This window comes from Oncorhynchus mykiss, chromosome 12, assembly GCF_013265735.2.
Source record: "Oncorhynchus mykiss isolate Arlee chromosome 12, USDA_OmykA_1.1, whole genome shotgun sequence".
Lineage (NCBI taxonomy): Eukaryota > Metazoa > Chordata > Actinopteri > Salmoniformes > Salmonidae > Oncorhynchus > Oncorhynchus mykiss.
The window spans coordinates 54,154,440-54,226,528 of NC_048576.1; the positions used below are offsets into that span (position 1 = coordinate 54,154,440).

The 72,089-nt window shown below is 44.0% G+C and overlaps 1 protein-coding gene across 5 annotated transcripts; it reads right to left on the reverse strand.

The window, feature by feature from the left end:
* Positions 1-4,344: 4,344 nt before the first annotated feature.
* LOC110537780 (cytoplasmic polyadenylation element-binding protein 4) lies at positions 4,345-29,277 on the reverse strand. 5 transcript variants are annotated; one of them, XM_036937794.1, is made up of 11 exons: positions 29,166-29,277; positions 28,822-28,878; positions 26,798-27,952; positions 20,340-20,430; positions 14,233-14,256; positions 11,452-11,622; positions 10,687-10,776; positions 10,298-10,416; positions 9,919-10,033; positions 9,414-9,595; positions 4,345-8,348 (listed from the first exon to the last, which is right to left on the reverse strand). In XM_036937794.1, exons 3-11 carry the CDS (start codon positions 27,905-27,907, stop codon positions 8,121-8,123), a joined length of 2,130 nt encoding a protein of 709 aa, XP_036793689.1. In that variant the 5' UTR covers positions 27,908-27,952; positions 28,822-28,878; positions 29,166-29,277; the 3' UTR covers positions 4,345-8,120. The 5 variants fall into 5 exon arrangements, with proteins under 5 accessions (XP_036793689.1, XP_036793687.1, XP_036793688.1 ...); XM_036937792.1 differs by having other exon boundaries at positions 28,808-28,878; positions 29,166-29,269; XM_036937793.1 differs by having other exon boundaries at positions 28,822-29,240.
* Between the last annotated feature and the right edge of the window lie 42,812 nt (positions 29,278-72,089).

Sequence of the window (72,089 nt, forward strand, 5' to 3'; positions counted from 1 at the left end):
CATTTTCGGTTGGGGCTCACAGTACGTTTTTGCCAGTTACTGCTCCTACTGGGGATAGTAGCTTCTATGATAGTGGTCATTCCCCTGGGACTATTATTGACGCGGCCATTCCAGCAGTGGGTACTAGCAATGAGCTTGGATGCATCTTGCCACCTAAACTGGTCGATTCCGGTGTCCCCGACATTCCTTTGGGTACTGGCCCAGTGGAGGGATCCCCGGTTGCTGTCACAAGGGGCTCCTATGGGCCAGGTGTTGTCTCGCAAGGTGGTCATGTCAGATGCGTCCCCCCAATGGTGGGGCACGCTGTGCGATGGTTACTCAATTTGGGCAGTATGGACAGTGTCACAGAGTGCCTGGAATATGAATTACCTGGAACTTTTGACTGTGTACTTAGCATTTAGGCGCCTAGTCCCGCGTTTGCCGGGCCATGATGTGCAGGTGGCACGGGCCTGTTTTCTACTGTGTTATTGACTTGTTAATTGTTTACTCCATGTGTAACTCTGTGTTGTCTGCTCATACTATGCTTTATCTTGGCCAGGTCGCAGTTGTAAATGAGAACTTGTTCTCAACTAGCCTACCTGGTTAAATAAAGGTGAAATAAAAATAAAAGGTCAGATCCGACAACATGACAACGGTGGCATACATCAACAGGCAGGGGGAACTCGGTTCCTACCCCTCCTCACCTTGGCTTCCTGTTGCTGTGGAGCAGAGCACATTTACTCTCACTTCGGGCAGTGCATGGTGTTCTCTAAGCATTGTCTCTCTCACTGACGGGTTCCTGGGTTCCTGGTATGGCAACTGCTCGGCCTCTGACCGCAAGGCACTACAGGGGTAGTGCGTACGGCCCAGTACACCACAGGGGCCAAGCTTCCTGCCATCCAGGACCTCTATACCAGGCAGTGTCAGAGGAAGGCCCTAAAAATTGTCAAAGACTCCAGCCACCCTAGTCATAGACTGTTCTCTCTGCTACCGCAAGCGGTACCGGAGCGCCAAGTATAGGTCCAAGAGGCTTCTAAAACAGTTTCTACTCCAAGCCATAAAACTCCTGAAATTCTAATCAAATGGCTACCCAGACTATTTGCTCTATTATCTATGCATAGTCACTTTAATAACTCTACCTACATGTACATATTACCTCAATTACCTCAACACCGGTGCCCCCGCACATTGACTCTGTACCAGTACTCCCTGTATATAGCCTCGCTATTGTTATTTTATTGCTGCTCTTTAATTATTTGTTACTTTTATTTGTTACTTTTTTTTAGGTATTTTCTTAAAACTGCATTGTTGGTTGGTTAAGGGCTGGTACGTAAGCATTTCACTGTAAGGTGAAATACCTGTTGTATTCGGTGCATGTGACAAATACAATTTGATTTGATTTTGATATGATATGATATGATTGTAGCATATTTCCCATGGCATATAGCAGCAAGGAGCAGGGGTTACCTAGACGAGTAAGCGCCCACTCCACCGGCATCTTGGGTGTTGTTTAAAGGGTTATTTGGAGATATTTGTGCTGCGGTGAGTCGGGCATCACCACACACTTTTGCTTACGGTAAGGACAGGTGAAAGTCACTTAGGCAGTCACTTAGGTGTGCTCAATACCCAGACTGTCACATCTGGTGGTGTCAGGTCTGGGTTGTCTGCCATGGGCCATTGGGGCCTGATTATATTTCCCCATAGTACGCTTTACCGAAGTTGACTGACTTAAAAGGAAACGTAATGTTCCGACTATAACTACTGTTCCCTGAAGGAGGGAAAGGAGATACAACACCTGTTTGGCCCCGCATCGCCCGTTCCTGGGCTTGGTGAAGAGCATTATTCAATTGAAGGAATGAATCCAAGCCTCACGCTTATCACCTGTGGAAGGCGGTTCTTCCATCGAGGCACATTGGCTTTGTCAGGCGTGATTTAGGATCCTTCAACCGAAGTCGCGAGAGTGCGACTCCCCATAGTATGATGTACCTCGTTTCCCTCCTTCATGAAACAGAAGTCACAACGTTACATTCTTTGTTTCAAGGGCACTACAGTGCACTACTTTTGAACAGGGCACATAGGACCATTAGGCACATAGGACCAAAACAGTGTTCAATAACAATAATCTAAGGAGATTTCAAATTCTTGTCCTAGAGTACTCATTCTTATAAATGTACTACCTAAGGGACGATATGTCCGGGGCAGAGGCTTTTCCTTGCTATGAGTCTTACCAGACACCACGGCCTAGCTGTGCTTAATGAGGGGTCCATGTCTCTGTGACCTGGTTGCTGGCTGCTACAGAGGCAGAGAGAGAAAGAGAGAGAGGCAGGCACCCGGTCGCAGAATGGATTGGCTCAGCAGAACCTTTGTCTCCACTGTCAGAGAGACAGGCGTGATGTCATCTGGATCTTTCATCCAAGTTTTTTGTCACTATTATTCTATACTGAACAAAAATATGAATGCAACATGCAACAATTTCAAAGATTTGACTGAGCAACAGTTAATATAAGGAAATCAGTCAATTGAAAAAACAATATTAGGCCCTAATCTATGGATTTCACGACTGGGCAGGGGTGCAACCTTGGGTGGGCCTGGGAGGGCATCGGCCCACCCACTTGGGAGCCAGGCCCAGCCAATCAAAATGAGTTTTTCCTCACAAAAGGGCTTTATTACAGACATAAATAGTTCTCAGTTTTGTCAGCTGTCCAGGTGGCTGGTCTAAGACTATCCCGCAAGTGAAGAAGCCAGATGTGGAGGACCTGGGCTGGCATGGTTACACGTGGTCTGTGGTTGTGAGGCCGGTTGGACGTACTGACAAATTATCTAAATTGACGTTGGAGGCGGCTTATGGTAGAGAAATTACATTCAATTCTCTGGCAACAGCTCTGGTGGACAGTCCTGCAGTCAGCAGGCCAATTGCACATTCCCTCAAAACTTGAGACATCTGTGGCATCGTGTTGTGTGACAAAACTGCACATTTCAGATTGGCCTTTTATTGTTCCTAGCACAAGGTGCACCTGGTTAATGATCATGCTGTTTAATCAGCTTCTTGATATGCCACACATGTCAGGTGGATGGATTATCTTGGCAAAGGAGAAATGCTCGCTTGCAGGGACATAAACAAATGTGTGCCCAAAATTTGAGAGAAATAAGCTTATTGTGCATATGGAACATTTCTGGGATCTTTTATTTCAGCTCATGAAACATGTGACCAACACTTTACATGTTGTGTTTATATTTTTGTTCAGTATATGTACACTTCCTGCAGTGGTATATCCATGCAATGCCATCCGAGAACAGGGTTGGGGACCATATTGACTGGAGCCCAACTACTGTTTTTGATGCTGCCTCATGAGGAAAGGTTTTCTCAAATGCACCGCACAGCCCCAGGGACCTACAATTTTTCTCTTGCATTACCGGTTTTGATGATAGCAAGGTAATTCATGATTTTGCCTACATTGAAGGAAAATTGTATGGCTTTACACTTACTCAGGGAATGTGAGTGCTGCTACCTACGGTACATAAGGTCCAAAAGTTAGTGAGCTAATGGTTTTCTTTCAGGTTTGACACAGAAGACTGCAGTACATTAGAGTGAATTCTGAGTGGTGCTTTATATTGGTAATGTACCAGTCAGCAGGCAGGTGGAGCTGATGAGTCTGATGAATATGATCACTTACAGTATGTTTGTAGACTGACATTAATGACATTCTTTATCCCAGGACATTTCTGCAGGATTATCAATACCCTGGCATGTGTGATGGTACATCTATTTTGAATGACTGGTTTCATCAGCTCCGGTTTGTATAAAGCAGGGGCGTCAAACTCATTCCATGGAGGGCCTCATGTCTGCTGGTTTTAATTTTTTCCTCTCAATTATGACCTAGACAACCAGGTAAGGGGAGTTCCTTACTAAATGACCTGAATTCATCAATCGAGTACAAGGGAGGAACAAAAACCTGCAGACACCCGGCCCTCCATGGAACGAGTAGCATTATAGTGACATTCTTTGAAAGGATCCAGTAAAGACTGGCATACAAACACACTGACTTCTTAGCCTGGAAAAGGAAATAATGGTTGCAAAATAACTGCTCATAAAATATGAATGGTTAATCTGATACTGACATTTGCAAAAGCTGCTGGTGGTCGCCATTTTAACACCCCCTCTCGCTCACACACAGCATAGCGTTCATAACTCGTTGCGACCTTATTTTCTTGTATGCAGTAAAGATATCTGAATTCATTCGGAGGTTTTATCAGCCAGGGCCCAGCAATGGCCGCTGCCTAGCTTTATGAAAGCAGCAACCAATGAACATCTACAGAAAACGCAATACACTTAACAGTCCACACAAAGAAAAACACAAATGGGCCTTATTGTCACAGTTAAGTTTTATTCATTCAACATTTCACATTACAAATATTTAAAAGTTATGCATACTGTTATAAATAGTTGGCTGCAAACAATTAAATAACATTAGATCTCTTTTTCATTTCACTAGCACTTTTACAGACCAACTCCTAGAAATATGGACATTTTGTATTACATAACTTAATTTGAAAGGAAAATACAAAAATAGTAACTTATAAAGTGAAATGACAATAAAAATTATGGTGATATCTTAAGTAAAAAAAAAAATATTAATAAATACAACCTTCCCATACACAGTTAAAAACTATTGACATTTTGCCATTAAGTAACATCATTAACAGACCAATATTTAAATATTTATTTCCTTCAGAAAATGTGAACCATATATTGTGGAGCACAATATAGCAATTAGTAAAAACTAGACACTAACATATTAAAAGCTTCACCTCAAAAATATAACAAAAATCTGATCAAAATTATAAAAAATTATACATTCCAATTAAAAATATACCAATAAACAGCTAAATACATTATTGACCTAATAATTACAATGCAACCAATCACAGTAGCTTGAAATAAACAAATTAAGCAAATGAGCACAAAACCTTTAAATGTTTTAAAAAATAACTTCAATTATTTATATTAGTACAAATAGTTTGATTTCTTTTTCTTTTCTTTTTTACAAACACCAGCATGAAAAGGATTACAATAACAGTAGAAAATGACTGTGAAAAACATATTAACATCTTCTTTAAATGTCTGCAATTAAAAACGGCATTAAAGAATTACATTGCAAAGTCTTATTCTGGAAAAAAGTTCAAAAAAAGTATTGCACATAACAACTCGAAGTTAACTTGCAACATTTACCACATTCAAGTCTTAATGTTCCCCTTCCTCCAACTAGGTTGATTTGCCTCAACAGACAGTGGAGATGAGTTATCAAGTCTTTTTAACAGTGTCCTAAAAGATGCTCAAGTCTTGCACTGCTAAAATATATTTTAGAGTTTTTTTCATTTTCTTATTTTCTTGTATATTTTTCTGTGCATCCTGCAGAGGTCTGAGTATGGGGAAGGCAAAGAGATGAACACATGGGAGGGGAGTGAGGTGTGGGGGTGTCCTTAATAAATTAAAAGTTGTGAAACATCTGGTGCACTACAACAATTCATTTCAATAGCTAATTCATGTACTTCTTTTTTTTTATCATGCATGCTAAGGATTATAATAGGAGCTAGTTGGCAAGTTCAAGAATATACATTTTCCAATGTTAAAATATCTAAACACCAAACATCCATTCTTGTGATACGAGATTCAGCCTAATTATGAACCATCATTTGCATTCTCCTTATAATTGTTACATTCCAGCTATGGAGAGAGGAAACCAAAAACAATAGAAGTTACCATTTTCCAACTAGGGTAGCCATTTTTTTAAACATTCATTTTAAATGACAACGTTTTCTCACCATGCTGTTAAGATCAGATTTTTGTGAAACATTTAGTGTATGAGATCTAATACCTTAAGCAATACACTTTCATCATCCCTCTGCAGTTTTGAAGTCGCATCAACACAAGTGTGCACTTAGTTGTAAAGATTCCTCAGCACTGAAATGTATAATAAAAAGCATAATTGAAAATAATATTGAAATCACTCAACTTTTTTCTTTAAATTAAAATTTCCATATATGCAGATCTCTCAGTAACAAAAGTACAAAAGCTACCTTTCACAATGTGAAAAATTGAGGTATTGCAAAAAGGACTTTTCCCATTTGTGAAAAAATGTGCCTAAAATGACTGTTGAAAAAAATGTTTAGAAAAGTAGTGCATAATAAATGTTTATATGTGCATGACAAAATAATTTAGCTAGAAAACACAGTACCAAAAATCAGCAGGCCATGTATAAAATAATCTTTTTCTCATTAACAGCAAATTCTTCAAAAAGGGTTTTTAACTTCTAAAATGTTCACCCACCACACCCAAGCTAAATTCATGGTGCAGAACTGGTGCATTATCACACCATCAAGCCAACACAAGGATACGTATTTCACTAGTGTATTAAGTTATATTTTAGCACTTACTCCCTGACATATTTAACGCTAGTAGATTCAGATACTGTATGACTATATTAACCAGACCAACTGTGAGTCTTTGTTTAGCTTTTTGTGTTACATTTCCAAACCTTTTGCAGATCTATCCAAGTTACACAACTGCCTAGCAAGAAGCTTCTCCATTTTGACCTTTGGAAATGAGCGGATTGACTGGTGAAAAGGCCTGGGTGCTTGTAAGCTCAATAAATCCAGTTGTTTTCACTAATGTTTTCCTGGATTTTGACTGCACTGTTATCTATTCAAGGCCAATCTTTGGTTTACTGGTGTCCATCTGGTCTTCTTAAGGAAAGGGTAGAAATGATATAAAAACGAGAATGAAAACTCTTAAAAAAAAGAAAAAAAAAAAGAAATGAGCTAGTATTACTCACTACTGCACAGCCGTCTTTGCTTCCCTAAAGAGTCTAGGTATAAACTCTTTATTGCAGTCTTGAGTGAAAGAACTGCATGTGGGACGCACATAGTAGAGCACATTACATGGAGTATCTTCATTTATGCTTAAAACACTGGCTGAGTTAGCTCGGCTGGCACAGGAAAAGAGGTCTGCTGTTCTAGCTATATCAATGCCTCTAGGGGTAAATGTGTGTTGATGACAACCCCCAACTTTTCTAATTAATTTCTCTTTTCTTTTTAAGTGGGGTAAAAACAAAATAGGATTGTGGATAAAGGCTTGGGAGATTTGCACACCTGCATTAATAATAATAAATGAAAAAAAAACACAAAAAAAAACAGGTCTTTCTGCTCACATGCAGCCCCGATGAGAACTAGACCCTAGCCCCTCCTCCTCTCCGAGCTAGCAAGACCACAGACACAGAGAGGGGGGTTCACTTATTATCCCGACACCGGCCAGCACTCAGGGCCTCTGGGACCTGCAACGCCATACATTCCTCAATAAGATGCTCTGTTCATTCTTACTACAACCCTGGTTGGATTACAAAAATAAGGAAGTGACAAAGCAGTGTCTAGAAAAGTGTGCCGTTTCCCTTTGATTGTGGTCCTAAGGGAAAGGTGGAGACCAGCTTCTTTTCTTTAACTTATTCGGCACATTAGCAGCTAAGCTTGAGGTATTAGTTTTTGCATGTCAAAATGGAGATCAAACTCAAACGCCTGTTGTGAAATCAATCTTGTCAAGTAACATCAAATATTAGCATGGTCTTAAACATTATTTCAAACATTTGATCTGTAGTCGTTTCTTTTTCAAACCAATTGAGATTAAGCTTTGGTTAAACTACTGGGATTTTATACTGAATCATCTGCACTCTAAAGTAAATAAATAAGTGCACTCTTCTTTAGCGACACCTTTTATATTCACATTTGCTCTGAACTACAACTGAACATACTGCTTTAAAATTCATGGTCAATGACACGCCAAATTGGATAGCAGAGTGACAACTGAAAACCCTTTTTTTTTCTCCAAATGTCTATCTGCACTAATAAAATATAAAACCAACTGAAGTAAAAGAAAATAATGGGATTTAAACATTTTCTTTTCCTTCCTTGACATATCGGGATATAATTCCAGTTTCTCATCTTTAAAATAAATATGAATTTAAAATTAAACTTTTTTTTTTTCAAATTAGAGCTAAAAAGTAACCAGCAACTGAAAAGTGCATTTATTTGTACAATGATTTGCGACTCCGACTCCCCCCTCTGCCTCTGCCTCTTACTCTGTGTGTCAGTCAGTTCCAGCGGAAGGAGATGTGCCTAGGCCGGTCCCCTCCTTCCTTTACCAGTGGCTTGTGGAACTCCCGGCCGGCGCGTGAGTGAATGGCCGCCCAGCAGTATTCACAGTAATACTGAAGACAGGTGACATTGGCGCAGAAGAAGGGGGCAAACTTGCCCCCACACCGGGTTCCCTGACACTCATCACACAGCTGGTCGTCCAGGACGTATGGCTTCACTTCCACCTGTAGAGAGAGATAGAGAGAGGAGAGAACTATCTGTCAGACACCCACTAGAGAATAAAGTTAGGATTCATTTACATTAATGTACACTACATCACTCATTAGTGAGGTCAGGCACTGATGTTGGGCGATTAGGCCTGGCTCTCAGTCGGGGTTCCAACTCATCCACAACGATCTCAACAACCCATTTCTGTATGGACATCCCCAAACGGTTGCCACAAAGTAGGAAGCACAGAATCGACTAGAATGTAATTGTATGCAGAAGCGTTAAGATTCCCTTCACTGGAACTAAGGGGCCTAGCCCCAGACAATTATTCCTCCTCCCCCAAACATTACAGTTGGCACAATGGATACGAGCAGGTAGCGTTCTCCTGACATCCGCCAAATCCAGATTCGTCCGTTGGGACTGCCAGATGGTGAAGCGTGATTCATCACTCCAGAGAACGCATTTCCACTGCTCCAGAGTCCAAAGTTGAAAGTCACTGAGGTCTTCAGTAAGGCCATTCTACTGACAATGTTCGCATTGCTATGTGTTCGATTTAATACACCTGTCAGCAATGGCTGTGGCTGAAATAGCCCAATCCACTCATTTGAAGGGTGTCCACATATGTTTGTATATTGCTATATAGTGCATCTTCAAAGATTTAACACACAACACATAATTGTACTGACAATTACGCACGTCATCCTTTTTACAAAAACTTTTTTTATCTACAAACATTCTCAAGTCAAATTCTCAAGTCAAGTTGGCTTGGCACATACTAATGTGTGAACTATTATTCCAGCGTGACCGAGTGAAATAGCCAAATTCTTCTGCAGGTGGCAGCTGCTTAAAGGTACAAGGCATTTGTTTTCTGTCCTCGTACGCCCCAGTCAAAATGCCAACAAATATTTTGCTTTAATCTTTTAAAACCAGAACAATAAAGAACAACTTGTCCTTTTAAAAGACAGGAGACGAGCCTATTATCTGTTTTGTACAACATTTCTGTCCTTCCGCATATTTGTGTGTGTAATGCTGCATTTTCCTGAGAGAGAAGAGAAAAATAAAAAAAAGTAGTCTTCACCAACCCGTTTATCGATTTCTCCATGCTGCAGTTGGACAAAACGAGCGCTGATAGCAGCAATGTAGCTCTGCTGATTAGAGAAGGCGACCCGCCCAGCTCCCTTGGGGTACTTGAGCTCGGGGTCTGTGTCGATACCGGCGTAGCACACCCCTCCATACAGCCTGTCCATGATCATTGCTAGCTCCACTGTGAAAGGAGGGAAACACAGGTTACGAAAGGGTTCAAATGCAGCACAGTTCCAGGGTCTAGCCTCAGATTTAATGTGACATTCCGAACTTGGCCATAATATTCCAAATAGCTGTACAAACGTCTCCCCATTACACACATGCTGATGTGATGAAATGCAACGCTCATCTAACCGGTTTTTAATATACCATAGAGGAGCTAGGGCTGCATCCCAAATTCCCTATGGGCCCCCTAGTCAAAAGTAGTGCACTATATGGTGCCATTTGGGACACAGCCCAGGACTAAAGTGCCAATGGGAGTGTGGACTAGGGTCAATAGGTTACCTGCACGGAGAGGGCGTGGCACCCCACCCACAAATATGGTCTTCCTGGGGTCCAGAGGCTGGGAGCCGTCCATCACAAAGTCACTGTCGTTCAGGTTCCAGGGGCGGATCTGGACCTGTTGCACACATACACAGGGAGACGTATGTATCACAACATGTTACGTCTTAACGTTTGTCATGTCCACCATGTTACGCCAATTTCACAAAGAAGGGTGGCTGCTTGGTTATTCACTTGGTCAGCCACTAATCGAATGGGCTCACTAAATAATAAATGAGGCAGTAAAACGCTGCTGTGGCGCTGCATCTTGATAGCTTTCACAATAGCATGAGAGAAGGGGAGAGAAGATAATAGCAGATGGGTGATGGGGCAATCCGCTCACCGGCTTGTCTTTGATGGTGGGGCTGGACACACACAGGTAGAGCTTGCCGTCCTCTTCAATACAGGCCTCAATCAGGGCCTGCACAGAGCTCTCATCCTGGAACAGCAGGAAGGCATAACCTACAGAGCAAACAGAGGACACGGTCACTCAAACCACCTACACGGAACAATGTCACAGAGATTACTAGAGGATTTACCTCTACCGTTTCATTCTCTGTCTGCAGCTGGAAATGACTGTCAATGGTAAGACCGCTCTGCTCACGAGTTTGTTTTAATATTTCAGACCATTTAGGCCTCAATAGTAAATTCTGATAGTACATTTTGATGGCAATGCTGTATGTGGCTGACGATAAGGGCAGTAGCAGTAGGTTGACTTAAAACGAGACTCACCTTTCGGGGGAAAGTAAGATTTGCTCTCTGCCTTGTGAGGCCAGTCCACAAAGAGGTGTCCAAAGCGACGGAAACTAGCCGTTATCTCATCTAAAAGGCGAAAAAGAAAAACATTCAACTATTGCTTCACAGTGGTTATACTGTGATATGGTGCATGTGTGTAATATCAGATGCCTGTTCTTAGTGGTGTAGACTACAGGGATATATGTGAGTCCCCATTAGGTTGGGTGTAGATTGTAACGGTAAACAAGGAGAATAAAGCAGAGCAGATGGTAGCATCAAGAAAACAAGCAGGGCCTCAGCTGTTCTCTAGTCCCCTGCCAGCAACACCAATCTGACACGAGATGTCCTCCACTCCTTATTAAAAAAAAAATAAGAGAGAATGTACTACAACTATGCCTACTTAAGAGCCAAAACCCTCAGGAAGCAATAAGAACCGGGCAGAAACTGAACAAAATAACACAAGATGTTGTGTTATGCAGTGAGAAAAATGAATAGAGGCTTTCACTACGCAGCGCTGCTCTTACGGCAGAAATTGGTCAAAGGGAGACATCCTCAACCTCCGTCGTGTAGTAACCCTAGACTACAGCCCATGAAGACATGCACATTCTAGACCTCCACCCCATCAACCAGGTGTCCAGTATCATCCTTGTGTTCACAGTTCATTGCCTCCACCTACGTAACAGTCGTCAGCAGTATTCAAGTGAAGCCGTTTCTATATTTTTTTGAAATTATAACATTTAAAATAAAATGTAAAAAGGTTACCTTCATCAATATCAGGGGGGAGACCGCCAACGAAGACCTTGCGTGAGTAGCGCTCCACTCGCTCCCCGTTCTGGTGGGGGAAGCAGTGGGGTGAGCCTAGGCCAGGCAGGCTCTGCTCGCCACGCTCGTCGTCAGGGAAACCATCCTCCATGGGGAACAGGGAAGAATGGACTGAGGAGAGGATCACAGACAACGCAGTCAGCCAATAATAGAGGATAGCATGACTAAACACAACTGATACAACAACAAAAAGATCAATACTCATTGGGTTTATTTCCTAGGTGTATCATCAACCAGAGTTGAGTGGAGGGGGTATCATTGAATGGTTAGGTATGGTCTAGCAATTTTAGCTACAACAACATGCCCATTTTACAGTAGCTCATCTGACATGAATCATTGAGTGCCAGAAACAATGCTACAGTAAGGCCCTGCTGATCTGCGTTAACAGGGACTGAGGCAGGGATACTAATCAATCTCCCGCTCTCCACATCCGTCCCCAGCACAGAACTACACAAGCCACCCCTCCCCCATTTCAGCTCAAAACACACAGTCCACACACCCACGAGTGCCTGCAGCCAAGCCCATGGCAGCAGCAGGGGCCGGGCAAGCCTAAAATATCGTTCCGGCCGGGTGTCCTGGAGCCACCCCAGCCTTATTCCTAACCAAGTGACGGAAACCAGAGCTGAGCAGCTTTACGTGAGAGAGTTAGCCCCGAGTCTGTACACTGTGTGTATTGTGTCAAAATCTAATCAAATTTTATTGGTCACATACATATATTTAGCAGATGTTATTGTGGGTGTAGCGAAATGCTTGTGTTCCTAGCGCTGACAGTGAAGTAGTATCTAACAATTCACACAAAACGTAAAATAATGTAATATAAAAAATACACACAAAGTTCGGATACACCTATTCATTCAAGGGTTTCTTTATTTGAACTACTTTCTACATTGTAGAATAGTGAAGACATCAAAACTATGAAATAACATATGGGATCATGCAGTAACCAGAAATGCACATTCTTGGCACTCTCTCAACCGGCTTCGTGAGGTAGTCACCTGGAATGTATGTCAATTAACAGTTGTGCCTTGTTAAAAGTTAAATTCCTTCTTAATGCATTTGAGCCAATCAGTTGTGGTGACAAGGTAGGGGTGGTATACAGAAGATGGACTTTTACCAAATAGGGTAAAAGTACATATGGCAAGAACAGCTCAAATAAGCAAAGAAACAGTCCATCATTACTTTAAGACATGAAGGTCAGTCAATGCTGAACATTTCAAGAACTTAAAGTTTATTCAAGTGCAGTTGCAAAGAACCATCAAGCGCTATGATGAAACTGGCTCTCTTGAGGACCGCCACAGGAAAGGAAGATCCAGAGTTACCTCTACTGCAGAGGACATGTTCATTAGAGTTACCAGCCTCAGAAATACAGCCTAAAAAAACACTTCAGAGTTCAAGTTAGACACATCAACATCAACTGTTCAGAGGAGACTGCATGAATCAGGCCTTCATGGTCAAATTGCTGTAAAGAAACCACTACTAAAGGACACCAATAAGAAGAAGAGACTTGCTTGGGCCAAGAAACAAGAGCAATGGACATTAGACCAGTGGAAATTGGTCCTTTGGTCTAATGGAGTCCAAATTTGAGATTTTTGGTTCCAACCGTGTCTTTGTAGGTGAATGGATGATCTCGGCATGTGTGGTTCCCACCGTGAAGCATGGAGGTGGTGGTGTGACGGCATGGGGGTGCTTTGCTGGTGACACTGTCAGTGTTTTATTTAGAATTCAAGGCACACTTAACCACAGCATTCTGCAGCGATACTCCATCCCGTCTGCTTTGCGCTTAGTGGGACTATAATCTGTTTTTCAACAGGACAATGACCCAACACACCTCCAGGTTGCGTAAGGGCTATTTGACCAAGGAAAGTGATGGAGTGCTGCATCAGATGACCTGGCCTCCACAATCACCCGATCTTAACCCAATTGAAATGGTTTGGAATGAGTTGGAACGCAGAGTGAAGGAAAAGCAGCCAACAAATGCTCAACATATGTGGGAAATCATTCAAGACGGTTGGAAAAGCATTCCAGGTGAAGCTGGTTGAGAGAATGCCAAGAGTGTGCAAGCTGTCAAGGCAACGGGTGGCTACTTTGAACACTTTTTTTGGTTACTACAAGATTCCACAGGTGTTATTTCATAGTTTGGATGTCTCCACTACTATTCTACAATGTAAAAAAAATACAAATAAAAACCCTTGAATGAGTAGGTTTGTCCAAACTTGACTGGTACTGTATAGACAATATGGACACTATATGGATAGAATATGTAGTTTACCTGAATACATGTGCACGTGAAGCAACAGTTAAATAGGATAGGCCTTGACTAGAATACAGATATGAAGTGGGTAAAACAGTATGTAAACAGTATTTAAATGACCAGTGTTCCATAGGGCAGCAGCCTCTAAGGTGCATGGTAGAGTAACTGGGTGGTAGCCGTCTAGTGACAGTGACTAAAGTACAGGGCACGCTACTGGGCAGGGGCCGGCTAGTGGTCACTGCTTTACGTGTGTGTATCTGTGTGTCTCGCTCTGTACACAAACAAATGTAATGCTGACAACCACAACACCACAGACCAACAATGACGCACAACATCTACATGCAAACACATACTGCCCCCCTTCATAAACACTGGACATGGATGCAAAAGACAGGCTCTTTCTATGCCAGTTTTGAAGGTAAAACCAAACAAACATAATCCACTTGAATAACCCAAAATAATTAATTTACCTCGTCTCCTCCCATAATTCCTTGCTGCATGTAAAAACAAGACAGGTGAACAAAGGGATGCATAGAACATCAACAGTTTCATTGAAATGCTAATTCTTTCAGTCACAACACATGCCCTTCTCCTTTGCAGTCAAATCCTACACGTGATTAGTGCTCTATTGCCTCCTCAGTGCCCAGCAGTACATGGCAGACAGAGCCAGAGGATGCCCTTGTGTCATGAGGAACCACTCTCTTCCATGGGTCAGATGGCGAGCAGCTCTTCAGGAAGTCAGTGGAGGGTGGTTTTACACGCTCTCTGATACACGCGTGTGCATTCCACAGAGTAACTACCAGCTGGTGTGAACGCCTCAAAGACTAGTACTCTCTGAATGGTATCTATGCAGGACCACCATCTGTACAGTTTGATCACTGTCTGACCATATGACCGAGCAATATAGGCTAACACTATGAGACTCAGGGAGAGACTCCATGGTGGATCACTGGGCTCTCAGTTGCACGTCGGCTTATGCATATCAAAATGCAGTTGAGGAAGCTGTATGTTACATTTTTTTAAATGAACATGTCACTATCTTCAGGCAATAGGGTTTTATTCTCAAGTAAGAACACAAATGGTGAGCTTAGTTCTTTCATTGCATAGCTAGGCAAATTAGAGGTCTGGCTGAATGCAAATAGCATAGCCTCTGGCCTTATCACATGTAAAATATATAAAATAATATCTTGCCTATGCAATGAAAGAACTAAGCTCCCCATTCGTGTTCTTACTTGAGAATGAAACCCATTGCCTAGGGATGGTGACATGTTCATTTCAAAAATATAACATACAGCTTCCTCAACTGTATTTTGATATGCATAAGCCAACGTGCAACTGAGAGCCCAGAGATCCACCGGAGTCTCTCCGAGTCTCAGAACATGATTTAAAAGCAGGAATTAGAATGACAAAGCTGTACAACATTATCCTAAATATAAACCATCAACTTAGTGAATTCCACTGCTGTTAAATATGAGGGACTCTGTATGAAATGTCCTTTATCACTAATGTTTAATAACACCCTTATTATTTGACTAAGTCAATATGTCTTTGTTGTAAATGTGTTGGCGCCAAACTTGTGGCAGTTTTGAAAAAGAGTCAATAGCTGGAAGAGTTGCAGAGTTAATAGAAAATAATGCCATTGTTGATTAGATGCCATTTCATTGATTAGGCTATTCTCTCTTGAACCATATGATCTATCTACTAGAAACTCATGGACAATGTGGTAGAATATAAAAAAATGAATACTATGACATTTTTGTTGTTGTACTACCCCTTTTTTGCCCCAATTTCGTGATATCAATTGGTAGTTACAGTCTTGTCCGATCGCTGCAACTCCCGTTACAGGACTCGGGAGAGGCGAAGGTCGAGATCCTGCCAAACCGCACCGCTTCTTGACACACTGCTCACTTAACCCGGAAGCCAGCCGCACCAATGTGTCGGGGGAAAACACTGTCCAACTGGCAACCGTGTCAGCATGCATGCGCCCGGCACACCACAGGAATCGCTAGAGCGGGATAGGACATCTCGGCCGACCAAACCCTCTCCCGGACCAAATTGTGCCCCGCCTTATGGTTCTCCAGGTCAGGCCGGGTGGCTGCGGCACAGCCCGGGATAGAACCCGGATCTGTTGTGACGCCTCAAGCACTGCGATGCAGTGCCTTAGACCGTTGCACCACTCGGGAGGCTTATGAATACATTTTTTTTAAGTTATTCTAGTAAAAATTACAATAAATGATCTGTTAATTACCAAAAAGATCCAAGATTGCAGTAGATTTGGTCAATTAGGATTGGAAACCTACGGTAGACTATCACTATTCAATGAATCTGACATCCAGAGCAAAAAAAATAAAAATAGATTCAGTTCTGGGGGAGACGTGTTAGAAAAGATACTAGAATGAGGAGCGGTAGGGGAACGAGGAGCTCCACCCCCTCTTTTTTTGGAAGTTACAGGCAAGTCTACGGGCCAAATGTCCCCATCCCATCCAAAATTTAAATGATGCTTACATCTGCGAAATTGTGATTTGTTGTAATTACCAGTGCTGAAAAATCTACACACCTGGTTGCAATCCATAGTCTGTTGACAGATGGTACAACACCAGTAATTCTACGTGTATCTGTCCACAAGAGATTACTATTCAATAAATCCACATCAATCATTTAAAGAACTAATGGCATAAGAATCGTCCACAGAGCAGCAAACCCACACTGGTGCCTCAAGAGCACGCCAAGCACAAACATGACTACTGACTACGTTAACATATGGCTTGTTTCACCCTCCATCCCTCCATCAGCATGGGTAAAGCCATCAGATCACTAGTGCTATAAAAGCATTTACATTTCATTTACGGGCAAAGGACTATCTCCTCGTGGATGTGTGAATCCTAGGCGACCTAGTGAGAGGAAACAGAGTATAAATCATTAAGAGATTCAGTTACAAGCATACGCTGCAATACACAAACTGAGCCGTTACATTAGCCCACGTAGTCCGTCGCCCAGCCGCCTGCTCGCTGGCACCTCATACAATTTACACTGAGCCATTTGCGCACACCCTGTTCCTCCCATGACCTCCTGCCAAATGTACTTGAGTGTTGAACTGTGCCATGCTGGGATGCCTTGGTGAAGGGGATAATGAGAGGGAAAAAACTCGTAATAGTAAACCCATTGTGACTGGTGTGGACCGGAGCCATGTATTTAGAGAGAGTTGGGCCATTGAGGTTTCAGCGTTGATGCATTTACATGACACTCAACATTCTATGGCAGCCATGTCAACGCCCCATATGCATTACATGGGAATATTTAATGTCTAGAATTGGAACAATATTTTGCTTTGTTTGTTTGACCAACTCTCTATATACATGGCTCCTGTGTGGACCAGATGAGAGTGCCGTGATTGGTGAAATCCGTTCCGTCACACAAATTCTCTAAGCCCCTCCCCTCCCTCCACCTATTCAATCAAAGAGAGAGAACAGGCTGGTGGACAGGCTCAGCAGTCAATGGTGACACAGAGCCAACACACCATTTTGTAACTTCTCAGAGAACAGAGTGCTCTTTTTAGTCGCAGAGGACAATGCTGGAATCGATTCAAAGCCACTTCTACAGTCCATTTTTCCTCCTCTTTCCTTTTAATCTGTTCTACAGAGGTCCACGTTTGACGGTCAGATCATTCTTTTCAATTAGGGATAGGCGGGCCGGGGCGCTGCTTTGGTACCCTTGGAGCTCACCCAAAGCGACCCAGTAAGGTCAGGACACAGCCGGAGTAGGGCCTGCATCTGTGTGGATCTTTCTAATGTAGAAACACATTGCCCTGGAGACAGTGGCAAGGAACTGCTGCTGCTGCTGCTCACAAGGCAAATGATGCATCATAATGATGTTTTTCTCTGCCTTCTGTAGCTGGCACGCAGCACTGGGAGCGTCATTCCAATAATCAGCAAAGGCACAAACTAGATTGGAGAACATCAGAGGCAGAGAGCCTGAAGTCATGAGCTGTTGTGTGTGACACAAAGTTGTTGACTTTCACTGTGTGGTTTAACAGCTCAATACAGAGGTGTAAAAATGAATACACGCTACGGAAGAGATAAACATTAGAAACCCATGCCTAAGCTACTCCCTCTAACCAACCGTGACCCAGTCTGTCCTTTCCCAAACATAACAGAGTAGCCTAGGTGTAAAGTAGATCGTCCTCACTGACTAACAACAGGAACGTTCCGGTTTGCAATGTTTGCGTCACAAACCAGACGGACAGACTATAGAGACCATCGCAAGCGTTTAATTTACATGCCCCATAAAATATATATATCTTTTTTTTACTCTGCGAAATCAACAAACCCTTCACTAGCTGCAGCTATGAAAATACCTCCCACACAACCAGCACCTAACCTCAAACACGACCTCTAAACGCCTCACTTTACATCATAAAACGATTCAAAAATCCAGACAGTTTTATTAGTGGTGGAGTCCCTTTCCTCCACGTCACAACATCCCCACCCTCCACATCCTGGATCAGCCTGACTAATCCTGAGGAAGCCTTGCATCACGGAGAGGGCCTGTCAGCACACCCAGCACAAGTGCTCCATGGCTGGGCCAGGGAAAGAGGCACCTGTGCAGGTCCACTCCATCAGAGGTGCTGGCATTTATGGGTCAGTGTAGCTGCTGCTAACACCAGTCTGCTGCGCCACGGCATGGTACGTGTGCAGCCGCACAGCTCTAATGGACCTAAGTTGGGGAGCTGCTCAAAATCCATCTGCAACGACCTCAAAAATGGGGAACTACAGGCAACTATGAAGGAAGAGTTGGGAAGGAAAACCTCGTCTCGTCAGTGATTATCTCTGCATGTCTGTTCCATTTGACTTCACACCTGAAATGATGGGACTTTCGTACCTTATACAATGCAAAGTTGAGAGGTCTAGTGGGGACCGTGGCATTGCAACATAACGGTTTAATTAGAGGAAGGAATCGATGCAAACACGTTTGTTTTCCATTGTAAATTAGCATGTGCTGCTGATGGAGCTTACGAGCCTATGAGCTTATGAGCCTCTCTGACCTGGATCTGTGTGTGGTGTGTGAATGTGTATGGGTAAGTAGGCACCTGAGCTGAGCCGTGAGAGAAACAACCACCCCCACTATCAGCTCGGGGGGGGGGGGGGGGGGGGGTTACATTTTTATTAATTTTGGGGACCGTTTGTCAGATGCGATGAGAGCTTCTCAGAGTGAGCTCCTCTTCCTATAGCAAAAGTGACTGCTGTCCCCGTTAAGAAAGTATCAACTTTACACTGTATATCTAAAAATGACCATACTAATTGTTTCAAGTAAAACTACCAAATCTATTACTCATGGTGAACCTGGACAATTAAAATATAAGCCCCGATTAGGTTTATTATTTTTTTTATCTAACTAGGCAAGTCGGTTAAGAACAAATTCTTATTTACAATGACAAACTACCCCGGCCAAACCCTGACGACAGTGGGACAATTGTGTGCCGCCCTATGGGACTCCCAATCACGGCCGGTTGTGATACAGGCTGGAATCGAACCAGGGTCTGTAGTGACGCCTCTAGCAATGAGATGCAGTGCCTTAAGACAGCTGCGTCACACGGGAGGAAGTTGGGCTGTAGCCAGATGAGTCGTGTCTCCGGTGGTAGCTTAGGCTACTTTCATTCCAGTAAAACATTTTCAATTTTTGATTAAAAAAATAACCTAGCAAATTGCAGTGGCTCTCACTCAATGAATAAAGCCTAATATTGCGAAAGCCATTTTAAAAACATTTGAATGCTGAAAGTGACAGATCAGGAATAGGCCTCAATTTGCACCCTCTGTAGAATAGCCTAGCCTAGAATTTTGAAGTGCGCATTGGCTCTAGTTGTATTAAAAAGACGCAGAAATCGCACCACCATTTCCTGGTTGCTCAAATTTTAATAGGTTGCCTAATTTCATTTTGTGATAAAACAAGCAGTCATTCTGTAGAGAATCATTGTACCATCTAAACCACTGAAATATATTTTCCATAACACAAAATAATGTATATTCAGCTGTTTGAAACTGGTGTACAAAACCAAAAGACAAAAAAAATAGTTCAGAAAAGGAAGCACAGAAATAGCACACGTCGACTTGCTTTCAACAGGAATGAAAGATCTATAACTCAAATTTCTATGTGAATCTGGTCAGGTGTAGCTTTAATGGAATAGACTACAATGTTTGGGGGTTTTTTTCAGCTCAGATTTACTCAAGTGGCAATGGCATACAACCCGGCATAGCTTATAGGCCTAGGGGTTTTATTTATTTACATAATTATTATGTACTTACCGGACCGAGGTCCCCGTACACGAATGTGTACCATTACACCCCTACTGCACAATCATAAGTCCATTTGCAATCTCAGTAGAATAGCCTACATAAGCCTCCACACCTTACTTCCTAGTCTACTCTAGGGCCACTGAAAGGAAAACTCAAAATCAGTTTGACATGGCTGTCCTCGATGACCTTGCAGCAGATTTGGGAGGACAAAGGTTGTAAGATACGGCCGTTAACAGCAATTTTGTGACCGGACATGCGATCCTGGTGTTGTGCGATTGTCATCTTACCTTTCAGGGTATCTTGCTCAGCCCTCATGATGTCAATGAGAGAGTTCTCCAGGGAGTGCATGTTGAAGCCATCAAAGGATCTGGTGCGCTCCTGTGTAAAAGATAGATGAGAGTTCTGCTTTAGAGGGATGGAGCCGCCGCTGGTTAAATGTTACATTTGTTGGCCTATATTCGGAGTCCGACGCCATTAAATTTCCATTATGCTTTCATCACACACACACACTTCATGCATGGAATACAGAATACTATGAATAAATGCAATCGTGACCGCTTATTTTTTGCTGCAGAGTTATAATTATTTTATAGCTTTCTCTTACAGAAGTAAATCTGTCTCTACACATTTTCATTGCAAGTATTATTCAGTACAGAATGCAGGTCGTCGGCTCAAAAACACGCTCACTGTGCACGCAGAGGAAGCTCAGGCAAGCAATGGTTGAGATGAACTTTAAACACAAGACCATGAAAAAGGGCTGACACCGCGACCAAACTGGAAATGTTCAATTCTTTTAGTCAGTCGGGCACGACGGGGCAGTGCGATAGAGCGCTCATAACCTAAACCAAACACGCTCTTAAGCCAGCAGTTCAACTTGTATACAAAAACAATATGGAGGCCTACTACTAAAACAAGGCAGCCTTTCACTCGCTGTCCTTGACTTGAAGGTTTTCAATGGACACTCAACACTTCCCATGACAATGGTAGTCGCGACTCATTTCTAAGAATTACTTGAGCAGCAAGCAGGTTAAACCCCTCTACTGAATGGCATTCCAGAGGCCAGCCAGGAATAACACACGACAAGTCCTACCTGATGATAATGTGAGGCTTGTTGCGCAAGAGCTGGAAATGATTCACAGTATCCTTCAACCCAGGCCAGACAAGATCTGGCTGTCATATGACAGGAGAAGCACTAGTATGAAGGCTCATGTGGTTTTCGGGACATGGTCACGTCTCACATGTTATGGAATCATATACCAGGACTTCTACACAGGCTCCATTTTAGGAATTTCAATACCGTTTAATGAAATAATCCATGCTTTGAATAAAAACGTACGCGACAGCCTATCACCTTCAGGTAAAACACACATCATGCTAGGTGGTGGGAATTGAAGCAGACGTTTAATGCTCCATGGCCACCATTTAAAGTGATAACATTAACAACCATGGCCTTGACAGGGACAACCAAACTATTACCAGCAGGCTGGTGCTCCAGTAGACCATGGTTTACCAGAGATTAATACAAAAATACTCATTACAAATGAAATTCTCCACAAAAATCTAGGTTCTAGTACAGTACTAAGTAACGAGATGCCATAAAGGTGTGACATTGTGAAAGATCCTGTAAAACCCTTCCGCCACCACGACGCACAAACATGGCTGCTGTTGTTGTTGCTAAGCATCTGAATGGATTGGCAACCGTAGTGATTAACTATTTGTTCTGCCCTCCTTTCTCACGCACCTCCTCCCATCTGATGAACAGGCAGCAACACTCATCCCTGGAAGCTTAGAGGGCCCAGGCTACGTACTTAGGCGCACACAAACAGCCCTTAAGAGCACACATGGCATGGGCCAGCTGAACCTGCCTGGCCCTCAGTGTCTATCTCACAGCCTCAGAAGTTTGGTTAATCTCCAAGGTACACAGATAGAAAGGTGCGCGGGTCAGATAAGGCACTTCCTTAACAAGCTCAACAATAACCTTTGGAGAAAGAAAAAAAAAATGTAGAAAATAAAAAGGCAGGCTTCAGGCGTCCGCACGCTTCCCAGCCGAAACAGTTTCAGAAGAGTTTTTTTAACATATAATGGAGAGATTGACATTTTTGTTAGTTCCTTCTGCCGTTTGGGCAAACAAAATGTTCTCCCCGAAGCCAGCAGAAGTTCGGGAGCCGAAGTCCACACCCCTTCGTCTGTGATTATTGAACAATCCCTACAGTTGACCAAAGTCTTTGTCATCATTCAACGAGAGACGACTCGTATTCATGCACATTTTTTTCATTGAGAAATACTGCAGCAAACATCTTAGAAAACGAGTTGTTTTACATTCTAAGATCCCCTCTGCAAAAACGTTCAATGAATGACAGATTAGATTAATTCTGACTATTTTGAGGTAGTGTGTACTGGTAACGGCGTCTCAAAATAACCAAACAGTACTATTGCCATTTTTTCCAAAAGGTCTTAAGGGAGTATGCCAGCACACACTTTCAGTTTGCCTAACGAACTTCGGCTAGCCGCCAGCCAAACTGAAGCATGACGACGCCTTCAGTCCACATAATATGCGAGTTGCACATATACAGGAAAGTAATCAAAGAATTCCCCGACCACAACTATGAGGAAAAAAAGTTGCACCTTACAGAAACAAAAGAATCGAGGGAAACAGTGAGGGAGAGACCAAACCGGTGTAACAAAGGAAACTGTGAAGGAGACCAAACCAGTGTAACCCATTTGTATTATAATATCTCTCTCCAGGCAGAGAGCCTGTGTCTGGGAGCTTGAAGCTAGGGCCAAACTATCCAACGTGAAGAACACTGCTAAAATAGGCCTTGATGATACACCCTAAGCGGAATGATTAAGTATGGCATGCCAAGGGTGTTTCTGCTACAACATTAATCTACAATGTCACAGCTATACTAATGAAAAAGGGAATGGAACGGGGGAGGGAGGTAGGTATAAGGGGCCCAGCTTTGACACTTGATTTTTGTGTTGCTGGTCAGAGTATTTCAAAGCCTTGCACATTAAAACACCCTCAAGCCCATTAATCCAGCCTCAGAGCCTGGTTAGGGAGGCAGGGGGTGCAGACTGGTCCCACGGGGGACCCAGATCTACTTTGGTGATAAAGTAATTAATGAACAGCAACAGAGCCTAATCAGAGAAGGGGTGTTAAATGCCTGTGACACTTCTGACATTTAGTTTCTCTCTCGCTCTCATTTCTTTTATCTCTCTCATTACAACACACAAGATGCTTCCTGTTTCAAAACGACATTCAAGGGTAGGAGAAGGGCGAATAGTACACAACACAATTATGCGCTACTCACTGATGGTTATTTCATTATTCCAGGGATATTTGCAGAATTTAACACCATAGGATCATTCCATAATTGTCTGATGTCCTCAAAATGTTAATAGCTGGAAGTGTTCTGGCCATAAACGAGGTGTTGAATGACAATTCATGAATGAGGCTGGTTACTACAGCAGTAGAACAAAAGATTCAATCTGGAACTGACCTCAGAACAGCAGTCAGTCACACAGTCCAGTCCACACGATCAAAAACATATTCCCATTAGTACACTTAACTGATACAACAGTGATGTGAACAACAAGACATCCTGCCACATTGTGACCCAATGGACAGCAGACTAATTTGAATGTTCGTAATGCCTTATAGATTGTAAAAACACAAAGCAGCAAGGTCTACTATAAACTAATGACTTACGGGTATTTCAGTCATACCTAATTCAATCAGGATTTATGAATCTCTAAAATGAGAAAATATTAAATTCATTCAAGATTTAAAACGTTCAGTCTTGTATACAAGGACAATGCAATCCCCATCCAATAAGGTCCTTGTGCACAGCCCAACGTCCCCATAATTCTATTAGGGCATCAATATAGATTGCATGGTTCAATAAAATAAAAACATTTATATAACCTCAATTCTGATTTGGAGCTGTTATACATTCAAGCAAATGTATGTCCTTCATTTAAACTAGCTAACCAGAATACCATAACCTACCTCTACTAACAACTTCCCACGTAGATTGCTAATGTGGCCCTTTGGTTGCCTGCCCAGACCCAAATCCAAAAGGCATGTTACCGGGCAGCAGGCCCTGTTCCTCCCAGTTACGGAAGGCTGTAGAGCAGCTTACACAGGGCTAAGAGGAAGTTTGGGTTTTAGAAAGTGAAAAACCTGCTTTGCCTCAGTGCAGAGAGGCCTAATAACACAGCTCTAGTACCACACCCAAAGGCAGTATTATAGGGACCTTCACACACTATGTACAATCTTTGAAATAATATCATGAGATGATACTGGTGTGTATGTGTTCGTCCACGTTGTATAATATTATCATGACATCCCTCTCTGGGAGGCACAGTCACTAATCCCTGAAAGATGACACTGGACCTAGGCAACAGACGACTATTTGTCATGGGCACCTGCACCCAATAACAAAAGCTACTCTAATACAGAAACAAACAGAGTACAGTGGCCTAGCCAGCAAAACAAACAGCCTTCCTACAGTAGTCTAGGTCTCCCAGTACAGAACTGATCTGTGATCAGCAGCACAGCCCAAGGCCATCACAGGATGCACGTCACATCTAAATAAAAAGGAGGGGACTTTTGTTTTTAGCACCATTGTCTCTTGACAAACCTTTTGTTGCCCGTTTTTGTTCTCCCGAGTGGGAGCAGCATCTCCCTTCTCTTATTTTCTCCCTAAGATGCTAGTTAGCCTAATCATGAACGCCTCACCTGTGTCAGCTTGCATGGAACCCGTGCTCTCCTACCCCACCAGAGAAGCCTCTGCCTTCACACCAAACATGATATATTCTAGGTGGAGACACAGGAGGCATATGGAAACCTACAGCGCCATTAAGCTTTGACTAAGAGATGGGCATCACATCACTTGTATCAATGTAACTAGTTAAGTCCCTAAGGCATACACCTAAACAATTACTGAATAGACATCCAGTGTTGATTAACATAACCAAGGGTTTCTATGAAAATGTGCTGCTACAGTACCAAGGTATTTTTACACAATATTACTTGAGCAATGTAGCCTAAATGTGGTGTAAGCTTGATGGCTGTAGGTTACGCTAAAAAGGGAAATTGGTGACAGCCTATATGCTGCTTCAATCTATTATTTTAAAACAGGCAAGTGGTTAAAAATGAATAGGGAGTGAACAAACAGGGGACAAAATAACTGCAAAAGGACACCGCAATCACCCACATGTTGCCTCTGTGATAAAATGGAAACTATGTGGAGCCATTTGGAAATGCCTGGCAGTCACAAGAGAAAGGCATGTGATCCATGGAAATGGACTGGTGTTCACCATCGCTGTGCACTTTAAGCTGAAAACATTGCTTGGTCAGGGACAGAGACAAACAGGAAACCTAGTTATTATGTAGTAATGTCCTTACTACAAAAATCTGTGTTTCCCCTAAATGAATTTAGTGGCGGTGACCGAGATGCGCTTTTAATTGGATAGTCGTTGGCTCAATAATTGGAAGTCTATGGGAACAGCTAGCATGTCATTGCGCTAACGCTAGTAGCAATGCATTCACCCCCACCAACCTTGCCACCACTGCTGAAAAAAAAATCCTAGGGGAAACACTCAAAATAGAACACAACCATGAGAGTTAGCCTAGTGTGACTAAACATGATTGCACAGTAGAAATGGAATAAATCAACAGCACTTCCAAACAGCTAACCTTAGCCTACTATACTGCATTTAGATTCAAAACAGATCCCTCAGTCCAGTCACACAAAAGTAGCCTGTCCTTTCTCTACTCAACCGTTGAATATACTTCATTTCCAATGGATTTTAAGACCACAACTTCATTCTGACAGTCTCTATTCAACGCTCTGCATTCTGAACTGCCGATCAGGCCAACCTAACGTGTGAGAATATTCATCCTCTTGAAAAGACAAATTGAAGTATTTACAGCCTGCGTCAGGAAGCTAAAACTCCCAATCTAACCCTCTACCCCCAATGCATTTAGAAGGCAGAGTGTCATACTCGAGCTAGCCTGAGCAACACGGTGATTCTAAACCAACAAGGGCACAGCACTGCTGTGTGATATAGTAACATAGTAGCTAGGCTATTAGCAATATGTAACATGGTCGGTATGGCATCATGGCTGATGAAGCACTTCTGGGGTGGGGGGGGGGATCCTCAAAGCCTTCAATCAGGCCTTCCAGCACATATTTATCAGCCCAACCCCCGCAACCACCTTCACCCCACAGACACCCCTGTGCTTGAGCAATAAAATAACCTCCATGCCCTTTCCATCAATCCTATCAGTGTTCTCTGCACATAACACTGTTGTCTAAGTCATCTTAAATGTGCGCTATCAAATTGCATTAAAAATGAGACTGCATTATAAAGACGGCGTAGACCGGTAGTCTTGGGTTATTATTAACCCTGTAATCTTAAAATCACTGTTTCACAGGAAGATGGGTAATTGATGCTCCATCCATTTCTCTACTGCGTGTTCTATGGATGAAGAAAAATATATATCATAGCTTCTCTCTCTCATATACGTGGCACCCATCACTGCAGTGGCAAAGCTATGTTAGTCATAAGGGGCCTCTGGCAATTAAAGCATAGGACTAACATTAATATCGTGACAAATGCACCATATAACGGAGAGTAGGGCCTTTGGGTACATAAAATACAATTACATCTCGCTGAGTGGCTCTAAGTATGATTACAGAATTAAGAGGTATAAAAGCGGTGGGAATTATTCACTGACCTGGAAGGGGAAGATGTTCTCACTCCTGCTCACACTCTCGTCCATCCAGGACTTGGGGTTGAAGCCAGGGCTGGTGCGGGAGTACTTCTGCGACGGCACGTGGTTGTTGGGGAAGGTCTTCTTCAGCGGGGAGATTGAGTTCAGGGGAGTCATGCCTCCGTTGAGGCCTCGACGGTACTCACGCCCCTGGGAGCCTCCCCAGCCACCATAGCCCCCACCGGGGCTCCAGGAGGTGGAGGAGGGGGAGGGAGAAGGGCTTTGGTAGCTACCCCAAGGTGACGGGGGCTTATTCAGGTTATTGGACAAATGCGGCAACTGGCTAAAAGCAGCATTCCTATGGGGGAAGGGAGGAGGGTGGGGGCTGGCCGGGGACCTTCGGTGCTGTTGGTGCTGGTTGTGGGGATGCTGAAAGTGGGGGTGTGGGGGATGGTGCTGGGAGATGGGTCCAATCTGGGGAGAGAAGTTTCCCCCGAAGCCTGGGCTGACGTGGTGGGAGAAATTCTGGAACAGGAGGGGCCCGTTGTTAGCAGAGGCAGCTGGGTTAAAGAAGCTGACATCCTCATTGATGATGGTGGAGGGGGTCTGGGAAATAGCAGCTGACCAGTTGTTGAAGCCAGTCAGGGACGAGGAGGTACTGGACTGGCACGGAGTCCCAAGACCTGATGTCTCTTGGTAGTCGAAGCCTGTCAGTACTGGGGACTCGAGGCGCAGCTTCTCTTTTCCATTGCTACCCTCAGAGAGGCCGCCCTCCACCTTGTTCTCCTCTGACCTCGCCTTCTCTAACTCAGATACGATTCCAGACTCCGGGTGGCCAGGGGATAGTAGCTGTTTTTCTTGCGTTTCTTGCATTTCCTGTTGCTGGGCTTTGGGCTTTTCTGACCCAAGAATTTCATCTTGCATGCTGCTGTGGGCAGCTGTGGCTGAAAACAGCCAAGGTGACCCATTGTTACTGCCATTGCCAGCTGTGGTACTGTTTATAAAAGCACCAGGGCTTTGAGACGCATTCTGATGATGGTGTGGAGGTTGCAGATGTGGATGAATTCTAACTGGGAAAGCAGACTTGTTGCCAGTGTTATTTTGCACTAAGACTCCAAACCCGTAATCCCCCATTTGTTTTCCCACACACAATATCTGCTATCCCTTGATCTTCAGGTCCTAAAGAGAGGGGGGGAAAAAACAAAATACACACGTTATTATTTCAATGTTTGTAAATGAGAATCAGGCTGATAGAGAAATCAGACAGGACATTGATAGCACTCTAGCTTTCTCATTTTCTGCTGCTAATGAGATGATCCCTTATTGCTTGTCGAAAAGCAGTTAGCTAGCTATACTCAGCTAACGTCTGTCGAGAATAGCTGTCAATATAACAACCTTACTAACGAGACATGTTTCTCTGCCACATCAGTTCCCTGTAGTTAACTATTTTGTTTGCATGCTAGCTGTTTAGCTAGCTAGCAACATATTTAACTAAAGGCTCATGACGTTGCCACAGTCAGCATATGCTACGCGCTAGCAGCTAGCCAATTTGCTAGCAACTCGGATAGCTTAGCCTACCTAGCTAGTAAACGTTAGCCTGCTATTTCGGACAGTCGACAGTTGATCCAAGATTTATAAGGCCAACTAACTTAATAATAGCTAGCACTTTTGTCGATAACAGGCGCAATTAGCTTTCTAGTTGCAATAGTATTATTCAAGAGTATTTGGAAAATGTATCTAGCTAGGTAAATTTAGAACGAAAACATGACAGACAAGCGACCTTGCGTGACAGCTGTCAAAGCCTATTCCCTGTGTGGGTGCTATTTGGACTCGACCCTTTATTAATTACATAAAACTTATGACGTAGCTAGCTAACGCGTTAGCAATCTCTTTATTTATATCGTTTCTGGTTGTTTTAGGCAAAATATGAAACGGTTATTATCAAGTCGATAGTCGTAGATGCTAGCTAGCTAACTTCTGAATAATCTGGCTAAAGCGACGCTGCAAACATCGATCATAAAATCCCCTTTTCACCTTTTGGTCGCTACCTTTGATCCAAGCGATGACTCGATCCGTCCTGTAGTTAACCTGCAACCTCGATGTGTCTGATGAAATAACGAAAAGAAAGTTTATGACTCAAGCGATATGGTCCTTCTATGCCTTTCGCTCATACAGTAGCTATGGCTAAACAGCTTTTCTCTCTCTCTCCTGACGTGTCCTGCCTGATCAATGACACAACCCTCTCTGGAGAGCGCTAACCTTGACTGTATAAAAAAATAATTACGTCATTGAATTAAATATATACAACTAATTCAATACTAGTTAAGTGTAGTGGCTTATTCGGTCGGTTTCATTGTTAAAATTATTTCAAATGTTCCTCTAGTCAACTGACTTGTTCTGCGTTTCTTCGCCGTAGCTCTACCTCTCCTCAGAACCGACCGTGGCCAAATGACAAGGTTCTCATCCGCAAGACACTTCCGGTTAGAGCTCTGCCCCCTCCTTAAAGCCCTCCCGCGGATGGCTGAGAGCCTCGCGTCAATTCGTGACACCACCCACACCTCGTGAGACAGCGTCGTGTAATTGGTCATACAAAAAGTAGCCTCACCCATTTTTTCCAAATAAGGCGCACATGCGAAAGATGTGTCCGCCTTTTAAGGTCTTTAAACGTGATATGCATATTCTCTTCACGCCAAGTCTCCACCTTGTAGGGTTGAATCGTGAGAGATGAGATCCAGCTGAAATTGCATTCCATGCACGGTATCTTATGCAACCATGTCATGAGCCTCCTACAGAAAGATTGAAAAAGGTGAATGGTATGGATCCTGAGCAGAATTAAAGCATTGACCAGGCTGTAGTTATGATGATATAGTGACAGTCCTACCTTACTCGTAGATGCATATACACAGGGTACAAAACATTAGGAACACCTGCTCTTTCCATGACACTGACCAGGTGAAAGTGATGATCCCTTATTGATGTCAACAGTTAAATCCACTTCAATCAGTGTAGATGAATGGGAGGAGACAGGTTAAAGAAGCCTTGAGACATGGATTGTGTATGTGTGCCATTCAGAGGGTGAACGGGCAAGACAAAATATTTAAGTGCTTTTGAACGGGGTATGGTAGTAGGTGCCAGGCGCACCGGTTTGAGTGTCAAGAACTGCAACGCTGCTGGGTTTTTCACGCTCAACAGTTTCCCGTGTGTATCAAGAATGGTCCACCACCCAAAGGACATCCAGACATCTTGACACAACTGTGGGGAAGCATTGGAGTCAACATGGGCCAGCATCCCTGTGGAATGCTTCGACACCTTGTTGTCCAGTGTTCATCAGCCGGTCAATCTTCAAGGCATCCCTAATAGATCATCAAACTTTTCTGTAGAAAAGCCAATGATAAGCCCTGTACACTGGGTAGGCAAAGTGTTCCTATTTTGGGACCATTTACTTTGTCTGAAAAGACAAACTCTGCTTACCTGGCGGAACGGGAGATCAGTGGCCAAATTGAGTGTGCCTACTGTGCCAATCAGACAGCTTAAAACACCGTGCCTACAGCTTCTACGACCCCTGCCACAGCAAAGTTTGATACTAGCCTACTTGAGATTTCATCGTTTTTAAACCATGACCAGAGTGGGACTGTCAAAGTATACAGCAAAGAGCTGCTGTTATCAGTTAGTTTATGTTTAGGTTGTTTAGGTTTTTATCCAACACTGTCAACACTGTTTTATTCATCACTATTACAAAAGATAAAAAGCGTGTCTCTCTATGTCCACACGCGTTGCAGTTGGAATGAATGAGTGAATGAATATCAAAGAATATTTCACTTTCTCTGGTCATAGGAACAAAATTCATTTGTGCATGATGCTGTGTGACTAGAGTTTCGCCATCAGGTCTCTGGTCAGTCTCAGCAGAAGAAAGGAAGGAGAGAGCAGGGACCATGAGAGGCTGACCCTCTGCTGCTCTCTCCCTCCCTCTGAGACGAATGTCGTGTTCAAAACAACTGGGAACTCTGGGAAAAAATAAGATCTGCCTGGGAAAAATCTTTTTGACCGGTCATCCAACTCGGAATTCCAAGTCGGAAACTCTGGCATCTTTCTAGGGGTGCATTCGTAAATTCAATTCGGCGATCTACTCCGATTTTAGAGCACTGTCGTCTGTGTGCCAGAACGCAGAATAACTGAGGAATTTATGAACTCTCAACACCCTTTGAATATGGCCGGTGTCAGTAAACGTCGGCAAAAAAAGAGTAATTAAATTGTTAGTACAGTTAGTCACCAACGCTCTGGATAACATGAAAACAGCCTAACCAGCTCTGCTAGGGCAAGTAAAATTGTCAGAGTGAGGTGTTCTCTCATATGTGTCTGGAAGTAGCTCTGAACGCTTCCAGAGGGAAACGCTCTGAATTTACGAGTGCACTCTGGCACTCCAGATTGAATCTTGAAAGCACCATGGCCAGCAAAAAAGCTAATTGTTATCAAATTATTTCAATGTATCCTGAGCTGTGCCTTGCAAGTGCTACACCAACTGATCTATTATGTTATCAAAGCTCAAGTTTTTAAATATAAGATATGGTCTGAGAAGAACGATATTGGCAGGCCAGGCATATAGCCAATGTGTTGTGATAATGTATTAGGCCTACAGCACAAACCTCTTTCCTGCAGAACTGTTCAATTTAAGATGTGTAAAAAAAAAAACATCTGAGCGGTAGATCTCGGCTTGAATTTTGACTGGGAACGTGATCTTGACCCAGAAAAGGCAATGCCCCGACGAATTGAAGCTTTTCTGAGGGCAATATTCAACATGGAAAAGAGAGCATGCTCTTCTGATCTTAGACCATCAAACACTCACAGACAACCAGGATCATGTGATGTGCCTTAAATGAGCATGCAGCCCTTTAACTGCAGGCCATAGGCATGGAAGCTTGGGATGCAAATATCTTCTTCAACTTCCTGAAATTCTTCCTATCTCTGTGGTTCTGGCTGTGCTGCTGCTCCAGTTTCAACTGTTCTGCCTTATTATTATTCGACCATGCTGATCATTTATGAACATTTGAACATCTTGGCCATGTTCTGTTATAATCTCCACCCGGCACAGCCAGAAGAGGACTGGCCATCCCACATATGCTCTCTCTAATTCTCTCTTTCTTTCTCTCTCTCGGAGGACCTGAGCCCTAGGACCATGCCCCAGGAATACCTGACATGATGACTCCTTGCTGTCCCCAGTCCACCTGACTGTGCTGCTGCTCCAGTTTCAACTATTCTGCCTTATTATTATTCGACCATGCTGGTCATTTATGAACATTTGAACATCTTGACCATGTTTTGTTATAATCTCCACCCGGCACAGCCAGAAGAGGACTGGCCACCCCACATAGCCTGGTTCCTCTCTAGGTTTCTTCCTAGGTTTTGGCCTTTCTAGGGAGTTTTTCCTAGCCACCGTGCTTCTTCACCTGCATTGCTTGCTGTTTGGGGTTTTAGGCTGGGTTTCTGTACAGCACTTTGAGATATCAGCTGATGTACGAAGGGCTATATAAAATAAATTTGATTGATTGATTTGGTTTTGAAAGGCAAGTTGGTGGTGATGGGGCAGATTGTGACAGCGAGGGAAAGGCCTGCTGTCTGTGGCAGTGGTGGTGGCACCTGCTTGCTCTCTTCTCTCCATTTTTGGGCATGTAGGATCAATCTCATTACCAGTGGGCTGTGAAATGATGGGTCAGGGAGCACCGAGAGAGAGCCTCCGCTCTGAACAGCTGTGTCACAGACAGAGATCTAATTAAACCAAGCTGCTACCTAGTCTTCTATTCTCTCACCCACTAATCAAGCTCTTCCTGCCTGATGATTTTCCTGGGCTGCTCGGGTCACAACTAACTGAAATTCTCAAATTTTCCTTTTCATGAAACAAATAAAAAATAAATGCCCCATTTTATTTTTTTAAAGTGTGATTGTGGTGTACTGGGGGTTCTACCGAGTGATTTAACCGCATGCTGGTGGTGACCATGGCTACTAGAGCATGAGAGCCCATTTTAGAATGTTCCGTCTCATTTCTATTTAACCTCATACTTCACTCAGTGAGACATGTCCCTTCACCTGTTGATAACAGCTTTGACTGAATTTAATTCAAATGTGTGTGTTATTATCTGCCTGTGCTGCCATTGTTGTGTTTGACAAGCCAACGGAATTCAAATACAATGAGGCGTTTGTTTGCAATGGATTCCAATACTCCGCGTTATAATGCAGCGTTAGGCGCCATTTAAAGATATGTTATAAAGGCTTTGTATAATTGCAGCCAGTAGTTTTGAATGTAACGCTCACAAACCAAAACGGGTCCCTAAAAATTGTGTACAACGTCGTTGTTCTTTATCCTCCATAGCATGTGCCCCCCAAAAAGACAACTTATGTGGGGTGTGTATGTTGGGCTCACCCCGCAACCTCATTGGACAATACTTTGCTGATCTGATCACACTTTAATCTTGTAACCTCTTTGGACATCCTTCCACCTGCCAATCAACATTGTACATCAAGTTCGGTTGACAGCCGAATCAATCAACAGCTGCGGTGGTGCCCACATTGGATTACCCCATAACGTGGAATTTGTGTGTGAAAGTTTAGAAACACAAAAGGTGGATTACATGGAATTAGTTAATTTTGATGGATGGTTGACACAAAATAAAGGTAGGCTGATAGTGTCTGAAATCAAACTTACAAGCTCTAACCAACTGTGAAATGTCTAAAAGGAATTAGGGGAACAATAGGTAAGTAAAGAAATAAAAACAACAGTAAAAAGACAGTGAAAAATAACAGTAGCGAGGCTTGATACAGTAGTGAGGCTATACACAGGCACCGGTTAGTCGGGCTGATTGAGGTAGTATGTACATGTAGATATGGTTAAATTGACTGTGCATATATGAACAGAGAGTAGCAGTAGTGTAAAAGAGGGGTTGGCGGGTGGTGGGTGGCGGGACACAATGCAGATAGCCCGGTTAGCCAATGTGCGGGAGCAGTGGTTGGTTGGGCTAATTGAGGTAGTATGTACATGAATGTATAGTTAAAGTGACTATGCATGTATGATAAACAGAGAGTAGCAGCAGCGTAAAAGAGAAGGGGGGCACACAATGCAAATAGTCCAGGTAGCCATTTGATTACCTGTTCAGGAGTCTTATGGCTTGGGGGTAAAAACTGTCGAGAAGCCTTTTTGTCCTAGACTTGGCACTCCGGTATCGCATGCCATGCGGTAGTAGAGAGTACAGTCTGACTGGGGTGGCTGGGGTCTTTGACTATTTTTAGGACCTTCCTCTGACACCGCCTGGTGTAGAGGTCCTGGATGGCAGGCAGCTTAGCCCCAGTGATGTACTGTGCCGTACGCACTACCCTCTGTAGTGCCTTGCGGTCGGAGGCCGAGAAATTGCTGTACCAGGCAGTGATGCCATACCAGGCATTTTCTGGTTTGCAGAGAAATGCATTGACAGGGAAATGAAACTACCACAAGGTCGTTCTTTCAATTATTTTATATTTTCAATAATACTGTCCCCAACAACAACATACCACACGTACACAAAATAAATAGCACAATGTTGAGGTTTTCTAAAAGCACAAATGTTACAATAAGCCAATTAGCATCAAAATAATACTGAGGTCTAATAGATCAAACTTCTAATTTCTGATGTTTTTTGTAACTGATGATGCATGGATTTGATCAATTTATTCAATTCATTTCTGCTGCTATCAAAACAGCTAATGGTAAGCCATGCAGCCACTTGAAAACTTGCTTCAGAGTGCGCGTTCACTACATGACAGGAACAAGCACGGTGTGTCTTGACGGCAGGTTAGAATGTAAGGATGGCCTTTTTCCACTGGGAAAAAGACTGTAGATCGTTCATTTTTTCATGTACGAGCCATACATTTATACGTCGAGGTCGTTAAAAATACTGAGGTTGTTTTCAATCTTCGGGAACATCTCTTTTAACAGCTCAAGATCAAATCATTCTGCCATGACATTACATTTGTCATGTCCCTTTAAATGGGGTTCGTTCACTTCAGCCAACATTTCAGGATTTCTGTAAAGGAGTAAAAGGGAACCGCTCTGTTTCCCTGGGTGAGGCTGTTCTCAGAACTGTGGCAGAGCAGCTTTTTTTACACAAAGTAAATGCTTATTTATGGCCCATAGTTTTTCCAGTTCCGAGACAGATAGCAGCCTAATGCTTACACAGTAGTAATTACATAGTGTCAGTTAATGTAGATCAGTGTTTCCCAAACTTGGTCCTCGGGACTCCAAGGGGTGCACGTTTTGGTCTATCAAAGCTTGATGATTAGTTGATTATTTGAATCAGCTGTGTAGTGCTAGGGCAAAAATCAAAACAGGCACCCCTTGCGGTCCTGAGGACCGAGTTTGGGAAACTCTGATGTAGACAGTAGACACCTCCATAGCTTTCTGTCCTATACCCGTTGTTTTCCCATTTCCTCTCCAATTCAGCAAACACGGTCCTCGGGATATTTTATCATTCACCTTGACAATAGTGGGAAGAGCCAGAGGAAGGGACCATTTGATATACTGTACATATTTTTCTCGCAGAGTGCAGGGAAGCTGTTGAAGTGTAGGCAAATAGAATACAGATGAATAGAAGAACTGGTCTTACTGGCCTTGTTCAGAGAGAGACACCCCCCCCCCCCCCCCCCCCCAACTCATCTTCCTTCCCATGCAACCCAGGGAAATACCATCCATATTTAAAAGAGAGAGCAGCTTGGCGGATGATAATAGCTTTTAAACTATGCAACCTACTGTATTTCCTATCAGGATGTGCATTTGTTTGTCCACCGTAGCATGTAAACCAATCGCAGATCCAGCCATGTTTTGTGTCTGTTTTTTCCCGTGTATATATATCGCAATAGTGCCGCGGAGGCTATGAATAAAACATTGAATCCATTAAAACATTAATCACCCCTACCTAAGGCATAATTATGGTGCGATTTCTCCTAGAGGGCTGAGAATAGACTGTAACAAAGCCACATTATGTTGCGTAATGCCATTGTATTGCACCACATAAAATATTCAAGCCGTGTACATACACCAAACAAAACAATCTGGGAAAGCTACTGGGTGCCTGGCCTTGTGTTCACAGCAGTCATCTGTCCTCATGAGGGCAAGGCAGGAGGATCAACAAAGGCATCATTTATGTTTGACGTGTTGTGTATATACTATAAACATGGTGTTTTTTTCAGCAACATGTGCTTAAACACCACTGCTATGTAAGGGCCAGACGCCCAACCTAAATTTACACTAGCATGTTCCACTATATTTCTAGACTGCCTCCTTATATTTGACACTTAATCCATTCCTTATCGCCATAGTTTGTTTGAAAGGAATGGAATATAGTCATGGACTATGTTCCAGTACAGCAGGCCAGGGGTTTTTCATATTGTTCTCTGTGTATTTGTCCTAGTGCATTTTTCCCCAGGGATGAAATACTAATTAAGCCAAAGAGGTCTGGCCAGTGGAATATATCAGTGTTTGAGGGAGGAATGTTGGATGGTGGATGTCAGAAAGGTCTTACTGATTTCATTAGTCCTTTGGGTACTGTAAGGAATACATTACAATGGACCAGCTGTGTGTGTGTGTGTGTAACAATTGAGATCCTCCCTCTACCAGCACTGGGTCCACTTTCCTTTTGGGGCAGCTCTCCACTGTTGATGAGCTTGGCCTGTTGACAGGGAACATCTGACAGTGGCCAGAGCTAGTGACATAGCTTACAGCGAGGGAGAATGATCAAAATGGCTACCTTGGCATCATCTCACTCACACTACCAATCCACCTAGAACGACCTCTCTTTCCTCTCACCCCTCTCTCTCACCTCACTCCGCTCTCTCCACCTACATGTATCTCTCTCTTCTCTCTCACGTAATGCTGACGCGGCCTAAATAATGGAGCTTTGGAAGCAGAAGTGCTGAGTAAGACCGACCTGAGCCATCCTTCACCCCGGCAGAGATGCATAGTGGGGCCTCATCAATAATGTAAAGTCCTCCGCCATGCTGTATTTGAGGGGACATAGCCTACAGTTTATGGTTCCACCTCTACTCAGCTGACGGATGGAGTTTCAACATAAACCTCATCAGTTGATGCCCTGTCAGCCCATGGACAATGTAATGTCTATGTGTCAGCCACTCGTGATACAGTGGCTTCCCATGTGAAAGAACCTGACTCTTTTTCAACAGAATCTAAACAGTGTTTTACATTTGAAGGAGAGTGAAAAAGAGTTGCGCCAGTCACTAAACTGTTATCTACTTGTCCCAGGAGTGCTTGAGAACATCATCATAAAACCTTGAAAGCCTGAGGAGGGAAGATACTTATGTTTTTGACTCCCTCTCTCGCTCTCTTTCCAGAGCTCATATTCTTCTGTCTGAATTACTGCTCCAGATGTTCGTTTCTTGGTGTCCCCATAAACTTTCTGTGTTTTAGCACCAGACAAAAGATAACTAAGATGGATTTCCTGAGGCTTGGCATAGCCCCATTATTTTCTTCACTGCTTTCAGTATACAGTAGCCTACTTGGGTCTGGGCAACTGGCTTGGCTATGCATGAGGTAAACTGTATCTGTACCTAGTCCAGGTTGGGTTTCAGCCTTCCAGGTCATACATGATCATACGTTTACTGTAGCTTTAATGTATGGTTCAATCCAATATTCCAAAGTGGGTAACGGTGCTTACAGAATAAATAATTGAAGACAGAGTTAATACAAATGGAAGGGCATGGATCCTCGAGTCACAGTTCAGTTTTATTTTCTGTTGCATGGGAACATTATGATTAGCACCACAGTGTTTTTATGATGTGAAGAGGACTGTTGACCTTTTAATCAGGACCAGAGCGAGGCTGGGCTTTAGTAAAGAGATTGATTTCCCCTCAGGGCCCCCGAGGCACTGTTATGTTTATTGACCTCAGTTTGCAGAGTTCACAACCTGGCGGATTGATAGTTGGTCCCATTGATTGAAGTATAACACATAGATTATTAATCAGTTTAAATCTCTCTCTCTGACTCTCCTCCCAGACCTGCCTTGGATGCTCCCAGCCTCCCAGCACAACGGGACTGCTGCCTAGGTAACAACGAGGGAACCAAAGGAGAGGCCCTGCAGTGTGCACTGTGCATGAAAAAGAGCTGTCCCCGGCCCCACCTATACACTGCACCACCATGCAGGATCAATATCATACAAAATCCATGAGGAAACCATTTAGCATATCCTTTGATCATCACTTATGACGCCCTCTAATAACCTCTTGATATTACGGTTTCATGGGCAGGGAAAGGGAACGCCGATGACTACATCTTTCTGCTTCTCTTTCTCTTTTTCTCCATCTCTCCGTTCAGAACGCAGGCCTAGGCAGGGGACAGATGGCATGATTCAACATATCAGACCAGCAATCTGCAATCCCACAAAACATTTACACCACCACTCCACCCCCCTCCAAGGCTAGCATGACAGACCCAGCCCTGTGCTGCCTGCCTGGGACAACACGCCCTGCTAGTCTCCCATTACCAGTTACCTTCACAGAAACACTACGTACAGGACATCCCTGCATGTGTCGACTCCCATACTGTCTGTCCTCTTAGAGACGCCACGGAGCAACATGATGGTGTTGGAGGAAAGGAATGGAATGGAGCGAATAGGTACTTGTGTGAGAGAAAAGGCTTTGAGGTATTGGTTTTTATATTTGCTCTATTTTGGATGAGTTTGATGCATCTGTTTATGTGTGCCTCTAACCTTTGAAGCCATAGACTTATACATGCACACGTTTACCGGTCATCAATACTCTGAGACCATTCTAAACCTTTATGAATTCAGTTTAAACCTGTGTAGCTAGCTATGATCAATACTACCCTCCATTGAACTTCTCTTTCATCTGCATTCATTGAGCTCCTCCTTTTTTGGGGATAGGAGAGCTGATTGGGGGAGGGGGTGAAGGGATGTGGCACAGTTTTTTGGGAAACATGTTCTTTCAGCTTCCACTCACCAGGTCTGGCTGGGTCACTGGCAGGCCATTCTGCTACAGGCCAACATGGGAGCTGATTAGATTGATTTCTGTCATTCGCTGTCTATAAATCTTTATTGACACATAAACAATTGCTATGCAATGTATAGCACTTTCAGGCTCTAACCTTCACAGTAACTCACAGACATTATCGAACAACCGTCCCACAAACATTGCAACAACACAAACATTAGCGTTTGTCCATTGAATGATGACAGTCTCTGGCATGGACCAGTCTTTGTTGTGTATTATTTAGCTTTTTTCCTGTAAATATCTGTTATGGTACTGTATTTTATCGCTTAAACAATTAAGAGCAAATCTAAGAAAACATAATTTTATGGAAAAGGTAAGACATTTTCTAAGGAATCCTGGTTAAGCATAGTATTTATTTTTCCGTTACCTGATTTTGATTCAGCCAGGCATTGAGAAGGGGTCCTCTGTCCTTGTGCTCATGGCAACGGCTGAGCCCGAGTGTGTTGCATCTTGCAGTGTGTGAGCATTGAAAGGTGTGGACGACAGCACACATCACTGTCACACCAGGCGCTCCTCCAGGCCATCTTGTGCAAGGCCACGGCCCATTCCCCATAGCAAGGCCAGCGCAGCAGCACACCCTGAGACAAAGCTGTATTGTATGTGCACGTGACCAATTAACCTTGATTTGATAGGGAATATCAGCTAATATACTACACAGAGACAGACATAGACGCTGTATACCAGAGGCATGCTAGTCTAGATGGCACTAGTAAGTCATCTCCCAAGCGCAACTCTCTGTGCTGGTTGCCAAGTCAACCATTGCCCCATTATCCTTTAAGTTATCTTCCTTCACATCCAATAGGAGTGCTGCAACATCTATCAATACAAAGTCCACTTGAATCTCTGTCCGGTTCTATTTAAAGCCAAAACATTACCATTGATCAGGGTTTAAGCCAGCTCACCCTTCCTTAGGAGAGGCCAGGTCAGAGCACCTTCAGACTGTTTACCTGCCTACACAGTGGGGGAGAGAATTCAGATAACTGTTGGAGTATATATGGAGTATTTTCCTAGGCGACCGGCCCACTGCCATGCTAACCTTTTGTGAGAGGTACCTATATTGCTGCTGTAAAACATTTCCACTTTATGTGGATTGCAAAGGATGGATGGCATGGTATTGTATGAAAGTCCTGCTTGGTACAGGGAATACATGTATGGTCTTTGGGCACTATATTACAGAGCAATTACATAAGAATGAATTGTTAAAACGTGTTGTTTTGCGTATGATAAAAAAGACTGCATTCCAAGCAAAAATGTATCGTACTGGATCACTTGCAGTGGAGGATGATGCTACGCAAGCTGTCGTTGTCCCTGTCCCCATAGGTTGAGTTGTCATAGACCAGTCGAGAGCAGTGTTGTTGTTTTTTTTATCTCATGGAGCGAATGCCTGGCAAATGCACTGAAATCAAATTCCTGCTGGAAGGTCATTTGTTCAGCTGCCCACAGAAGCGAGGAGGCAGGAGGCACTCTGCCAGTGGGGATAATGTAACAGCCAGGACATCACATAGGGGTGGCAGGTAGCCTAGTGGTTAGAGCTTTTGGTCAGTAACTGAAAGGTTGCTGGATTGAATCCCCGAGCTGACAAGGTAAAAATCTGTTGTTCTGCCCATGAACATGGCAGTTAACTCATTGTTCCCCAGTAGGCTCTCATTGTAAATAATATTTTGTTGTCTGTCTTGCCTAGTTATTTAACTGTCTTATCTAGTTAAATAAAGGTTAAAAAAAATAACATCACATCGCTGCCTGCCTGGCTGAACGGGCCCTGCACAAACACACACTCCCAAGCTCTGCCCCCTCCTCCTACAGTACACCCTGTCCACCAGCCCCCTCCTCCTACAGTACACCCTGTCCACCAGCCCCCTCCTCCTACAGTACACTCTGTCCACCAGCCCCCTCCTCCTACAGTACACTCTGTCCACCAGCCCCTCCTCCTACAGTACACTCTGTCCACCAGCCCCCTCCTCCTACAGTACACTCTGTCCACCAGCCCCCTCCTCCTACAGTACACTCTGTCCACCAGCCCCCTCCTCCTACAGTACACTCTGTCCACCAGCCCCCTCCTCCTACAGTACACTCTGTCCACCAGCCCCCTCCTCCTACAGTACACTCTGTCCACCAGCCCCCTCCTCCTACAGTACACTCTGTCCACCAGCCCCCTCCTCCTACAGTACACTCTGTCCACCAGCCCCCTCCTCCTACAGTACACTCTGTCCACCAGCCCCCTCCTCCTACAGTACACCCTGTCCACCAGCCCCCTCCTCCTACAGTACACCCTGTCCACCAGCCCCCTCCTCCTACAGTACACTCTGTCCACCAACCCCCTCCTTCTACAGTACACTCTGTCCACCAGCCCCCTCCTCCTACAGTACACTCTGTCCACCAGCCCCCTCCTCCTACAGTACACTCTGTCCACCAGCCCCCTCCTCCTACAGTACACTCTGTCCACCAGCCCCCTCCTCCTACAGTACACTCTGTCCACCAGCCCCCTCGTCCTACAGTACACTCTGTCCACCAGCCCCCTCCTCCTACAGTACACTCTGTCCACCAGCCCCCTCCTCCTACAGTACACTCTGTCCACCAGCCCCCTCCTCCTACAGTACAATACACGCTGACGGCACAGACATAAAGACTACTTTTTAAACACCTCCAAGTGTCCCACTCTCCTTTCCAGCAGCACCACCACAATACATTGAAATGCATGGCATGGTCCGGTATTTTTAAATCAGTCAGACTGACACGGAATAATCAATCATTAATCAATCAGTATTTTCCGATACAGTTGCAGCTCAAGTTGGTGTTTGAAGGCCCAACGGTTTCTCTGTCAAGGATTTCCAGTTAGTTCATCCCACCCCTTGTGAGAGGAGTTACTCTTCCACATTAGTAACTTGCCCCCCCCCCCCCCCCCCCCCTCCTCATACTCCCCCACCCCCGGGGTAGATCTGCCAAAGGGTTTAAGAGCACAAAGGTCAGACGAGAGCAGGGTGAAAAGGGCTGGTGCATAGCAGTCCTACTCAGCCTTGAACAAGCACCACTACCGCTTCTAGAGCAGCTACGTTTTTTTTCTCTCCAAATGCAGAAAAAGAAAGAACACAAACTGTTTTGGCAAGTGCACCCTACAGGATTCTCTGAGGTTGCTCTAGTGTGCAATTAAATCACAAAGCTAGTCTGCTCTTTGGCTCAGCAGCACTGGCATTGAGGAGGAGGAGTAGAGAGACAAGAAAACTCCTCTGTTAGCTGCTTGCTCTTTTTTTCAGTTTACTCTTTAAGATTTACCAGACTAGATATTTATTTATATACTTTTTACATTTAACTAGGCAAGTCAGTTAAGAACAAATTCTAATTTACAATGACGGCCTAGGAACAGTGGGTTAACTGCCTTGTTCAGGGGCAGAACAATAGATTTTTACTCTGTCAGCTGGGGAATTCAATCTAGCAACCTTTCGGTTACTGGCTCAACGCTCTAGCCACTAGGCCACCTGCCGCCCCATATAGCTGCTACAGATAAGGAGTCTGATTCAGATGATGTAATTGGCGCCAGGAATCATCATTATAAAGACAGCCTTCTCCCTTGCCTGAATGCCACCAATCTTTTATGGGTAGGGGGTGCCATGGCACCCCAAGATGCGGTGACCCCGTCGTTCTGCTCCACTTCAGTCGCCGCTGCACCCCTCGTCTCAGTGGGGGTGGGATACCCCCTCTACCTGAATCATCCACAGCAAGCAGCCCCAGATAGCCACCCAACAGGAACGTGTCATAGCCCTTGTGATAACACAAGACCCAATGCACTCCCATCTTTCATTTTTATTTTATTTCACCTTTATTTAACCAGGTAGGCTAGTTGAGAACAAGTTCTCATTTACAACTGCGACCTGGCCAAGATAAAGAAAAGCAGTGCGACACAAACAACAACACAGAGTTACACATGGAATAAACAAACGTACAGTCAATAACACAATAGAAAAAAAGAAAGTCTATAAACAGTGTGTGCAAAAAATAGGCCATAATAGCGATGTAATTACAATTTAGCAAATTAACACAGGAGTGATAGATGTGCAGATGATGATGTGAGAGTAGAAATACTGGTGTGGAAAAGAGCAGAAAAGTACATAAAAACAATATGGGGATGAGGTAGGTAGATTGGATTGGCTATTTACAGATGGGCTCCAGTTTCAGCGATTTTTGCAATTCGTTCCAGTCATTGGCAGCAGAGAACTGGAAGGAAAGGTGGCCAAAGGAAGTGTTGGCTTTGAGGATGACCAGTGAGATATACCTGCTGGAGCGCGTGTTACGGGTGGGTGTTGTTATCGAGACCAGTGAGCTGAGATAAGGCGGGGCTTTACCTAGCAAAGTCTTATAGATGACCTGGAGCAAGTGGGTCTGGCGAAGAATATGTAGCGAGGGCCAGCCGACTAGAGCATACAGGTCGCGGTGGTGGGTGGTGTATGGGGCTTTGGTGACAAAACGGATGGCACTGTGATAGACTGCATCCAGTGTGCAGAGTAGAGTGTTGGAGGCTATTTTGTAGATGACATCGCTGAAGTCGAGGATCGGTAGGATAGTCAGTTTTACAAGGCTTTGTTTGGCGGCGTGAGTTAAGGAAGGCTTTGTTGCGAAATAGGAAGCCTATTCTAGATTTAATTTTGGATTGGAGATGCTTAATATGACTCTGGAAGGAGACTTTACAGTCTAGCCAGACACCTAGGTATTTGTAGTTGTCCACTTATTCTAAGTCGGAACCGTCCAGAGTAGTGAAGCTAGATGGGCGGGTGGGTGCAGGCAGCAAACGGTTGAAAAGCATGCATTTAGTTTTAATAGCGTTTGAGAGCAGTCGGAGGCCAAGGAGTGGAGTGTTGTATGGCAGTGAAGCTTGTTTGGAGGTTTGTTAACACAGTATCCAAGGAAGGTCCAGATGTATACAGAATGGTATCGTCTGTGTAAAGGTGGATCAGGGACACACTGAACTCTGTCTGAGAAGTAGTTGGTGAACCAGGCGAGGCAGTCATTTGAGAAACCAAGGCTATTGAGTCTGCCGATAAGAATACGGTGACTGAAAGAGTCGAAAGCCTTGGCCAGGTCGATGAAGACGGAGAAGCTGGGGAGGCTTGGGCAAGTAGCTGCGGGGGTGCGGAGCTGTTGGCCGGGGTTGGGGTAGCCAGGAGGATAGCATGGCCAGCCGTAGAGAAATGCTTATTGAAATGATCAATTATCATGGATTTATCGGTGGTGACGGTGTTACCTAGCTTCAGCCTCTTAACGATTAACTTTGTTACATTCAGGTCCAGGTTCCCATCTCACGCTCAGGTGGCATTTATCGTCCGCAAATGAGGAAATATATTTTGTGTGTCATAGAGTGCCGTGCTCAGGTTCTCTCTCTTTCCTTTAGTCTGTTACTCTACTCTTTCTAGAAGTAGAGAGGAGGCTAAGGGATACTTGAGCTGGGGATGTTTACCCTCCAGCTCTGCCCTGAAAAGGGTTCCAGTCTGCTCCTCCAGCCCCCGACCGAGCAACCTGGACTCCGGGTTAGACATAACATAATAAAGGTAATTGATATGATATGTTACATTTCGTGTGATACGTATTCATTTGTCCATCATTCATTTTGAGTGATATGTTATGAATTACAATTCGTACGATACGTAATGAATTGCAATTTTGCAAAAAGTATTATAGTGTATGTTACGAATTCCAATTTGTTGTGGCAAACGTTAGGTGGCTAATGTTAACCTTAGCTAGGTGGATAACATTAGCTACGCTAGGGGTTAAGGTTAGGGTTAGGAGTTAGGGTACAAGGGTTAGCTAACATGCTAAGTAGTTGCAAAGTAGAAAATCATTTGTAAGTAGTTGCAAATGAGCTAAAATGCTAAAGTTGTCCGTGATGAGATTCAAACACACAACCTTTGGGTTTCTAGACGTTCACGTTATACGCCCGACCACCCATTAACCTCGACCAAGCACCCTAATTTCGTTATTGCCTGAAGTAACCTTCTGTCTTATGTAACTATACCAAACATAACATATTATACTAATTTGAGTGTCCCGGATGTTACGTTTAGTGTATGAGACCAGGCTGGACAGAGCTGCTTAGCCCAGCACAGACCAGCCCTCTGTCCTGGCATGGAGTGGGGCTCCTGTCTCACACCCTGACCACTGTTAACCTCACGGGCCCGGTTTCAGGGCAACGCCTCATAGACCACACTGTTGAGAAGAAACTGCACAGTCACTCTCAACAACGGGGCCATTTTGTTTCAGGTGCCGTGGCCTGCCGGTGTAGTGTATCAAGCCCAGAACTGAATTACCCATACAGGAAGAAGTCTGGCTTTTTCCCAGAGCTGGATTCAGCTGACAGTCAAAAAGCTTTTTTCCCTTCTTTTCTCTCTCAGTCAATGCATCAGCACAAGGTCAGACTTAAAATGAAGGTTGAATGCAGCAGGGTTCTGTGGTGTGGTGTGCTGCCTGACATGCAGCAGATTTAGCTGAGTGCATATAGGCTACAGTACAGTTCGCTCTGTAAAGCTGATTTACGGATAGAGAAATCACTGATGCCACTGAAGCGCTCAAAACTGTCCGTCCCTATACCCAGAGCCCTCTCTTGCTGTCCCTTGCCGTGCCACATAAACAATGCATTATGGCTCTGTGGGTGACGAAGAAAACACTAATTACCATGACAACGTGATGGAGCAACGTGGCAGTGCAGTGTTCTGTGCACGGCTTCTCATGGTGACTCATTGCAGAATCATACTCGCCAAGCTATTCCTCACGAGGTCATGCAAGCGTGTGTCCATGTATACCCAAAAGCCACCGCCACCGCCAATGGTGCCTGTACTCCCTCTCCATGGCAACAGCGATGATTGCATTGCAGCCTACACGTGAAGGCTGTGGGGTAGAAGCAATGGAGAGCACATTCATACAGAGGGAAGACAGGCATCTCCATGCGCTAGTGGGAGTGAGGGACACCATCTTGTGCTGTGGAAAGGATTGGGAACACAGCTGGCAAGGCGAGGTGAGTGGGTTATCTACATGAAGGCACCAAACATTAGTCTCTACAACATGCCAGAATATATGGGTGGTTTAATTAGATGAATGATTACTTATTCTTTAGTATTACAATGAGTGATCGACATTTAGGCTCAAAAACAGCTCCCCAAAATCACCCAACAGACTGCAACACAGACACGATCGAGATGGAGAAAAAGCATACAATATAAATCCTATGCATCTCATGCAGTGGATAGTCTAAAATGGTTGCCAAGCACTCTAGTTCCTTTAGAGCCTACAGCATCCATTTGGCGTGACAGTGTGTTTAAGTGGGTCTGTGGGTCTGTTTGTGTGTGTGTGTGTGTGTGTGTGTGTGTGTGTGTGTGTGTGTGTGTGTGTGTGTGTGTGTGTGTGTGTGTGTGTGTGTGTGTGTGTGTGTGTGTGTGTGTGTGTGTCAGAGGTATCCTGGACCCTGTCATAGAAATGGCACTGCTGGTGCTCTGAGATGCGTTAGACAGATGGAGCTTGTGATAGGTCACATCTGGCGGTGGGGGAGGAGTGGAGAGAGTCTTTATAGTCATTTACAAGGTAAGAGTACTCAAGTAGAGAATCTAGGTTAAAAACTGGGATATAAAAAAGATTAGATAGGAAAGTATGAATACTTTCTATTTTATTCACACGCATTGGTCAGTGTGTGTGATTACAGTATACACCGAGTATACAAAACATTAGGAACACCTAATGACAGACTGACCAGGTGAATCCAGGTGAAAAGAGAATAAAAACAGGTTAAAAATAAGGATTTTTAAGCCTTGAGACAATTGAGACATGGAGGGTGAGTGGGCAGACAAAATATTTTAGTGCCTTTGAACAGGATATGGTGGTACACTATTAGAAAAAAAGGTGCTATCCAGAACCTAAAAGAGTTCTTTGGCTGTCCCCATAGGAAAACCCTTTGAAGAACCCTGTTTTCCTTTTTTATGAGAACAGCCGAAGAACCCTTTTGGAACCCTTTTTTCTAAGAGTGCAGGTGCCAGGCACACTGATTTAAGTGTGTTAAGAAAGAACTGGCGCAGGAGGTGATGGCTACAATTTAATTGGCTCTTAACCAACCTTGCTGTTTTGTTCGTTTTTTCGCAGTGTTTAACTTATTTTGTGTACAGTGTTGCTGCTATCGACTCTTATGACCGGAAAGAGCTTCTGGACATCGAATACTCACCATGAATTGGACAAATCATTTTTCTTTAATGATTCATATGGGAAGGATATACTCCAAGCTCCCAAACAGGCTCTCATCCCCGTCATTCACTCGAGAAAGAAACTGAGATTTCGCAGAAGGAGATTGAGGTGCCTTGTGAGGATCAGACGACAAGTGGCTAATCTGCCTTTGCCATCCGTACTGCTAGCTAATGTTCAATCGCTAGAAAATAAATGGGACGAACGGAAAGCACGTATATCCTACCAACGGGACATTAAAAACTGTAATGTCTTACGTTTCACCGAGTCACCGAGGCTGAACTACGACATTAATAACATACAGCTGGCGGGTTATAAACTCTATCGACAGGATAGAACAGCAGCCTCTGGTAAGACACGGGGTGGGGGCCTATGCATATTTGTAAACAACAGCTGGTGCACGATATCTAAGGAAGTCTCAAGGTTTTGCTCGCCTGAGGTAGAGTATCTCATGATAAGCTGTAGACCACACTAACTACCTAGATTGTTTTCACCTGTATTTTTCTTGCAAACTATTACAGACTACAAAGGGAAGCACAGTCAAGAGCTGCCCAGTGACAAGAGCCAACTATTACTTCTATGCTCGCTTCGAGGCAAGTAACAATGAAACATGCAAGAGAAAATCAGCTGTTCCTTTAAACAGGTCAACCAACGTTCACAAGGCCGCAGGGCCAGACGGATTACCAGGATGTGTACTCCGAGCATGCGCTGACCAACTGGCAAGTGTTTTCACTGACATTTTCAACCTCTCCCTATCTGAGTCTGTAATACCAACATGTTTCAAGCAGACCACCATAGTCCCTGTGCCCAAGAACACTAAGGTAACCTGCCTAACTAATGACTGCCGACCCGTAGCACTCACATCTGTATCCATTAAATGCTTTGAAAGGCTGGTCATGGCTCCCATCAACACCATTATCCCAGAAACCCTAGACCCACTCCAATTTGCATACCGCCCCAACAGATCCGCAGATGATGCAATCTCCATTGCACTCCATACTGCCCTTTCACACCTGGACAAAAGGAACACCTATGTAAGAATGCAATTCATTAACTACAGCTCAGTGTTCAAAACCATGGTGCTCTCAAAGCTCATCACTAAGCTAAGGACCCTGGGACTAAACACCTCCCTCTGCAACTGGATTCTGATCATCAACAACGATGAGACAGCCTATGAGGAGGAGGTCAGAGACCTGACCGAGTGGTGCAAGGACAACAATCTCTCCCTCAACTTGATCAAAACAAAGGAGATGATTGTGGAGAACAGGAAAAGGAGGACCGAGCACGGCCCCATTCTCATCAACGGGGCTGTTGTGGAACAGGTTGAGAGCTTCAAGTTCCTTGGCGTTCACATCACCAACAAACTAACATGGTCCAAGCACACCAAGACTGTGACGAAGAGGGCACGACAAACCTATTCCCCCTCAGGAGACTGAAAAGATTTGGCATGGGTCCTCAGATTCTCAAAAGGTTTTACAGTCGCACCATCAAGAGCATCGTGACGGGTTGCATCACTGCCTGGTATGGCAACTGCTCGGCCTCCCACTGCAAGGCACTACAGAGGGTAGTGCGTACAGCCCAGTACATCACCAGGGCCAAGCTTCCTGCCATCCAGGACCTCTATACCAGGCGGTGTCAGAGGAAGGGCCTAAAAATTGTCAAAGACTCCAGCCACCCTAGTCATAGACTGTTCTCTGCTACTGCACGGGAAGCGGTACCGGAGCGCCAAGTCTAGGTCCAAAAGGCTTCTAAACAGCTTCTACCCCCAAGCCATAAGACTCCTGAACATCTAATCAAATGGCTACCGAGACTGCTCTTTGCTACCGCAAGGGAAGCAGTACCAGAGCGCCAAGGCTAGGTCCAAGAGGCTTCTAAACAGCTTCTTCCCAAAGTCATAAAACTCCTGAACATCTAATCAAATGGCTACCCAGACTATTTGCATTAACCCCCCCCCCCCCCCCTTCTACGCTGCTGCCACTCTCTGTTATTATCTATGCATAGTCACTTTAATAACTCTACCTACATGTACATATTACCTGAATTACCTCGCCATCGGTGCCCCGCACATTGACTCTGTACCGGTACCCCCAGTATATAACCCCGCTATTGTTATTTATTGCTGCTCTCTTATTATTTGTTATTCTTAACTCATACTTTTGGGGGGGGTATTTTCTTAAAACTGCATTGTTGGTTAAGGGCTTGTAAGTAAGCATTTCACTGTATTTCCCTGTTCGGCGCAGGTGACAAATTTTATTTGATTTGAAGAGCTGCTTAGCTGCTGGGTTTTTCACGCTCAACCGTTTCCCGTGTGTATCAAAAAGGGTCCACTACTCAAAGGACATCCAGCCAACTTGACACAACTGTGGGAAGCATTGGGGTCAACATGGGCCAGCATCCCTGTGGGACGCTTGACACCTCGGAGAGTCCATACCCTGACGAATTGAGGCTGTTCTGAGAGTGTGTGTGTGTGTGTGTGTGTGTGTGTGTGTGTGTGTGTGTGTGTGTGTGTGTGCGTGTGTGTGTGTGCGTGTGACAACCAACAACCCTGTGGATCTGTGCGACGGTTGATCTGCGTTGGTTGGTATCTGTGGGTGTGTAGCTGTTGCATGTGATCTGGCCTCTCTCATGACCGGATTAGGAACAATGAGCTCCATACAGAGGCTGGAGAGGCAGCACAGCCCCAGGAATGGGTGCTCCAGCAACTCCACCATCCACTGCCCAGCCTGCCCTGCGTTATCGCCAGGGCCCTCGCACCTCTTGCAACACACCACATGACCTATCCCATTTCAATGCCAACCCCTCCATTTTCCCCCCACACACTACACCATCCCTCTGTGCCCCCTTCCCGGCCTCCATGTCCCCCTACACACTACCACATTCCTCAGTGGACCCCCCCCCCCCCCCCCCCCCCTCCATCTCACTCTCACTACTTTCACTACCCTACCCAAATCAAATGCCCACATCAACCCTTGTATGCCCCATATCGGAACTCATCCAACCCCTCCATTTCCACCGCATCATCATGCCCCACTTTTCCATACCCACATCATACCCTCCTTCCCTCCACCCCAGGCTCCTGTTTGAAGCTGGCTTGATTTTGATGAGCCCCCTCTCCATTTCCAGGCCAGTGTCTGTTTACTCCCCACAATAGTAGCTACAGATGTAGGATCTTAATTTGAGCAGGTTTGCTACAGCAGTTAAATAATCCTGCAGCAACAGGAAATGTCAATTATGTGGATTATAATTAATGGAATATTTTTGCAGGGGTTGATAAATTTTTCGTTAGGGCAAATCAAGTCTGACATTTTCAAGTGGAAATTAAACTTTAGAAGCCTTTTTAAACATCAAATACACTACACGTTTGCATTTCCTGCCGTGCAGAAAAATTCTTAGCAACAAAAGAATGATCAAATTAAGATCCAAATTAAGATCCTACATCTGTAGCTGCCATGATCACAATGAATAATAGGATGTTTGGATTCTAAAGAACAATACCGACTTAACCCTGTTAAAATCTAGGACAGCAATGTTTTGTTTTGAACTAATTTCTCCCTTTACTTTACTCAGAACTGGCCATACAACGGCGCTGAGTGACCTCAGCCCTGTTTGACTGGAGAGAGAGAGAGGAGACCTGGCTGGTCTCCAGTTACCGTTATCGCGGAGACAACAAGGATCTCAAGGTTAAGCCATGACCTGCTCCTTGTCATCGAATGCCGTACCTAGCTAATCCTACTGCTGCCCAACTGACCCCTCATCCTCCTCCTCTAACCCCCCCCCCCTCCTCCTCCTCCTCCACCTCTGTAGGGTAGTTGTCTGTTTAGAAGGTAAGTGTGTCATGTTTAGCTATGGGATATAGGGGTGGCTTTGCTGGGGTGGTCTGCCTTCATGCCACTCTATCCGTGTGGCGTACCTTCACAGAACTATTGGGACAGCGGTGTGTCCGCCTGTGCTGCGTACCTTCACAGAACTATGGGGACAGTAGTGTGTCTGTCTGTGTGGCATACCTCACAGAACTATGGGGACAGCAGTGTGTCTGTCTGTGTGGCATACCTCACAGAACTATTGGGACAGCAGTTTGTCTGTCTGTGTGGCGTACCTCACAGAAGTATGGGGACAGCAGTGTGTCTGTCTGTGTGGCATACCTCACAGAACTATTGGGACAGCAGTTTGTCTGTCTGTGTGGCGTACCTCACAGAAGTATGGGGACAGCAGTGTGTCTGTCTGTGTGGCATACCTCACAGAACTATTGGGACAGAAGTGTGTCTGTCTGTGTGGCGGTCCACACAGAACTATGTGGTCAGCAGTGTGTCTGTCTGTGTGGCATGCGGCAGGGTGGCCTAGTGGTTAGAGCATTGGACTAGTAACCGGAAGGTTGCAAGTTCAAACCCCTGAGCTGACAAGGTCATTCTGCCCCTGAACAGGCAGTCAACCCACTGTTCCTAGGCCGTCATTGAAAATAAGAATTTGTTCTTAACTGACTTGCCTAGTTACATAAAGGTAAAATAAATAAATACCTCACAGAACTATGGGCAGTCTGTCTGTGTGGCATACCTCACAGAACTATGGGGACAGCAGTGTGTCGGTCTGTGTGGCATACCTTCACAGAGGTGGCCGTAGGAACAGCTGTTGTTTATGGTGCTCCAGTCATTTGTTTTCTTCAGACTCCATTAGGTACCCAGACACTCTAGAGCAGCGGGGAGAGCCAGCATGCAGTGCTCAGGAATTAGACGGTCACTGATGCTGAACCTTGTCTCCATCCACCATCCTATCGCCTCCCTCTGTCTCCCTACAGTCTCTCAGGTCCTGGTGGGTGCACAGGAACATAAACAGATGCACAGAGAGACACAGACAGACACAACGACACACTCACACAGACAGACACAACGACACACTCACACAGACACACACAGACATGCACACATTCAAACGACACAAGCACAAAGGCTCTCACTCAGACACAGAGAGAGAGAGAGAGAGAGAGAGAGAGAGAGAGAGAAAGAGAGAGAGAGAGACACACACAAACAGGGGATTGTTGTGTGGAGCCCAGAGGCTGAGCTCCAGTGCAGTCGACCCAGTCCACCCGACACAGAGCAGCTGCACATGGTGAGCCCATGTGACTTACTTTCGGCCATGTGAGTCTCTCTCTCTCAGAAGCCTGCAGTGTGAAAAGCCGGTGCTCACGGAAATCCACAGTGTTGTGGGATTCCTTCCTGCTGGATTATGTCACTTCATCTACAGTTATGTCTCTCTATGTTTCACCAGCTCTACAATACAGATGTTTCTATGACATTAACTATGTTTCCATCCACAGTTTTAATGCGAGTAAAGTCATACCGTATAAAAATTAAAAAATCCCGACAAGTGTGATGGAAACAAATGAATTATGCCACAATTGCGGTGGAAACTCGATGACATGCTAAATTGTATTACCACTACGACCTTGGAAAGCTTAGAGAGTTTATAGGCCGATTAAATAATAATTTATGATGGCCTTCATGGTGGTTAAGTGATGGACGGTGATGAGTTTGACGCAAATTTCCAATAAATATTGAGGGTGCCATATCTCATCGTATAACCTACCCTGTCCACTTGATCAGCAAACTGTTGTTTAGACAGCACGCACCAAAACCAGATTGAGAAAGTTTGCTATTTATCCCAACCCATTGAACTTCTGCTTTTTATTCGGTACATGGAAACGTCAGTGTTATTTATGTACACTATGTCATCACGCACAGCATGTTATCCTCAACAAGTCCGTTTTGAAGGGTTCAGAACTCTGGGGTACAGATTTGAGAATATTTGCGTGAAAATCTGTCGCCAACTGGATGGAAACCTAACTATTTATTTGGCCCTGTCTGTTGGGTGCATTGTCAACCATTATCTCGTTACATGGCAAATTGACCACATAGTTATCCTAGTTCCATTGGTGAATACACCGCAGTTCTATGATTATGTAGGCATGTGTACAAAAGGTTACGTTACTGCAGATGGAGAAACACTGTTCTCTGGGGGCTGGTGACCCCCAGGAGGAACTCCATGCGCTGATTACGGAACTCTTCACTCAATGGAAATTTGGGGATTGTGTAAGAGAAACACGTACCACCCAGCTGCGCCAGTCTCTCATCCCTCCATGGCTTATAAAAGATCAAATCAAATCAAATGTATTTATATAGCCCTTCGTACATCAGCTGATATCTCAAAGTGCTGTACAGAAACCCAGCCTAAAACCCCAAACAGCAAGCAATGCAGGTGTAGAAGCACGGTTATCGGTTTACTTCTCGTGTAATTCTATGTTATCCACCCCCTACTGTGTGGACTGTATCTATCTACACATGCAAATGCATAATAGCATAATTCACTCACTTAGTTAGCTAGCTAGCTACCCTTCCCCCAACACTCAGAGCGCTCACTGACACCCACACACACAAACAAACACACACACACACATACTGTAAACACATGCGCAATAACAGACACACACACAAATACACATGCGCAATGAAATACACACACACACACACAGCTGATTACAGGCACATAGTCACAAGCAGATTATGCTGTACTTTACACTCACCCGCACAAACATACTAGCTTTTTGCTAACAGAAACACACGTGGTAGCCAGTTGAGAGAAATTTGGACATCTCTGCACAAATCTTGTTCTGTAATTCATTCAGCAAAACAGAAGAGTTTGGGTCAGGTGACAATGTGACACACAACCATGCCTAACCTCTCACCAGACACATGACTTTGGAGGGATCTGGAGCGCCTGAATAACTAGACTGCATCATTGTCACACTTCGTCTCGTCATTGAGTCTTTATAAATCTATATGAGTGTACAGTATGTATATATGAGTATACAGTATATATATATGAGTGTACAGTATGTATATATGAGTGTACAGTATGTATACATGAGTGTACAGTATGTCTATATGAGTATACAGTATGTCTATATGAGTGTACAGTATGTATATATGAGTATACGTATATATATATGAGTGTACAGTATGTATATATGAGTGTACAGTATGTATACATGAGTGTACAGTATGTATCTATGAGTGTACAGTATGCATATATGAGTGTACAGTATGTCTATATGAGTATACAGTATGTATATATGAGTGTACAGTATGTATACATGAGTGTACAGTATGCATATATGAGTATACAGTATGTATACATGAGTGTACAGTATGTCTATATGAGTATACAGTATGTCTATATGAGTGTACAGTATGTCTATATGAGTGTACAGTATGTATATATGAGTGTACAGTATGTATCTATGAGTGTACAGTATGTATATATGAGTATACAGTGTGTATATATGAGTGTACAGTATGTATATATGAGTGTACAGTATGTATACATGAGTGTACAGTATGTATCTATGAGTGTACAGTATGAATATATGAGTATACAGTGTGTATATATGAGTGTACAATATGTATATATGAGTGTACAGTATGAATATATGAGTGTACAGTATGTATATATGAGTCTACAGTATGTATATATGAGTGTACAGTATGTCAATATTAGTTTTCATGAGTGTATGTCTATGAGAGTAAGTCAAACTCATTATCAAAATCATTAGTTCAGCCAGTTAAACAACAATACTGTAGATCATATACCATAAGGCAATCTTAGTCATAAACGCGTCCACTCTAACAGTATACAAGCAAAGAAATTACATTATGATTTACATACATACACAAGTTAGTCATGCTCATACACAATTAGAGGATGTGCCATCTAAAGAGCCTGGAAAAAGTCAATTAAATGTGATAAGGAACGTCACAGCCTCTGTCACATCCGCATGTCAAACACAGCAAGGGGACGGCCCTTCAGCAGGCACTGTATGGCAGCTTTGTTCACAAGCCGACTCAGAATCTCTCACTTCTTAGTTTTGGGCGGACTAAATAGATCATTTGTGGCCTAATTAGCCACCCAGAGACACCCAGCCCTGCACATACAGTACGTCACCATGCTGACTGCCCAAACAGAGTGCAGGGCAGAGATACAACACAAGGACAGAGGGCTAGTGCAGTGTGCAGAGGAGAGATAGTCATGTGAGGAACAACACAAGGCTGGGGGGGGCTACAGCTCTGCTGTGTGAGTGTCAGTCATAGTCCACTGTTAATCTAATCTGCAGGGCTGTTTTCCTTCATTCTCACCAGTTAACAAATGCACCTCTTACTCGGTTCTGTTCCAGCGTTTACATAACCAACCCATGCTAAGCACTTGGCCAAACAGAACAACAACACATGTGACCTGGTCATGTACAGTACATGTACAGGAAACACTAGAAATGTGACCAATCGTTGGTCTTGATAGTAATAGATGCATTTTTGCTAGTCAAACTTCCGTGAAATTGCTGAACATTCTTCAGATTTCCCCCCGGCTAGATCCATTAATCACGCACCTTGATCAGAGAGGGAGGTAAGGGTGAGCCAGCATGTTTCAAAGGTTGAAGAGGCTAGACATTCAACTCAGCGGAGTGTCTTTCCTGCATGACAACAGTGGAGCTGATAGGGCAGATTGATAAAGGCCTCACACACTTCTGTGGAATGAGAAGGGAGGGCACACCCTTATCTACCACCCCCCCCCCCCCCTCCCCCCCACCCCCTCTCTCCCCTGCCATAAACAGAGACCTCCACATGAGCTCTGTCAATGTGTTTTTAACCAACTTCTCTGATCTGTGGTGAAAGTCCGTAGCTATCATTTTATAGCACTGTCTGCAATACTGTTAGGGAGAATCTGAATGTACTGAAAATATACAGTCCCCATGCAATGAAAATATGCATTTTCAGAGGATATTCTTGAGTTCCGCACTGTTTTTTTGCACATTGTTCTTGGGCACGTGTCTTGTTTTCAGTCTGTTTGTGTGTGTAGGTCATAGGAGCCTGTGTGTTTGTACATCCCCCCCCCCCCGTCAATCAGTCTGGGTGTGTGTTTAGGTCATAGGAGCCTGTGTGTTTGTATATCCCCCCCCCCCCCCCCCCCCCCCCCCCGTCAATCAGTCTGGGTGTGTGTGTAGGTCATAGGAGCCTGTGTGTTTGTACATCCCCCCCCCCCCCCCCCCGTCAATCAGTCTGGGTGTGTGTGTAGGTCATAGGAGCCTGTGTGTTTGTACATCCCCTCCCCCCCCCCGTCAATCAGTCTGTGTGTGTGTGTAGATTATAGGAGCCTTTGTGTTTGTACATCCCCCCCGTCAATCAGTCTGTGTGTGTGTAGGTCATAGGAGCCTGTGTGTTTGTACATTCCCCCCCCTCCCCGTCAATCAGTCTGTGTGTGTGTGTAGGTCATAGGAGCCTGTGTGTTTGTACATCCCCCCGTCAATCAGTCTGTGTGTGTGTGTGTAGGTCATAGGAGCCTGTGTGTTTGTACATCCCCCCCCCCCCCCCCGTCAATCAGTCTGTGTGTGTGTGTAGATTATAGGAGCCTCCCCCCCGTCAATCAGTCTGTGTGTGTGTGTAGGTCATAGGAGCCTGTGTGTATGTACACCCCCCCCCCCCCCCCCCCCCCGTCAATCAGTCTGTGTGTGTAGGTCATAGGAGCCTGTGTGTTTGTACATCCCCCCCGTCAATCAGTCTGTGTGTGTGTTTAGATCATAGGAGCCTGTGTGTTTGTACATCCCCCCCGTCAATCAGTCTGTGTGTGTGTGTAGGTCATAGGAGCCTGTGTGTTTGTACATCCCCCCCGTCAATTAGTCTGTTTGTGCAGCCAGTTACAGTATGTACACAGCACTGTTTGTGTTAGTAGGAGTAGGAGTGTGTGGGTTGTATCTGTTTGACAGAGTCTGAGGGCATAGCCTATGTGTTCGCCTGACTGCCTCTACCCTGTAAGGCAGGGGAGCAGGTTCTGTGCTGTGTGACTGATAGGAATCCCCTCCCTCCCTACTGCTGTTGGGATTGGTCAGAGCTGCATTGGGAGGAGGTCACACGGCTCTCCCTGTAAGACCTAATTGATTGAGACCGATAACTTCCAGTAATTCAGCTGATTAATCCTTTCACTCTCAAGGCTGGCAAGAGATTAACAACCTAGCGGGGCGGGAGGTCATTGGCCAGCCAGGAACAGCCTGAGGGGTAGAAATGCCTACTGTTTTGTTCTAGAGCCGATAGTGCTGATACTTGCTTTTCACATTCCATCGTAGAGCACATGGTTGAGCGGAGACATGAAACTATGTGGCAGTTCAGTTCCACCCAACCCTCCAGCTGCTAGCTGCCATGTTGAAGGTTTCCATTCAATCTACCCATGTTACCTTTGATGAAAGTAGCTAAAAGAGTCCATTAATAACCTGTTTCATCCCAGCGGTCACAACAGTGAAGAAGAAAAACGTTTGTACTTTACAGCCTCTACAGAAGTTAAAGTTGTACATAATTATCAAATAAGTCCCATATTCTGCATTGTTAAGGTGTCTAGTATGATTCAAGGAAGGTTTCATATGATTTCTCAAAATGGTCAAGACCACAAGCATAAATCTCCAAGGTGTACTTTTACAGACGATTTGACACCAGAAGTCTGTGTTCAACAACTTAAAAAACAAATTGTTGAAATGTTGAAATATTTTCTTTGTAAATCTAATGTTTAAAGGGTCTAGTTTATATATGTGCCTTCATTTTCAATACATTGAATCCATGATGCCTGTTGTATACGAAAATATCTTAGCGGTCACATTTGTGACCGATGGGAAAATGCAGTGAGTCTAATTTATTGTATACAGTATATTTAATCATAGCAGATTATTTGTTTTTTCAGTAGATTGAAGTTTAGTCGGGATATGGATATACTTGATTCAAGACGATCTTTCAGATGATTTTACCATTATCCATTAGCCTTTAAATATCTTTAAAACAGAGGTAGTGTAAAATGTAATTTTGTTATTTCAAGGGGAGAATTGACTATGAATTAGTGTAATAACTTAACAAATATTGAAGGTCAAAAAGTTTGTTTAGTGTCTCTTACACAATGGTATAACTGGTTTATGTGAGTTGCTGAATAGTCACTCGGGTAGATCTGGTTTATATTAGTATTGGGACTCAGTAAAAGGTGTAGATCTGGTTTATATTAGTATTGGGACTCAGTCAAAGGTGTAGATCTGGTTTATATTAGTATTGGGACTCAGTCAAAGGTGTAGATCTGGTTTATATTAGTATTGGGACTCAGTCAAAGGTGTAGATCTGGTTTATATTAGTATTGGGACTCAGTCAAAGGTGTAGACCTGGTTTGTATGAATGCTGCAGCTCGACCTGGAAGCTACGGCACTGGGGTAAACCTCTTCTATATGAGTGTGCCTATGGATTTACCTGGTTTAAACAGTATGAGTAATGGGGTTTAGGGATACACAAGGCTCATACAGGTAATGGGTCTGGATGAACGTCTATTACCCATTCAAATCAACTCTGACAACTCTGACCTGTTCACCGGACGTGCTACCTTGTCACAGACCTGCAGTTTTCAACCCGCTCTCTCTCTCGCTCTCACTCTCTTCCCCCCCTCCCCCTCTCTACCGCACCTGCTGTCTCGACCTCTGAATACTCGGCTATGAAAAGCCAACTGACATTTACTCCTGAGGTGCTGACTTGTTGCACCCTCTACAACCACTGTGATTAGTATTTGACCCTGCTGGTCATCTATGATTGTTTGAACATCTTGAAGAACAATCTAGCCTTAATGGCCATGTACTCTTATAATCTCTATCAGCACAGCCAGAAGAGGACTGGTCACCCTTCAGATCCTGGTTCCTCTCTCGGTTCATGCCTTTCTAAGGAGTTTTTCCTAGACACCGTGCTTCTCCATCTGCATTGCTTGCTCTTTGGTGTTTTAGGCAGGGTTTCTGTATAAGCACTTTGTGACATCTGCTGATGTAAAAAGGGCTTTATAAATACATCTGATTTGATGACTAAGAAATGTAAATAACAGGGTTTGGATGTGCAGCAAATAGCTGGATATAGGTTACTGTTGGTTACTTGGAATACACGACAAAGGAAAGTGGGTAACAGGGCTTAGACAGGCAATTCAAATGAAAAGTAACATGTATTGGCAAAATAACTGGTGTCTATGAGTAACAAATAGGGCATTTAGGGCTAGGATATGGGTGTATCGGTATTGTATCCGTTTTAGGGTATTGACATGTGGGTGTAGGGTTAGGACATGGGAGTAACAGGGCTGGGGTGTGTGGGTAATTGGGTTTAGGTGTGTGGGTAAGTGGGCTGAGGTATATAGATATTGGGGTTGAGGAATAGAGGTGAGTGTCTGTTAATTGTATCATAGGCAGAGCGCTGTATGTTTTTTCAAAGCAACATGTATCTACAGGAAAGTGCCAGCCAGGAAGACCCTGTCAAAGCGTATTTACACATAAAGTAGCACAGGGACAGGGAAGGTCTGCTATAGGCTAAATGGATTGTGCTGTGGAGACTTTGATGTGCATAGGGTGTGGTGCAGGGGGCTAGCGCCCACCCCAACCAACCCCACCCCATCCGACCCTTTCAAAGTCCAAGACCAGTCCAGGACCAGCCCAGGTCAACCGCGCCCCATCTCATCTAACCCACCCCATCCTATCCCAGCCCGGTTTGGCACAGTTATCAGACAGGATGCATGTGAGAGCCATAAATAGAGGCACAGAGCTGCAGATCTCAGATCCCAGCCAAGCGGCCCAAGATTACACCTGCTGAGAGAGAGAGAGAGAGAGAGAGAGAGAGAGAGAGAGAGAGAGAGAGAGAGGAGAGAGAGAGAGAGAGAGAGAGAGCGAGCGAGCGAGCTACCCTCTTCATAATATTCTCTCCCTGTTTCTGTCTTGTTCATAGATCATTAGATCTGCCATATTGAGGATATCCTGTATCTGGAACATTGTTAGTTCCCATGTAGAAGCTGATATACAAACCACATCCTGATCCTCTACTGTTTTTATGTCATTTAGACCATCACCGTGGGTTTCTCCAGCTCCTCTCTGTGTGACAAAGTGTTACCTCATCATTGCTGGCTAGATTAGCTTTTCACATAAATCCTCTATAATTGACCATGGGAAACCTCTGTAGAGGAACTGTATTAATGAATCAGTCATGTGAAAGATGAATGTGATATAGCATGAGAGTTTTAGCCTGAAAGAGACAGAGATTTTACAGGGACAAAGGAAAAGAGAAGAAGGGGTAAGTCCACTCTCTTTAACCTTATTCTTGAACCATTTGTTATTTCCACGAACGAACAAATGCACACACCCACACCCACACACACCCACACCTTTGTTTTACTATCCTTGTGGGGACCAAAGAATAAAAAACATATTTCCCCTAACCCCAAACCCATAACCTTAACCCAAAACCCTAACTCTAACCCTAATTGTAGCCCTAAACCTAATCCCTAAGCCTAAAATAGCCTTTTCCGGCAAAATGTCCCCACTTTACGAATTGTCGTTGTTTTACTATCCTTGTGTGGACTTCTGGTCCCCAACATAGCTGGGGAGGGGTCAGACGTATCCTTCTGCCTGCCTTTATCACAATCAAAGGCCAGCGAGGAACAGGGGGAGCTACAGGAAGTGTGTTTCTTTGGAGATTAGTTGCCATGGTCTGTGGTGGTACTAATAGGGAATTTAAAGCCCTGCTCTCTCTCTCTCTCTCTCTCTCTCTCTGTCTCTGTCTCTCTCTCTCTCTCTCTCTCTCTCTCTCTCCTGCTCTCTAGAACAACAAGCTCTAACTACAGTCTAACTGTAGCCTGCCAATATGATGGGAGCCTGAGAATGGCACAGTGCCGTTCTACCATTCTACCGGCCATGACCGTCGTGTGCCCGAGGAGGGCTACACTCATGTGGTAATCAGACCTTGCATGTGCACCGGATCCCTAATAGTATTCATAGCCTATATTTAGAATCCTAATGGATGGAAAATGGGGGCATGAAAGGATTACGCTTCTAATCAACTGAGATTTGAACATTTCTCAGAATGAGTTGCTCCTGAGCTCCTGCTGGATAATGCTGAATGGATAATGCATGGGATACCTGAATGGAAGCAATTTTGTAGCTCTAGCTGACCCTGCAGGAAATGCTCTGAATAGAATATGACTTGATACGAGATATATCAAATTCACCATGGTTTATTGGTGACTAGCACCTGTTCCCAATGCCTATATCAGACAATGTGGCCTTAGGTTGGCCATCATCTGATTCAGCCAAATATGCATGCTCCGTATTATAACTGGGTCTGGAGGGCACAATGGATTGTCACAGTATCACAGGACAGGAGTCTGGCAGGGGTACCACTCAGTCTGCAGGCTGACTGCCTGGGATCCCATAAGCCAGAGGCAGGCAGCATATTGAGCTCTTCTCATTAAAGTGTCACCATGAGCTTACAATCTGGGCATTTTGGGCTTGCATCCATCACACCCACCCCCACCCCCACACACACCCACTTCTACATGAATCTCTCCCCGTCCCAACCAGGGCACAATACTGTCTCATGTGGAGGCAACAGAGACTAACAAGCACGCATGCACAAACGCAAGTACACACACACACACACACACACACACACACACAGAGAGAGCACAACACAGTTGGTGTCTTAATTAGCTTTGGATTAGGGTACAGCATGTGCAGGAACAGAAAAATAAAGGGGAGAGGAGAGGGGAGAGGAGACTGGGGAATGTGAGAAGTGTGGCGTGGTTTTGGTGGGGAATCGGCTGTTTGTTTCCATTTGGTCAGGCAATGTCGGGGAAGCTACTCTGAAAATGTAGCTTACCAAGCTACCAAGTACTTCACACTGGAAGAAGCTAAGCTACACTAAAGCTACTCTTAAGAAGAATATATTTTAGGCCAACTTAATAACATGTTCCGGAACTTTGGCAACTACTGAGTCATTTTTAAATCTCCCGCTTCGGGCTGGATGTGTAGTTCATTCATGCATAATCTATGAGCAGAATTACTGTCTTACCTCAGTTAGCCACAAAATCCCTAGTTTGAAAGTGATTGTTTTTCTGGAAGCCATGCTGTGCCATTTTCCCCCACGTGGGCAGGTCCCCTAGCAATTCAATTTCTAGCCAATGAACTTCAGCCTCTCGCATTTTGAGTGACTGCTAGCAAGATACACACAGCATAGTGCGAGAGAGAGCAATGACCAAATAAGGCCATTTTCTGTCTACCACCCCTACCTTGTCACAACACAACTGATTGGCTCAAACGCATTAAGAAGGAAAGAAATTCCACAAATGAACTTTTAACAAGGCACACCTGTTAATTGAAATGCATTCCAGGTGACTTCCTCATGAAGCTGGTTGAGAGAATGCCAAGAGTGTGCAAAGCTGTCATCAAGGCAGCGGGTGGCTTCTTTGAAGAATTTAAAATGTAAAATGTATTTAGATTTGTTTAACACTTTTTTTGGTTACTACATGATTCCATATGTGTTATTTCATAGTTGTGATGTCTTCACTGTTATTCGACAATGTAGAAAATAGTAAAAATAAAGAAAAACCCTTGAATGAGTAGGTGTGTCCAAACCTTTGACTGGTACCATATGTAACGTAGTATGCAATTATCGGGGACTACTTGCTTGTGCGCGCTACTTTCAGAACTACTGGCTAAAAGGTATACACAACTAACAGAGAATCTCTTTAACTGAAGTTACTTAGAAAAAGTAGTCCATTACATCCAAACTACTTTGTGAAAAACCAGCATATCTAAATCTGAAATGTCATAGACTACAAATTGCAAGAACAGTTCCATCTGGAGTCAGATGTTAACAGAATGTGTCATTTAGCCTATTAAACGCAGTTGAATTAGGCACACAAACTATTTTTAAAGTGAGAATTAGGTTGGTCTGATGCTGAAAATGACATTCTTGCCTACTTCACCCATATTTATTTTTTGGCAAAAGAAAGTAATGTGTAGTTCCAGTAGTTAGCAACACCACTATGTGGCAAAAAAAAGTTATTAACTACTGAAAACAATACCAAGGTTTGGATTTAGTTCAACTACCACCAATCTACTGCAAAATGAAATTATTTTACTAGTAGATTACTAGAACTAAATGTTGTTCACTACTCCCCAACACTGTGGGCAGGTCCCAACAAGGTATGGTTGTTCAAACTGGACTGGGAAGGAGGAGGAGCAGGAGAACAGGACATGCCTCAGCACACATTCAGTGTTGGACAAACCTAGCCCTGGCATTGGTTAGATTGGTGACCCTTGACCTCCCAAGCTGTATGGACATGTCATCTCTTCCTGCCTCCACAGGCTTTTCAATAATTAATCCACTCCCACTTATCATTTCTTTATTGGACACAGAGGGAAAGAGGCAGGCTTCTCAAGTTGCCCCCTACTGAAAAAAAACACACACAATCACAGATCACGGCCTGCCTGTAATGTCAACCCCCACACTAGCATAGAAACACACACACACACACACACAGAGTTACTCAAACAAAGACACACACACACACACCGGAAAACACATACACACTCATGCGCACAGATATACACAAACAAAGACAGTACACACACACCTGCCCGCACTTTGTAAACCCCATCGGCCTCGGCACGCCAACTCAATTGAATTACTGTTATCATACACCCCCGGCTGGGAGTGAGGTCCAGTCTGCCCGCCATGAACCATGCCCCATATGTCTGGCCTTCACTGGAGTACATACACAAGACCAAACACACACACAGGGCCAATATGCAGGGCCAACAAACACACACACACACACACACCAACACACACACACACACACACACACTCACCCACCCACAACCAAAAACAGAGACAAACACAAGCACCACCACTGCCTCCCATTATGGCAATCACTTACAGACCGTATTGATTCCCCTCGAGCTCTGAGTCATAGTTTGGGCAGGAGATATGTTACCCAGCTAACAATTCTAGGGAGAGTGTACGTTTTTGTAATGTTACCCATAATGTTCCCCTAATGTTTCAGTGTCCAGTTTTCCGTTAGTTAAGGGAACATTCTATCTATGTTAGCAAAAACCTTCTGAGAACCTTTTTAGCATGTTTTGGAGTTAGAGGGGGGAGAACATTCCCTTAATGTCAAAGAGAACATACCCAGAACATGGCTACCATGTTCTCAGAATATACAATATTAATGTTCTAGACACATTTCATGGGACGTTGCAAAAACATTTCTGTCCAATTTCCTGAGGGTTAGGAGAATATTCCGTCAACGTCCCACCAAATATACACAGCATTGTGGTTGCCATGTTCTCAGAATATAATATATACATTTCCAAGACACGTTTCATGGGAACGTTGCAAGAACATTCATGTTTCCAGTTTTCTGAGGGTTAGGAGAATATTTATGTTCCACCCAACAAACACAGAACATTGTTGCCATATTCCCAGAACATAAGATACTCATGTTCACGATACTTTTTTATGGGAACGTTGCAGGAACACTTCTGTGTGTCAGTTGTCAGGCTGATGGAACCAATGAAATGTTCTCTCCGCCAAAAAATTGTTTCCTTACATACCACGCCTGTTGCCGTGCCAATCAAGACCCTGATTGGGAAACTACTGATCCATTCACAGCTCTTTGTCTGTTGGCAAGGTTATGGATACTCACAAACACAGCACTTTTAGCAAAACCGCACGCTGTTTCCACATCATTTCAACAACATAAAAATCTATGTGATGACGTCGATGTCACCGACGTAAGGGAATCTCTTTTTTTTTTCGCCCAACTTTCAATCTAGATTCAAAGACATGGTGACATTTTTTTGGTTGATTTCACGTTGAATTCACATTAGTTGACAATTCAACCAAATGTAAAATCAAAACTAGTTGTTGAGTGTTTCCAACTTGCATATTTGACACACTTGATATACCTGATTGCATTGTGCATTTTCATTTACACAGTAGTTATTATTCAACATTCCTCACCTGGGATTTGAACTCAAAACCTCTTGGTTCATGGTACACCAATTGTCCTGCTACGAAACTATGTATGTGTCTTGTATCGGTTTATCTAACTATTCTAATCATTGATTTGATTGACTTATTTCAGTAATTTAAGGGCTTTCAGTATAGTTGTCTAATGTTGGTGGGGCATGATAACCTGATACTTCTGAATCCCTATCATCAATACAAGTGTATATTGAATGTACTTTTAACAGAACTGAGATTTACTTCAAAGTTCATTCACCCTATTGCTTACAGCCTTACACCTATCAAGTTGTTTCAGATCTACACAAGGACCTAGGGAGGACGGGGGTAGGGTTTCATCTGGACAGGACAGGGCCTAACTATACTGAACAAAAACATAAATGTAACATGTAAAGGGTTGTTCCCATGTTTCACAAGCTGAAATAAAAGATCCCCAAAATGTTCCATACACACAAAAAGCTTACTTCTCTCAAATTTTGTGCACAGATTTGTTTACATCCCAGCTATTGTGAATATTTTGCCAAGATAATTCATACACCTGACAGGTGGGGCATATCAAGAAGCTGATTAAACAGGATGATCATTACACAGGAGCTCAAGGTGCTGGGGACAATAAAAGGCCACTCTAAAATGAGCAGTTTTGTCACACAACACAATGCCACAGATGTCTTAAGTCTTGAGGGAGCGTGCAATTGGTATGCTGACTGCAGGAATGTCCACCACAGCTGTTGACAGATAATTTAATTATCATTTCTCTACCATAAGCCGCCTCCAACGTTGTTTTAGAGAATTTGGCAGTTCATCCAACCAGCCTCACAACTGCGTAACCACGTCAGCCCAGGACCTCCACATCCGGCTTCTTCACCTGAGACCATCGTCTGAGACCAGCTACACCGACAGCTGATGAAACTCTGGGTTTGCACAACCAAATAATGTCTGCACAAACTGTCAGAAACCTCAGGGAAGCTCATCTGTGAGCTTGATGTCCTCACCAGGGTCTTGACCTGAATTCAGTTTGGCGTCGTAACAGACTTTAATGGGAAAATGCTTACTTTCGATGGCCACTGGCAGGCTGGTGAAGTGTGCTCTTTACGAATTAATTCTGGTTTCAACTGTACCATGCAGATGGTAGACAGCGTGTTTGGCATTGTGTGGGTGAGCGGTTTGCTGATGTCAATGTTGTGAACAGAGTGCCCCATGATGGTGTTGGGGTTACGGTATGGGCAGGCATAAGTTATGGACAACGAACACAATTGCATTTTATCGATGGCAATTTGAATGCAGCGATACTGTGACGTGATCATGAGGCCCGGTGTCGTGCCATTAATCCACCAGCCTCACCTCATGTTGCAGCATGATAACACACAGCCCCAAGGATCTGTACACAATTCCTGGAAGCTGAAAATGTCCCAGTTCTTCCATGGCCTGCATACTCACAAGACATGTCAACCATTGAGCATGTTTGGGATGCTCTGGATCGACGTGTACGACAGCATGTTTCAGTTCCCGCCACTATCCAGCAACTTCGCACAGCCATTGAAGTGGAGTGTGACAACATTCCACAGGCCACAATTAACAGCTTGATCAACACTATGCGAAGGTGTGTCGCACTGCATGAGGCAAATGGTGGTCACACCAGATACTGACTTGTTTTCTGATCCACTCGGCAACCTTTTTTTTAAGGTATCTGTGACAAACAGATACATATCTGGGGAAGGTTCTTACTTGTTTCAGCGTGACAATAGCCCATGCACAAAGAGAAGTCCATACAGAAATGGTTTGTCGAGATCGGTGTGGAAGAACTTGACTGGCCTGCACAGAGCCCTGACCTCAACCCCATACTTTCGGTAATGTATTGTATATATATATATATATATATATATATATATATATATATATCTTTGTCAGGTGAATGCTGTATATAAAAGTACCATTTATGTAGTATATCAAATGTAATATGTAAATTAAATGTATAAGTAACAACAACAAAAAAGCTCATAAAAAAAGTGAGAGTCGGGTGATTCTCCTAGTTGGTCTCGAATGCCCTAACCACTGTTCCAATAAGGGATATTTCTAGGTCATGTGCTTGTTGGGCCAGTATAGTTAGGCCCTGTCCAAAATAATCCATAACCCCTCCTCCCTAGGCACTTATGTAGATGAAACAACGTGATAGGTGTAAGCAAAAGGGTGAATGCACTTTTCCGTAAATGTCAGCTCTGTTTAAAAGTACACTCAAGAAAAAATATGTTATCCAGGAGTATCATTTAAACATGTTAACATGCCCCACCAACATTAGACAACTATACAGAAAGACCTTAAATTGCTAAAATAAGTAAATCAAATCAATGATGAGAATAGTCAAATTAACCAATACCTGACACATGGTGGCGTAGCGGGAAGATAAGTGTACCGTGAACCAAGTGGTTGTGAGATCCCAGGTGAGGACATGTTGAATAATAATTACTGTATAAATGGATCAGTGGTTAACCAATCAGGGCCTTGATGGGCTTGGCAACAGTAACAAGGTGTGACGTGTAATTAAAATGTGTAATTAAAAAAAAAAAAAATGGGGGGGGGCGTTTCTTTGGGAATGTCATGACAACTGATACGCAGAAATGCTCTTGCAGCGTTCCCATGAAACGTGTATAGAACTTTAACATATTTTGTTCTGAGAACATGGCAACAATGCTCCGTGGACATGTTTTGGTGTGACATGGATCAAATATTCCACTAACCACCAGAAAACTGGACACATGAATGCTCTTGCAACGTTCCCATGAAACGTGTCTAGAACATGAATATCTTAAATTGGTAACATGGTAACCACGTTCTGGGTAAGTTCTATTTTACATGAAGGGAATAGTCTCTTGGAAACATTCTTTGCACATCCACGGGAACGTTCCTATTAAAACGTTAGTTAATAACCTAATGAGACTCTGAAGGGAATGTCCTCTAAAATTGTGGGGAGGTTTGTTGTTAGCTGGGTAGATCCCAGGCTATTGATTTGTTCACTGTGGAAATTGCTGCCCTGCGTTACGCTGTTCTTTTCCTTCTGTTCTGTTTCATTCTGGCAGGTTTTTGTTGCTAGGCAAATGGAAGAGGAGATTAATGAAACCAGCCAGGCTCGTGTATTGAAAACAAAAACACCCGTCCACTGCATTACAGAGGCAGGCAGAGAGGGCTGGAAGCAGAGGAAAACCCAAACCCACTCGGACCTAAGAGGCTGAAAAAGATGAGAGCGTACTGAAATACAGTGGCTGGTTTAAACACACCTTATTCTTCCAGCCTCATAGACCATTTGACGTCATAAGAACATGCTTTCAATTGGAACCACTGACACGTTTCTGAGCCCACAATTATGTACACTGAACAAAAATAATAACACAACATGTAAAGTGTTGGTCCCATGTTTCATGAGCTGAAATAAAATATATATATCATTGTTAGGGAGCATTTCTCCTTTGCTAAGATAATCTGACAGGTGTGGCATATCAAGAAGCTGATTAAACAGCATCATCATTAAACAGGTGCACCTTGTGCTGGGGACAATAAAAGGCCACCAAAAAAAAATAAAAAAATAGGCGCGCAACACAATGCCACAGATGTCTCAGGTTTTGAGGGAGCACGCAATTGGCATGCTGACTGCAGGAATGTCCACCAGAGCTGTTGACAGATAATTGAATGTTCATTTTTTGACCATAAGCTGACTTCCATGTTGTTTTAGAGAATTTTGCAGTGCGTCCAACCGGCCTCACATCCGCATACCATGTGTATCCACGCCAGCGCAGGACGTGTGGAGAAAAAAATCATTCTGGTTGGCTGGGCGTGGCTCCCTAGTGGGTGGGCCTGTCTGCCAAGTGGGTGGAACTATGCCTTCCCAGGCCCACCCATGGCTGCACCCCTGCCCAGTCATGTGCTGGGCAGGGGTGCATAGAATAGGGTCCAATGAATTTATTTAAATTGACTGATTTCCTTATGTAATTCAGTCAAATATTTGAAATTGTTGCATGTTGCATTTATACTTCTGTTCAGTATAAATGTGGAGCCTGAATCATTTTAGCGGATCTACTGAGGCAGATCTGCACAATGTTAGCAGCAGTGCTAAGAGGGCAGGAGAGGGAGGGAGAGGAGAAGAGAGAGAGAGAAGACACACTGGGGCTTTCCCCAGAGCCACTCTGTTCTGAGCCAAGGAGAAGGGGTTTCCATGGCAGCCACGCTACATCCCACACCGCCCTCACCACGCTCCGCATGGGGGCACAGCCTTCACTACACCAGAAAAAAAGGTGCTATCTAGAACCTTAAAGAATTATTTAGCTGTCCCCATAGGAGAACCCTTTTTGGTTCCATGTATAACCCTTTTGGTTTCAGGTAGAACTCATTTGGGTTCTACCTTCCCCTCTGTGGAAAGGGTTCTACATGGAACCCAAAAGGGTTCTACCTGGAACCAAAAAGGGTTCTCCTATGGGGACAGCCGAAGAAACCTTTCGGAACCCTTTTTTCTAAGAATGCACGCCCCCCCATGAACATGGCAGCCACAGAGAGATTACCCACGCCCCCTAAAATCACTCATGTCTTATCGATGCTGCCGTATGCTAAGGAAGTCTTATACACAGACTATGCCAGGCAGTCTGAAATCTGAATCATGCCCTGCTAGCTGGCAATGGTTCCTTTATTTCACCATGCAAGGGAGAGACATAGTCTATGACTCTTATCTATTAAAAGGGTGTGCCTTGTGCCCCCCAAATTCCCAGGATCCTATCCACAAACTGAAGCTTCTTTATGCTCTCCTGTGTTTATTGGACTATGTGAATTGTGGAGAGACGGGAGTAATTGGAGAGCCCATCCCCCCTCTCACTGGTTCTAATGTACATGTATCATTAGTATTTTGTCATTTGATATCCCCACCCATTTTATTTGCTGCTAATTAGACAGTTGATGAGCTTTGCATGCTTGGTGATGTCTGCCAGACAGAGATGGACTTCTGGCTGATAATGTTTCACGATGCCAGGGATTTCTTTGCATAACGATGCCTAATGCGTGCCTTTGTTTGTTCTTACAACTACTAAATCAGTCATTTGACAAATAGTCACTTATGTCAGAGCTAAGTCAAAGATGGTCCACATAATGAACAGGATTGATATAAATCTTTCAATCCATGCTGACACATAATTCATATCAGTACTTGCAAAGCGGTTTAATACCGGAGTGTACAGACGGTGATATGGAGTCCCTTTGTGTCTTACAAGTCGATGGCGTTTAAGTAACAGAGAATGACTCAGCTGTTACCTACAACTAGAGCCACAGATCCAGAACATAAAACTTACTACAGTGCAGTAGAACCACCCATCACTCTTATCCACCCTCATGACTGTCTCCACCATCCTGACTCCTGAGTGGCTGAAACAGAAGCAAGGGGGAAGGGCCACGAGACAACTTTGAAAAGGGATCATGTTTAGGGACCAATCCTATTGGTGTGACAGACCAGTGGCACGCACAAGCATGCTTTAAGCCCTCACCCCAGGGAGCCGTGACACCAGCTGCAGGACCAGACCTGCAGTGCTGATCCAATGCACACCCATCCCATCCCAAGCATCAGTGGAACAGGAGTAGCTGGACCTAGTGTGAATGATCTAGACAAGCAACACGCTGATAGCTTCCTATATCAAAGTTACCCATTTGTACATGAACACCTCTTTGATTGATACAATGCTGAAGCATCAATCATTTCCTCTCCCAATGCTCTCTGCCCCCCCCCCCCCCCATCTCTCTCTCTCTCTTTATATCATCCATCTACATTTTTATCTACCTTTCTTTCTCATTCTAAAAAAAATAGACAAGGCATGCATGTATGTATGATTGACCAAGCCTCTGTTTTAGCTAATTAATCTGAGAGGTAGGAAGGCATAACAGGCTTACGAGAAAAGGCAGGAGAGGGAGGGGGGAGTGGAGGTCAGCAGAAGAAGGGGCAGATGCTTGGGCCTCAGATGCCGTGAGCAAATAATTATCCTGATGATATTTGTAGATTGCGGCACGACGCAGAGGAGAGGGAATCGGGATTTGGGGAATACCTCACAACACAGAGAGAGGGAGAGAGAGGAGGAGAGAGAGTGGCTTTTAATTGCAGAGGGATATGCTGCCTGCCTCCCACACTCTCTCTCTCTGTTCCTCTTACTCTCGCTCTCCTGCTTTCTCTATCCCCATTTCTCCCGCTTCGTCATACATAGCGTGAGAAAGTGGGGCCTCGCTCCCGTGTTTGTAGTGGAGTCATGTCCTCCATAAAAACTCCTCCAATGATCCACACTAAAAATAGAGATCTTTCGGGAAGCTAGCTTGCATTAGCATGGAATGTGCATTAAATACTGACAAGGAAACTGCTTTGAATTCACACCGGCACCCATCTGCAGGCTTTACACACAGACTGGAGAGTACAGAGATGCAACACAGAGAAAGCATGAAAAGCTTGTCAACTGTCTAATTAGCGGCAAATAAAATGGGTGGGGAGATCAATAGACAGAGAGAGAGATATATACTGAGTGTAGAAAAAATTAAGAACACCATCACAAGCCGCCGAAAGTGCTCCACAGGGATGCTGTGGGATATCCAAGGGATATCCTTGCCTGTGAAGCCCTTTTTGTGCAAAGCAATGATGACGGCACGTGTTTCCTTGCTGGTAACCATTGGCTGACAGAGGAAGAACAATGATTCCAAGCACCACCCTCCTTTTGAAGCTTCCAGTCTGTTATTTGAACCCAATCAGCATGACAGAGTGATCTGCAGCCTTGTCCTCGTCAACACTCACATTTGTGTTAACGAGAGAATCACTGACATGATGTCAGCTGGTCCTTTTGTGGCAGGGCTGAAATGCAGTGCAAATGTTTTTTGGGGATTCAGTTCATTTGCATGGCAAAGAGGGACTTTGCAATTAATTGCAATTCATCTGATGACTCTTCATAACATTCTGATTGCCATCATAAAAACTGAGGCAGCAGACTTTGTGAAAATTAATATTTGTGTTATTCTCAAAACTTTTGGCCACGACTGTACAACCCTTCAAATGAGTGGAATCGGCTATTTCAGCCATACCCGTTGCTGACAGGGGTATAAAATCGAGCACACATCCATGCATTCTCCATAGACAAACACTGTCAGTAGAATAGCCTTACTGAAGAGCT

What these genes read in the sequence shown, in the direction of transcription:
- LOC110537780 (XM_036937794.1), bottom strand. Translation starts at nt 27,907, where the DNA reads ATGGGGGATTACGGGTTTGGAGTCTTAGTGCAAAATAACACTGGCAAC. An exon ending in AGAACATCTTCCCCTTCCAG is followed by an intron (nt 20,431 to 26,797) that starts GTCAGTGAATAA and finishes TCTTTTACACAG; the next exon opens with GAGCGCACCAGATCCTTTGA. An exon ending in ATCTTACTTTCCCCCGAAAG is followed by an intron (nt 10,417 to 10,686) that starts GTGAGTCTCGTT and finishes TTTGCTCTGTAG; the next exon opens with GTTATGCCTTCCTGCTGTTC.